Source organism: Trichosurus vulpecula, chromosome 1, assembly GCF_011100635.1.
Source record: "Trichosurus vulpecula isolate mTriVul1 chromosome 1, mTriVul1.pri, whole genome shotgun sequence".
NCBI lineage: Eukaryota > Metazoa > Chordata > Mammalia > Diprotodontia > Phalangeridae > Trichosurus > Trichosurus vulpecula.
Window position 1 is genome coordinate 21163677 of NC_050573.1, and position 70928 is coordinate 21234604.

A 70928-nucleotide genomic window follows, 5' to 3' on the forward strand; every position below is an offset into this window, starting at 1 on the left:
CCTACCCCCTCATTTTGTTGTTCAGTCATTTTCAGTCGTGTCCGACTCTTGGTGACCCTGTTTGGGGATTTCTAGGCAAAGATGCTGGAGCGGTTTGCCGTTTCCTTCTCCAGCTCATCTGACAGATAAAGAAACTGAGGCAAACAAGGTAAAATGACTTGCCCAGGGTCACCCAGCTAGTAAGTGTCTGAGGCCAGAATTGAATTCAGGAAGATGAATCTTCCTGATTCCAAGCCCAGGAAACAGAGGCTTAGGGCAGCTAGGTGGGGCAGAGGATAGAGGGCTAGACCTGGAGTTAGGAAGACCCATCTTCCTGAGTTCAAATCTGGCCTCAGACACTTACTAGCTGGGTGACCCTGGGCAAGTTACTTTACCCTGTTTGCCCCAGTTTCTTTATCCGTCAGATGAGCTGGAGAAGGAAATGGCAAACTGCTCCAGTATCTTTGCTAAGAAAACCCCAAATGGGGTCACCAAGGGTCAGACAGTACTGAAATGACCCAACAACAACAAGATGAGGGACAGAGAGATCGAGTTTTGGTAAATGCTGTCATTTGACCTTCATGACGACCTTGGGAGATAGGTATTATTATCCCTGTTTCATAGATGAGGGTATTGAAGCTCAGAAACTTACTTGGTCACGATCATGGGATCAGATTTATTATTGAGGTATCTCAGAGGCCATCAGGCCAACCCCTTCATTCTATGGCTTGTATTCCTATATATTTGGCTCAGTTCCCTGTACATTTTAGAAATGAGGCCTTTATCAGAGATACTAGTTGTAAAGATTTTCTCCCAATTTTCTGCTTCCCTCCTAATTTTTGTTGCATTGGCTTTTTTTTGTACAAAAACATTTCAATTTAACATAATCGAAATTATCCATTTTGCATTTTGTAATGCTCTCTATTTCTTGTTGGGTCATGAATTCTTTTCCATAAATCTGATAAGTAAACTATTCCTTGCTCTCCCAAATTACTTATAGTATCAGCTTTTACTCCTAAATCATGAACCCATTTTGACTTTATTTTGGTATATGGTGTAGGATATTGGTCTATGCCCAGTTTCTGCCCTACCATTTTCCAGTTTTCCCAACAGTTTTTGTGAAATAGTGAATTATTAGCCCAGAAACTGGCCTCTTTGGGTTTATCAAAGAGTAGATTGCTATAGTTGTTGACTTCTCCATCTTGTATTCCTATCCTATTCCACTGATCCACACCTCTGTTTCTTAGCCAGTACCGGGTAGTTTTGATGACTGCTGCTCTGTAGTACAGTTCAATATCTGGTATGGCTAGGCCACCTTCTCTAGCATTTCTTTCCATTAATACCCTAGATATTCTAGACCTCTTGTTTTTCCAGATGAGTTTTGTTATAATTTTGTCCAGCTCAGTAAAATAATTTTTTTGGTAGTTCGATTGGTATGGCACTGAATAGATAGATTAATTTAGGTAAAATTATCATTTTTATTATATTAGCTCAGCCTAACCATGAGCAACTGATATTTTTCTATTTATTTAGATCTGACTTTAATCGTGTGAAAAGTGTTTCATAATTATGTTCATATAGGCCCTGGGTTTGTCTTGGCAAATAGACTCCCAAATATTTTATAGTGTCTACAGTAACTTTGAATGGAATTTCTCTTTCTATGTCTTGCTGTTGGGCTTTGTTAGTAATGTATAGGAATGCTGAGGATTTATGTGGGTTTATTTTATATCCTGCAACTTTGCTAAAGTTCTTTATTATTTCAAGTAGTTTTTTACTTGATTCTCTAGGATTCTCTAAATAAATCATCATATCATCTGCAAAAAGTGATAATTTAGTTTCTTCTTTTCCTATTCTAATTCCTTCAATTTCTTTTTCTTCTCTTATTGCTACAACTAACGTTTCTAGTACCAAATTGAATAGTAGGGGTGATAATAGACATCCTTGTTTCACCCCTGATCTTGTTGGGAATGCATCTAGCTTATCCCCATTACAAATAATGCTTGTTGATGGTTTTAGGTAGATGCTATTTATAATTTTAAGGAAGGTTCCATTTATTCCTATGCTTTCTAGTGTTTTTAATAGGAATGGATGTTGTATTTTGTCAAAGGCTTTTTCTGCGTCTATTGAGATGATCATACGGTTTCTGCTAGTTTTGTTGTTGATATGGTCAATTATGCTAATAGTTTTCCTAATATTGAACCAGCCTTGCATTCCTGGAATAAATTCTACCTGGTCATAGTGTATTATTCTCGTGATGAGTTGCTGCAATCTTTTTGCTAATATTTTATTTAAAATTTTTGCATCAATATTCATTAGAGAAATTGGTCTATAATTTTCTTTCTCTGTTTTGACTCTACCTGGTTTGGGTATTAGTACCATATTTGTGTCATAAAAAGAATTTGGTAGGACTCCTTCTTCACCTATTTTCCCAAATAGTCTACAAAGTATTGGAATTAGTTGTTCTTTAAATGTTTGATAGAATTCACATGTAAAACCATCTGGCCCTGGAGATTTTTTCCTAGGGAGTTCATTGATGGCCTGCTCAATTTCTTTTTCTGAGATGGGGTTATTTAGAAATTTTACTTCCTTTTCTGTTAACCTGGGCAGTTTATGTTTTTGTAGATATTCATCCATATCTCTAAGGTTGTCAAATTTATGGGCATACAATTGGACAAAATAATTCCTAATTATTGTTTTGATTTCCCTTCATTAGAGGTGAACTCACCCTTTTCATTTTTGATACTGGTAATTTGATTTTCTTCTTTTTTTTTAATCAAATTGACCAAAGGTTTATCAATTTTATTGGTTTTTTCATTGAACCAGCTCTTTGTTTTATTTATTAATTCAATAGTTTTCTTGGTTTCAATTTTATTAATCTCTCCTTTGATTTTCAGTACTTCTAATTTGGTATTTAATTGGGGGTTTTCAATTTGCTCTTTTTCTAGCTTTTTCAGCTGTATGCCCAGATCATTGATCTCCTTTTCCCCTATTTTATTCATGTAAGCATTTAGGGATATAAAACTTCCCCTAAGAACTGCTTTTGCTGCATCCCATAAGTTTTGGTATGTTGTTTCATTACTGTCATTCTCTTGAATGAAGTTATTAATTGTTTCTCTGATTTGTTCTTTGGCCCACTCATTCTTTAGAATTAGATTATTTAGTTTCCAATTAATTTTTAGCTTAGTTTTCCATGGTTCTTTGTTACAAATAATTCTTATTGCATCATGATCTGAAAAGTGTGCTTTGACTACTTCTGCCTTTCTGCACTGGATTGTGAGGTTTTTATGCCCTAGTACATGGTCAATTTTTGAGTATGTGCCATGTACTGCTGAGAAGAATGTATATTCCTTTTTACCCCCATTCAGTTTTCTCCAGAGGTCTATCATACCTGCCTTTTCTAAAATTCTGTTTACCTCCTTAACTTCTTTCTTATTTATTTTGAGGTTCAGAAAGGGGAAGGTTGAGGTCTCCCAGTATTATAGTTTTGCTGTCTATTTCTTCCTGTAACTCCCTTAACCTCTCCTCTAAGAATTTGTATGCCTTACCACTTGGTGCATGTATGTTAAACAATGATATTGCTTCATTGTTTATGGTGCCTTTTAGCAGGATATAATGTCCTTCCTTATCTCTTTTAATTAAATCTATCTTTACTTTTGCTTTGTCTGAGATTAGGATTGCTACACCTGCTTTTTTTACTTTAGCTGAGGCACAATATATTTTACTCCAGCCTTTTACCTTTACCCTGTGTGTATCCCCCTGTTTCAAATGTGTTTCTTGTAAACAGCATGTTGTAGGATTATGGTTTTTAATCCATTCTGCTATCCGCTTCTGTTTTATGAGAGTGTTCATCCCATTCACGTTCAGAGTTATGATTTCTATCTGTGTCTTTTTCTCCATTCTGTTTCCCCTTGTTTATGCTTTTATTTCTCCCTTTCCCCTTCTCCTCCTCAACAAAGTTTTGCTTTGACTGCCGCCTTCCTCAGTTTACCCTCCCTCTTTATTCCCCTCCCTTATCTTACCATTTCCCACTTGCTACTTCTCCCCTCCCTTCTGACCACCCCCTCCCTTTTTTTTTCCCCCTTCCTCTCCTACTTCCCGTAGGACAAGTTAGTTTTCTAAACTTATCAGGGTATGTTATTCCCTTCTTGAACCAGATCAGATGACAGTAAAGCTCAAATACTGCTCTTCTCCCTCCCTTCTTTCCCTCTACTATAATATGTTTTTGTGCCACTTCATTTGGTGTAATTTACCCTTTTCTACTACCTCCTTACCTCTTCTCTCATAGCCCTCTCTTTACATCTCTTACTTATGTTTTTTATCTTTACATCAGTTAATTTATACAGGCATTCACAATCTACGTGTATCCCTTTCAATTGTCATAATAGCTGTACCATTCTCAAGACTGACATATATATGTATATATATAAAACATACATAAGATGATATAATCCCACATAAAGATGCAAACAACCTGCCCTTATTGGTTAATAAGGTTTGTGGGGTTTTTCTCCCTGGTTACCTTTTTATGTGTCTCTTGAGTTTTGTATTTGGAGATCAGATTTTCCATTGAGTTCTGGCCTTTTCATCAGGAAGGTCTGGAATTCCCTTATTTCATTGAATGTCCATCTCCTTGCCTGAAAAATTATGCTTAGTTTTGCTGGGTAGTTGATCCATGTCCCAGCTCCTTTGCCCTTCGGAATATCATATTCCAATTTCTCCTGTCTTTTAATGTGTCCCAGCTCCTTTGCCCTTTGGAATATCATATTCCAATTTCTCCTGTCTTTTAATGTGGAAGCTGAGAGATCCTGCGTGATCCTGACTGTAGTTCCACGATATGTGAATTTCTTCTTTTTGGCTGCTTGCAGTATTTTCTCCTTGAGTTTATAGTTCTGAAATTTGGCTATAATATTTCTTGGTGTTTCCAGTTTGGGATCTCTTTCAGGGGGTGATTGATGAATTCTTTCAATGACTATTTTGCCCTCTGGTCCTAGGACCTCTGGGTAGTTGTCTTTGATAATTTCTTCGCAGATCCTGTCAAGGCTCCTTTTTTCATTGTGGATTTCCGGTAGACTAATAACTCTTAAATTGTCTCTCCTGGATCTATTTTCCAGGTCAGTTGTTTTCCCAATCAGATATTTCACATTTTTTTTCTATTTTTTCATTCTTAACATTTTGCTTTACTACTTCTTGGTGCCTCATAGATTCATTAGCTTCCACTTGCTCAACTCTAATTTTTAATGAGTTAGTGTTTTCATTTTGCTTTTGAGTCTCCTTTTCCAATTGGTTGATTTTACCTCTCAGAGTGTCATTTTCTCTATTTAGATTCTGAATCTCCGTGGCCATTTAGCCAATCTTATTCTTTAGGGACTTTTCCATTTTTTCCATGTTTTCTTTTACCTCCGTAATTTGGTTTTTAAAATCCTCCTTTAGCTTTTCCAGCAATGCTTTTTGGGCTGGAGACCAGTTCACATTATCTTTTGAGGTATCAGATGGATCTATAGTGTCACTGCTGTCCTCTTCCAAATTGGTATTTTGATCATTCCTGTCTCCACAAAAAGAATCTATTGTCCTCGGTTTTTTTGTGTTCTTCTTCATGTTGGTTTGCCTTTTCTTGGCTTTACAACAAATTTCTGCCTTTAGGGCTCAGGGCTCTCTGTCCCAGCTTTCTTATTCTGGGGATTGTGAGTCTAGAATTATAGCCTTCAGTTTCCTGAGGTGTGGGGGAGGGATCTGGCTCCCTGACTTCTCACTCCCTATGGGTGCTCTCCAGCACTGTTGCTTTTAAGCAATGGTCTCAGCTGTTTATTGTTTGAGCTGATCTCTGGCACTTCCCCTGGGGGAGCAAGATTATGTCGGGGCTCCTGGTGTTGACCCCTGCCGACTCTGCCCCTCTGGGACTAATGAACTTCTACTATTTGACCACTGAAGCCCCACTTCTTTCTCCTCTGTTTCTGCTTTTTTGTTTTTTTTTTCCTGAGGAATTCTCTGGGTGAGGGGGGGAGGGATTAGAGCCGTTTACCTGGCCATTGTGTCTCCCGGAAGTTCAAGACGCCGTGTTTCATTCCTTCAGGCTGCAAGCCTCAGGAGTCGGCTGGTGGCATTGTGCTGCCTCTCCTCGTTTCCACAGACTGCCATCCTGTGTTGGGAGGCCTGGGGATCTCCGCTGGTTTCCGGCGCCCAGCTTTCTCCCAGCCTGTCTCCCACGTGGATTTCCTGGCCGGCCCCCCTTCGTTCTATGGATGAGGAAATCGAGGCCCAAGAAAGCCAAGTCACTTCCTCAAGGCTGTTCATTGGATCATGCTGTCTCTCACATTGCTCTTCTCCAGAACAAAATCATTGTGGGAGACATCTTTTGGTGGTCAGTGGGAGGAGGGGATGGTCTTCCTTGACTTCATCTAGGAGATGGCCCAAGAAAATGAGTGATAATGGATTGGGCTGGGAAAGGAAATTTTCAGAAGTGACCTAGAAAGATCCCCTCCTAAAAACCTGGATTGAGAAAATTCATTTGGAGGGAGGTTCTCAGCTCCCCACTTTCTGCTGCACCAGACTAGGAACCCAGATTCTAGTATGAAAAAAATACTGTCCTTGACCCAACTACCATTCTAGATTGAGAACCCATCATTCTAGATGTAGACAAACATTGGTCTAGGAAGAGAACCATTTTTCTAGGTTCTAGGTTCACCTGAACATGGTGAAAAATCATGTAAGGTAGTCGTAGGTACATTCCTTAGCAGAACAAGGGTGGAAGATGATGGAGTTGTCCAGAAGCTGTGTTATATCCCTAGCTCCATCACCAAGAGGCTGTGCGAGCTTAGATAAGTCAATTCCTCTCCTTGTGTTTGATTTCCACCTCTGTAAGAAGAAGCTGAACTAGATGCTCTTTATATAAAGCACCCCCCCCCAGCCCTGATATCCCCTGTTCTAAGACCCCTCCCAGCTCTGACCTTCCCTGTTCTAAGACCTCTCCCAGCCCTGACATACATCACCTGTTCTAAGGCCCCTCCCAGCTTTGACATCCCTTGTTCTGAGGCCCCTCCCAGCCCTGACATTCCCTGCTCTATGTTCTAAGGTCTGTACTATATTCTTTGCACATATGGTCATTAGCAGGACATCTCTTAGATCCTAAGTTCCTAGAGGGCAGGGACAGAGGGCTTTATATGCAGTAACTAGCCCTGCACTGTATTCAGTTAAGGCACTTAAACGTTTTTTTGCTGAGAATGAGGAAGTAACTTGTATAAGCTCCCATGGCAAACGACAGAATTCGAACCCAGGTCCTCATTCTGCAGAGTCTATGTTCTTTCCCTTCTAGCTCTGAGGTTCTGCAATTCTGTTCCTTCTCATTGTTAATTGCATGATTCTATGCCCACATATGTGGTTGTACCCATGTAAACACAAACATCCATTCACGAGTGCACACACACACACACACACACACTGCTAAGCTGTCATTTGGCTCCAGTGTGGAATGCAAAATTACATGGTTGGAAGACTGATCTGAACAAGAAATAAACTGGTACCCGCCCACAGCTGCCACGCCTCCCTTTGGAAGGAAAGATTGCTTTAATGTACTGAGAATTCCCTTCATTTACCTTCTTCAGCATCAGTCAATCAATCCACAAACACTTATTAAGCTCCTACTTAAGCGCTGTCCTGAGCTCTGACGAGTCTTCTCCAGGGCCAGGTCAGTGCCAACAGCCCCCTGGCTCTCTTGGTGAAGAGGGCAGATGTCACTGATGGGCGCTCTGGATGCCAGCCACCACAAGGAGGGGCAGCAGCTTCTCCTCCTGGTGTCATTGTTACTCCCTGACTTGGACTAGTTGGGTTCTTCTGGAATGAGCTCGATTTCTCCAGTCAGTCCCTGAGAGATAACAGGGAAAAGTGGGCAGAGTGATAGACTTGGAGACAGGAGAGAGCTTGGTTCAAACCTTACCTCAAATACTCACCAGCTGTATGGCACCCTAAGCGATAGTAATAATACCTAGCATTTATATAGCACCTACTATGTGTTGGACACTGTGCTTTACAAATATCATCTCATTTGATCCTCACATCGACCCTGTGAGGTAGGTGCTGTCAGTATTCCCATTTTATAGTTGGGGAAACTGAGGCAGATAGAGGTTAAATGACTTGCTCAAGGTCACACATCTAGTCAGTATCTGAGTAAGATTTGAACTCCAGGCCCAATGTTCTATCCACTGTCCCAACTGACAGCCCCATAGGAAAGCCATTTATTCTCTGAGCCTCAGTTTCCCCATCTGTAAGACTGTGGCATGGTGGCTGACCTCATAGCCAGGAAGGTCTGGGTGCAGTTCTTGCTTGTGAGACGTTTGGGCCATGTGACCCTGGGAAAGGCAACTCTACCCAGGATCTTTACCTTTGGGTGCAGTCAGATGGCACCTATGCGCCCCTTCTCAGAATAATGCTCTTAGGTGCCTCAAAGAAAATACACAGGATTGCAAAGGACACCAATTACATTGAAATGCATTTATCAAACTGTTAAAAAGCTGACCCCAGGTTAGGAATCCCTGCTCTCAGACTCTAATTGCAGAGAGAGTGCTGACTTGCACTGGTGAACGGAGTTCCTCATTGGGGAGTTCTCCATAGCAATGAAATGGCAGGTCCAAGTCCTGTCTCCCATCCCATAACATTTGCAGCATTTGTCTTATGGGGTAGCTCTGAGGATCAAATAAGAAAATCAACCAGACATTCTATTTTTGCAAACCTGAAAGCACCATATACATTTTTGTTATTCAGTCATGTGCGACTTTTTGTAATTCCACTTGGAGTTTTCTTGGCAAAGATGCCAGAGTGGTTTGCCATGTCCGTCTCCAGCTCATTTTACACATGAGGAAACTGAAGCAAACAAGGTTAAGTGACTTGCCCAGGGTCATACAGCTAGTATGTACCTGAGGTCAGAATTGAACTCAGGTGTTCCTGACTCCAGGCACTCTATGCACTGTGCCACCTAGCTGCCCACCTTACACATGGTAGCTTTTAAAGATTAATGCTCCCACCCAATCTCAGTGACACTTCTGAGGTCACATTGGCTTTCAGACCATTGAATTGCCAGCTTGTCTTGCTGGCTATCTGTACTTTATACATTTACATACAGACAGCTGAAGGTCAGGATTTTATTTATTTTAAAATACATTTTCATTGCTGTCTTTTGTTTTTATATCCTGTACAGTACATAGAGAGCCATTCCTTATAATAAAGAAGAAAAAAAAGTTCATGAAAACTAGCCAACATACTTTAAAAGTCTGACATTGTGTATGATATTCCAGACCCATATTCCCCCGCTTCTGCAAAGAAGCCAGAGTGGTGTAGAGGTTCCTTTTTCCATCTCTTCTTTGGTACCAAGCTTGGTCAGGACAATTTCACAATATTCTGTTTCAGTTATTGGGTTGTTGTAGGCACTGGGTGTGTTGTTTTTCTCCTAGGTTTTCTCACTTTACTTTACACTGGTTCTTAGTAGTCTTCCTGTATTCCTTTTTCTTCACTATATTAATTTCTTAAAGCACAATTAAATTCCATCTATTCATGGACCACAGCTTGTTTAGCCATTCCCCAATCAAAAAGCATCTATTTGATTTCCAGTTGCCACCAAAAAATCCTTCCCTAAATACTTTGGTGTAGATGTGCCCCTTCTTATCATTGATCAAATTTATCATTGACCTCCTTGGAGTGCATATCTAGCAGTTCCTTCTCTGGATCTGAGGTTATGCACATTTTAGTCACTCTCTTTGCATAATTCAAATTTGTTTTGCAGAGTGGTTGGATGAGTCCGCAGCTTCACCAACCATGCATTAGTGTGCGATGGATTTTGATTATTATTGGTTCTTTTCTCGATTTTTATTTCCTGTGAATTTCTGGATGTCTGCTATTTTCCCTTCATTTTGGGGGGCACTTACCTTCCTTGGAAGTTATGTCAACAATTTTCTTTACTTCTTTTTCAGTTTCAACTTTGTTCGATTAGGTTGGCAGATTCTAGGATGATACATTCATGCAAGCTCTTTTTAGGTATAATTGAGTCCTAGCCAGGAGCTGATCATTCCTATACTTTTAATCTGTGGTCCAGAGATCCAAATCTTTTTCTCAAACAGCAGTTCTTTTTTTAAAAACTACTATCCCTTCCCCCAATTATATGTAAAAACAATTTTTAACATTTGTCTTTTAAAAATTTGAGTTCCAAATTCTTTCCCTCTGTCCTTCCCTGAGATGGTAAGCAATTCAGTATAGGTTATATATATGTGCAATCACGTAAAAGGTATTTCCATATTGGTCATTTTGTGGAATAAAGCTCAAACCAAAAAATAAAATAAAATGAAGAATGTGAAAAATAGTTTGCTTCCGTCTGTGTTCAGATTCCATCCGTTCTCTCCCTGGAGGCAGATAGCCTTTTTCATCATGAGTCTTTTGGGATTATCTTGGATCTTTGTATTGCTGAGAATCCAGCAAAGTCATTCACAGTGCAACATTGTTATAATATTATGGATACTGTGTAACCTGTTCTCCTGGTTCTGCTTACTTCACTCCACATCAGTTCATATAAGTCTTACCAGGTCAAGCACCAGTTCTGAACAAAACTAATTGCCATTTACACAGCGCTTTAAGATTTGCAGAGAGTTTTACAGCTCTTATTTCATTTGATCCTCATAACAACCAGGGGAGATTGGTGCTATCATCCCATTTTATAGGTGAGGGATTAGAGGCAGAGGCAAAGTGATCACATATCCAGTAAGTGTTTGAGGCAGGATTTGAACTCAGGTCTTACTGATTCTGATGCTCTTTATTCATAGGATCTTAGATTTGGAGGGAAGCTATTGAATTCGACCCCCTCATTTTACAGACAAAGAAACCAAGACACAGAGAGACTTGCCTGTATTGCTTGTAAATGTCAGTAGCATGATTCGAAGCCAGTTCTCTGGACTCCAATTCTAAACTTATTTCAAATATTCCACTGGATGCCAGTCTGAGCATTGAGTTTAATGTATGATACAGACAGTAAGGCCTGGAAGAGTGGGAGCCCTGGGGTGGAGCAATCCGGGTAGGCTCCCTGGAGGATATAGGCTTTGTTTTGGGCTAGGAAGGACGGGGACGATTTGGAGAAGCAGAGAGGAGGGCTGGCAATAGCATGAAGTGTCAGTCATATCAGCTTTGGAGCCAAAGGCCCTGCGTTCAAATCCTCACTGTACCACTTGCTGTCAGCATCACCTTGGGAAAGTTTCTTTTGAAAATAATAATATCAATAGTAGTATTTCTTGGTGTGCAAAGTATTTTATGTACATATCTCATACCCTATGTGGTAGGGGCTATTATTATCTCTGTTGTACAGATGAGGAAACTGAGGCACAGAGAAATTCAGTAATTTGTCCAGGGTCAAACAGCTAGTAAATGTTTGAGTTAGGCCAGCTAGGAAGTGCCCAAGCCCAGGTCTTCTTGATTTGAAGTCTAGCACAGTACACACTAAACCTGTTATTTTATTTTGGAGGCAATCGGGGTTAAGTGACTTGCATAGAGTCATGCAGATAGTACATGTGTGAGGCTGAATTTGAACTCAGGTCCTCCTGACTCCAGGGCTGGTGCTCTACTCACTGTGCCACCTTGCTGCTCCTCCCAGTTATCTCTTGACCTCAGAATCCTCCCTGAAAATGAGGAGATTGGGGTAGATAGCCATAAGGGCCCTTCCTGCTCCATATTTAGGATCCTGTGAGCCTAAAGGGCAGAGATTGTAGTTGACGGGATAAGCAATGGTTTTGGGTTCAAATCCCATGTCTGCCCCTTCCTGCCTGTGTAACCTGAGCAAGCCAATTCTTCCTTGTGGCTCACTTTCCCCGTCTGTGCAATGAGGTAGTTGGACTGGACGCCCTTTTCTAAAACCAGATCTAGGATCTGTGAGTGGAGATTTATAGGATAGGGGCAGCTAGGTGGCGCAGTGAGTAGAGCACCAGCCCTGGAGTCAGGAGGACCTGAGTTCAAATCCGCTCTCAGACACTTGACACAGCTGTGTGACCTTGGGCAAGTCACTTAACCCCAATTGCCCTGCCTTCCCCCCTCCAAAAAAAAAAGATTTACAGGATGGGGATGAAGCTAGTAAGTGAGCAGAACAGTGAAGATGCCATTTTGTTTGAAATTCCCAGTGGGCATTTCACACCCTGGTGAGGAGATAGAGGCTGACTGTGGCCATCATAGGGAGGGCCTTAGGGACTAGCGTTTAAAGGACCTTAGAAGGACACATGACAAAAGGGGAGAACTAGGCTTAACAGGTAGAAGTTGTAAGAAGGCCAATTTTGGCTTGATGCTGAGGAAAACTTCCTAATCCTGAGAGCTGTCCCATGGCAGAATGGGCTGCCCCAGGAGGTAGTGGGATAGTGCCCTCACTGGGATGCTGGACTTCCTACTCACACCAGATGGCTTCTGAGGTCCGTTTCACCTCGGACATTCTGTGACTCCAGCCTGGCCAAGTAAGTTCCTGAGCCAATTTCCCAAGTTTTCTGATGTCAAGTCTGGTGGGCTTTGTGTTCTGGCTGAGGACTTGGGTTGTTACTCTTGGGTGGGAGTCATTGTGGCCTTGGAGTTGCGGCAGGACAGACAGGGATTTTGGTCCCTGGACTGGAAGAAGTCAAAGTGACCAACAGCTGACTCTTGATTCTTGAGAACCAAATCAATCCACATGTCTCTATTAAGTGCCTACTGTGTGCTAGCCACTGGAAATACCAAGACAAAAATTAAATAGGCCTTGCCCACAAGGATCTGAGCAAGCAATCCATCAATCGATAAGCATTAATTAATGGCCACCTATGTACCAGACGCTGTGCTGAGAACTGGGACACAAAATAAAAGCAAAAGCAGTCCCCGCCTCAAGGAGCTTACTTTGTATCAAGCATCAAACAATCCTTTAGTCAATAAGCATTTATGAATTAGCCGCTGTGTACGAGGCACTGTGCTAAGCACTGGGGCTACAGAGAGAAAGCAGAATCAGCTCCTGCCCTCAAGGACCTTACCTTCTAACGATATATACATAACAAGGTTTACACAGTAGACACAAAGTATCATCGATACGGAAGGCTCTTGTGGATTGGAATATCAATACTATTATTATAAAAAAGATCCATGTTGAATTCTTTCCTGGTGAATGAGGGGCTCCTGAGGGGCTGGGCATATATCTAGGGGGAAGGGTTCCACCTAGGAGTTGAACCTTGCCTGACTCAGACCTTCAGTGTCTAAATTATACCATTATGGTGGTCCCTGCACTATATTAAACATCTCAGTGTCCCCTCTGGGCTCTCCTTGGCTGCCCAGGAAATGAAAAGACGTAATTAACAGGCTATTCCTGTTAATGACATGACTGACGTCCCCATCTGCTTTTCTTGAAGGAGGATGATTGAATGTCCGAGATGAACTGGTCAGCCCATTCCCAAAATGGCTGGTCCATTCCCAGAATGACTGGCCACTAAGCCAGCTAGTGGTTCCAGGCCTGCTATCCTGGTAGGTAGGTGGCCCAGTGACCAGAGGCCAAGATTCAAGAAGAACTGAGTTCAAATCCAGATACTTATTAGCCATGTGACCTTAGCAAGTCACTTAACTCCTACCTACCTTAGTTTCCTCATCTATAAAAGGGGGATAATAATGGCAGGGTTGGTGTGAGGACCAAATGAGAATATTAGTAAAGCATTTAGGATAGTGCCTGGCACATAGTAGGTGTTTAATAAATGCTTGTGCTTTCCCCCCCTTCCCTTCCTCCTGCTGTGGGAAAGTGCTCCCAGTTTCAGGGCCATATGCTGGTTTCCCCTCTCAAGCACTCCCACCTGGACTAGGTCCTTCATGATCTTCTTTCTCTCCTTCCTCCCCCTCAGGGGGAGTCTTAACTCTTCCATTGACCTAAGGGCTCTTAGCAGTTTTTGTCCTTGGCTCACCATGGGGCAAATGAAAGCCAAATTATTGATTTATGACTGTGTATATGTGCGTGTATTTTTTTGTGGGGAAGAGTGTGACATGGGGAATGTGTTTGTGCTGATTAAGAAAAACAAGCAAAAAATTTCCAGACACAACTCCAAGAGTGGGATGGTTAGAAGTTCCAGGAAATTTGCACCCAGCGCCAAGCTTCCTGACCAAGAGGATGCATTCTTTCCAGGCTGCTGTCCACAGAGGGCTGCCTGCCCCTGACCTTGGCTTGGGATCCCTCCCCACAGGTGGGCCACGAGGGTGGCACTAATGGTCAAGGGAAGATGTGGACAGGCCCATAGGATCTAGGGCTGGCCAGGTCCTTTGAAATAACCCAAACTCTTCATTTCACAGATGAGGAAACTGAGGCCCACCGAAGTCAAGTGACTTGCCCGAGATTTTGTGGTTGGTTTTTTGGGGTCTGGACCTGTGAATTTATGGGGAGGGGGAGGGGAAAGGATGGACTCCCAGTATGGAATTTTCCTTCCTCAGTGCAGATCAGTCACTGAGTTGTAACTTGTATTCTTAGAGACTTGTGCGAGCATTGAGGGGGTTGAATGACATCTGTCAGAGGAAGGACTTGAAGCTAGGTCTTTCTGACCCAGAAGCTGGTCCTCTAACCGTGCTTCCTTTATACCTGAAATGAAAATAGCCAAAATGTCAATAGCACTTTAAGGTTTGCAAAACACTTTACAAACAATGTCTCATTTGATCCTTGTGAGAACCCTTTGACATAGATTCAGCTGGTATTATTGGCCCCGTTTTTCAGATGTGGAAACTGAGGCTGAGGTGAAATGACTTGGATCATAGATTGAGAGCTAGAAGAGACCTCAGAAGCCATCTATTTTCATGTTCTCATTTTTTAAAAATTTTGAGTTCTAAATTCTCTCCCCTCCTCCTTCCCGTCCTCTCTCCTTGAAAAGGCAACAATTTGATATAGATTATGTGTGCAAAATGTATTTCCATATTAGTCATGTTGTGAAAGAAGACACAGACCAAAAGAAAAAGAACACACACACACACACACACACACACACACACACACACAAAAGTGGAAAAGAGTCTGCTTTGATCTTCATTCTGACTCCATATTTCTTTCTCTGGATATGGATAGAATTTTTCATCATGAGTTCTTTGGATCATTGTATTGCAGACAATAGCTAAGTAATTCACAGTTGATGACTGTTACAATGTTGCCGTTACTGTGTACAGTGTTCTCCTCACTTCACTTTGCATCAGTTCATGTAGGTCTTTCTAGGTTTTTCTGAAACCGTTCTGCTCATCATTTCTTACAGCCATGTTCTCATTTTTTAAAAAAATAATTTTTTCAGCCCTCTCATTTTTACTGAGGAATAAACAGATGCTCAAGAAGATTTGTTCAAAGTCTCCCAGGTTGTAGGCAGCAGAGTCAGGATTTGAATCCAGGTCTTCTGACCCCAAATTAAGCTCTCATTCCAAATACTATACAACTCCCAGTTCCCATCGTGCTTATCCTATAGGGAGGGAACTCCTTACCCTTCTGTCCCCACCACCACTCACCCACTGCATTGTCTCCCCCATTCCCATTCTCTCAGCACTCTGACTCAGCTTCTCAGCTTCTGAGGGCTCAGTTCAAGGACATGTCAGGAGACATGAGCATCATAGATTCATTGATCTATTGATCATAGTCCAGCCCCTTCCTTTTTTACAAAAGGGGACACTGAGGACCAGAGAGGCAAACCTCTCTGGTTACCCAGGAAGTAATTTCATAATTTCATAGATTTAGAGCTGGAAGGGTCTCAGAGGTCACCTAGTCCAACCCCCCTCCCCCAACCACCATCTTACAGATAGTGAAACTGTCCCAAAGCTAAGTGACTGAGATAGGATTTGAATTCAGATCTTCCTGTGTCCAAGTTCAGCCCTCTATACTTTATGCCAATGTACCTCTCATTTAGTCCATCTCCCTCATTTTACAGCTAGGGAAACTGAGGCCCAGAGAAGTTATAATTCACCTAGGGTTGCTTAGTTAATAAGTGTCAGAATCAGTATTTGAACCTGGGACAGCATGGCATGTTCTAGGGGCCTACCCAGGCTCCTTGGCTCCAAAACCAATGGTCTTCTGCTTTTTGCCCACTGCCTGCACATGTCCTGGCTCCCAGCCTTATCCCCTTTCCCTTAGGGGAGCTCCACCCTCTTCTTGTCAAGGGTCCAAGTCTGGGGGCTTTCAGTGTGGGTCCTGGGTGGGGGTGGGAGGCAGCTAAGCTTTCCTTCTCTAAATGCTGGCAATCCCTTGGTGTATCCTGGCTCCTGGGCTGGGCTCCTATGGTCACTCATTATTTATAGGTTCTATGAAAGAAGGGCCTGTTCTGTGCCCCACTCCCAGGGCTGGCCAAGCACAACCACATCTAGGAGAGGCCGCCTGTCCCATGGTTGAAGTCCCCTCTAATTACAACGGCTTCTTTGAGACAACATCCAGCCCTAGTCCCAGTGTCTGCAGACATGGGCTGCCTGGGCAGGGGACCTTTAGCTCAGTCCCATGTCTCCCTCTTAGGGGGGCCTGGGTGGTCCCAGGCACTGGCCTCTCCCATGGCAGAAGGGCAGGGTTTCTCCAAAGACCTGGGTGGCCCTGGGTCTGGGCCCTCCCTAATTAGGGAAGTCATGTCCCCACCCCTCTGAGATGCTGTTCAACCCTACTTTGGCTCACCTTTCTATCTTCTTTCTTGTAGAATAGCGATCAGTGGGAGGAAACCAGGGGCCAGGCATGATGGATCCTGAAGACCCTCCCAGAGCCAGCCCTGGGGAAGCGGGCGAGCCCCCTGGGGATGAGAGCAGCCCTCCAGGAGAGACATTTCCCCTGTCCTCCTTGGCCAATCTGTTTGAAGGGGAGGATGGCTCACCCTCGGTAGGAGGGGAGCCGAGCCGCAGTCCACCTGCCCAGGGGGATGCCCGGCAGAACCTGCGCATGAAATTCCACGGGGCATTCCGCAAGGGCATGCCCAACCCCATGGACCTGCTGGAGTCCACCATTTACGAGTCCTCCGTCGTTCCTGGCCCCAAGAAGGCCCCCATGGACTCTCTCTTTGACTATGGGACCTATCGGCACCACCCCAGCGACAACAACAAACGGCGCAGAAAGAAGATTATAGAGTGAGTATTTGCTGCCCTCTGACTCGGGGGCCCCTTCCTGGGGTCTCTAACTGCCACCTGTGTTACCTTGGGCAATTCACTTCATTCCCATGGTCTTAGTTCCTCCCCTTGTGAAGTGAGGGAGTTTAGCTGCATGGCCTCTGATTTTCTCTCTAGCTGTAAATCTGGCAACTCCCTATGTACCCTGGGGCAAGAGACAACCTCAGTTTCCCCTTCTGTCAAAGGAAGGGCCTGGACTCGATGGCCTCTGAGGTCCCTTCCGGAGCTAGATTTCTCAGCCTGGTACTTGGGGAGAGGGGGCAGTGTTTTCCTTTGCCACTTTGAAAGTAAGTCAGAGGAGCCAGAATCCTGGGTGGGTTGGGAGGCTCTTTGCTGCTGGTCCAAATCCTTTCCTCTGGAGACCCCCAGATGGAGGTCTACTTGGAGGGCTACGTTGTATACAGTGGGTGGTGCAATGGGGAGAGCCTGGGACTTCCCTGATTCAGAGCTGGAAGTGATCTTAGAGCTCACTGAAGCCAACCACCTTCCCTTGACAGAGAGGGAAACTGAGGCCCAGAGAGATGCAAGGACTTGTGTAGGATCACATAGCTAGTGAATATCTGAGGTGGGATTTGAACTCAGGTCTTCCTGTCTCCAAGTCCAGAGGATGAGGTTTCAATGCCCAGGTCTGCCACATTCTACCCATGTGACCCTGGGCAAGTCTCTTCCCATTGTTCAGTCTTTTCTCAGTCATGTCTGACTCTCTGTGACTCCATCTGGGGTTTTCTTGGCAGAGACATGGGAGTGGTTTTGCCATTTCCTTCTCCAGCTCGTTTTACAGATTAAGAAACAGGCAGACAGGCTGAAGTGACTTGCCCAGGGTCACGCAGCTACTAAGTGTCTAAGGCTGGATTTGAACTTAGGTCCTCTTGACTCTGAGCCGAACACTCTTTTCACTGGACTTTAGTTTCTCCATCTGTCAAATGTGGAGGTGGGACTACACACCTCTAAGGCCATATAAAGCTTTAAATCTTGTGATCCTGTGGGTGGGGGCTCCCAGGAAGGAGGAAGGAGAGCTTGGTTCAAGTCCTAATTCTCTTTGTCTTTACTTCTCAATTTTCTCATCTCTAAAATGGGAGTACAGAGCCTCCCGCCCTCCCTCCCCACAGGACTGTTTTGAAGAAAGCTCATGGTAAACATTGTAAAGGGCCATGGGACTTGGCCAAAGGTCACACTGTGCAAATTAGGGATAAGCCAGGCTTAGAACCCAGGCCTCCTGACTTCCCAGTCCTGGCTTCTCTCTACTCCATCAGGCTATGGAGCAAAAGCGTGTGAGGCATTGATGCTGCGATCATGGGAATGAGGAAAGCCTGAGGAGACAGCAGAGTGGAGGGGATTTGGAGAGTTCCTGAAAGGCCTCTTCATTCAAGATTACACTTTACTCCCCATTACACTACCTGAACTTTTAGCCATTTGATATTCATTTCTTTGGATGAAGCATTGTTCTCTTTCTGTGATCAGAGCATCCTGAAAGGGCTAGTAATACATTCTGTCCTTTACACCATAGTTTAAATACATTTTCAGATATTTCATGGGGATTGAGGTTTCAGAATTGGGGTTTGGGAAATGGTTTAGAAGGACCTGGGTCCTTAGAGGCAGAGAGATATTGGAAGTGTAGCAAGATCATAGGATCAGAGATTTAAAACTGGAGAGTACCCTGTGGGTGAGGTCTTCCTCCCTTCCTTCCTTCTTTCCCTCCCCCATCCTTCCCTCCCTCTTTCTTTCCTCCCTCCCTCCCTTCCTTCCCTCCTTCCCTCTCTCTCTTCTTTCCTTCCTTCCTCCCTTCCTTCTTCCCTCCTTCCTTCTCTCCCTTCCTTCCTTCCTTCTTTCCTTCCTTCCTCCCTTTCTTCTTCCCTCCTTCCTTCTTTCCCTTCCTTCCTTCCTCCCTCCCTCCCCTCCTTCCCTCCTTCCCTCTCTTCTTTCCTTCCTTCCTCCCTTCCTTCTTCCCTCCCTCCTTCCGTCTTTCCCTTCCTTCCTTCCTTCCTTCCTTCCTTCCTTCCTTCCTTCCTTCCTTCCTTCTTCTTTCCTTAATCTACTGTTTGGTCTGCCTGCCTTAAGTCTCTCTCTGCTGTCCCTCCTCCCATCTTCCACTCAGCTATGAAGTGATTTTCCCTAAAGTTCAAGTCTGACCATGTCATTCCCTCCCACCCCACTATTAAATATACTCAAGTAGTTCCCTATCACCTTTAGAATCAAATAGAAAATCTCTGTTTTGGAGCTCCAAGACCTCCCTAAGCTCTCCCTCCCACCCCCAGCCTTTCTGGTCCTCCTCCATCTCCCACTCCCCAGGCTTTGGGATCTAGTGACCCCACCTTCCTGGGGCATCTCCCCAAGCCCCTCCCCACTCTGGGATCCAGTGACCCCGCCTTCCCGGGGCTCTTCCTCCAAGCCCCACTCCCTCCCTCCCCTGGCAACAAGCACTTATTAAGGACTTGCTGTATACCAGGCCCTGTGCTAAATCTTAGGTATACAAAGAAAATCAAAACCAGGCCCTGCCCTCAAGCAGCTTATGTTCTAATGGGGAGACAACATGTAAATAATAGAAAAGCTATAGAGCATAGGTGGAAGGTGGTCTGAGATGGGGGAGGCCTGAGCATCTGGAGAGATTGGGAAAAGGCAAGGAAGTGTTTTGACATCTTCCCAAATATCCCTTGGCTGGAGGAGTCCCTGAGCATTGGAAAGCCCAGCTGGGGACCTGAGGCAGGAACATCACTCTCCTGGCTCAGTGAGGCCACCGCTCTCTGAGAGGCTGAACTTGGGAAGAAGCTGGCACCTAGAGCCTGGCTGGCTGACGGGAAGCTGGCAGGTTAGCGCTGAGAGACTCCTGGAGCCCCCTTCTTCATGTCCAGAGGACAGCGCTGAGGGAACTTGTTCTTTTGCCTGTCCCTGGACCCCACCCACCCCTAACAAGTGTGGCTTTCGAGGGACGGCTCTCCCAACACCAAAAACAGGCTTGGCTTTGTGAGCTCCCCCTGGCACCTCCGGCTGCCTGCTGCCCACCCTGTCCAGGTCTGCCTCCAACCTGAATGAGACCTGTGTGCTCCTGGGCCTGGGAGAGGCCCAAGGGGGCCCAGCCCTCAGCTCGCCTCTGTGGCTGGCAGCTTCACAAAGGCTTGCAGACATTCAGAGCCAGAAGAGCCTTTAGTACATGGAAGATAGACTGTCAGGGCTGGGAGGGGCCTCAGGGGCCTTGGAACAGGGGATGTCAGGGCTGGGAGGTCTCAGAACAAGTGACTTTTAGCAGAGGGAATGTTGCTGTTATAGTCAGTGGAGAGCCTCTCTTAGTCCAGTCCTTTTATTTTAGAAATTTTAAAGAACAACAAAAAACCACAACTAAAAAACTTAGGCTTAGAGAGGATTTGGCCAAGGTCACACAGTCAGGTAGTCACAAAGCTGGGCCTGGAACCCTCTCCTGACTCCCTTCAGGTCCCCCCTGGCTCACTCATGGAAGCAGTTGACACAGAAATGTTTTGGAGGCACAACATTCCTTGTTTGATTTACATATAATTTGCATATCATTTACATAGATGCTTGCCTGGTGCTATGCATATGAGATGATGCCTGACCCTGTAGACAGTGCTTGTGATTGGCATCCTTGGACTCTTCCCTCCCTGAGGATCCCAGCTCTTCCTCCTTGGTGGGCTGAGGGCTGGCCCAGTGTAGGAAAAACACACACACACACACACACACACACACGTGTGCTTCACTGCTCTCCAGGAATGCCCCTGGGGTAGGGGCCATTTGGTTCAGGCCAGGAGAACCCCTGGGGAGGGGAAAAGTAGGGACAGAGCTGAGTCTTTTGGTCTTACTAACCTACTTTCCACTTTTCGTGGTGGGGAAGAGGGGGACCAAGAGCCCTGGTTGCTGAAGATGCCTCTTAGAATGAGCTTAGGACCCTGAGTCTGGGATTTGGGGACTGACAGCAGGCCTGGCACTGGGTGCCACCACCTTTCTCAGAATTGTTAGGATTCAGAGCTGGGAGAGACCTGTGAGATCCTCTAGTTTCTCATTTAACAGATTTGGAAACTGAGGTCCAGAGAGGGCAGGCGGCTTGCCCAAGGTCATGCAAGAGAGAAGCTGGAGCATGAACCCTCGTCTCCTGGCTCCTTGCTCCAAGGCCTGGCGCAGAGCCAGCTTTGTGCCCGTCTGGCCAGGGCTGGTTCTGCCTCGCTGGCTTCTGGGAACTAGCACACAGGTGGCTTGGGGCTGTTCTTGCTGTTTCCTTCTTAACCAGGTCAGTGGAGACCAGGCTGGGGAGCAGGCCCAGGACTTGTGGGCAGGCTGGGAGGTGTGGGGCTAGTTTTGGAAAGTGAGGCCTGGGTCATGCTTGGAGAAACACACCTGGGCCACCTAGCTTTCCCACTCGTCCAGCAGCTGTTCCTCATTTTGGGCGTGTCTGTGTATGTGTGTATTTGTGTGTCTTATGTGTGTAGGTGTGTATGTGTATGTGTTTATATGTATGTATAGGTGTGTGTTTGTATGCATATATAGATCTTTATGTGTATATTTATGTGTGTATGTGTGTTTGCATATATTTGTATATTTATATGTGTTTATATATGTATGTGTGTATATATATGTCTGTTTATGTGTGTATATGTGTTTATATGCATATTTATCTATGTATATGTGTTTACATGTATTTATGTGTATATTATGTATTTGTGTGTATATACTTATGTTTATATGTATTGTGTATATGCGTGTATTTATGTGTGTTTGTGTGGATTTTTTTGTTTATATGTGTGTAGGTATTTATTGTGTATTTACATATGTGTGTAGGTAGATATTTATGTGTGTATATTTGTGTTTATGTGTGGACCTGTGTTTATTTGTGTATATATAGGTAAGCATGCATTTATGTGTGTTTGTACAGGTATGTATATTTGTATGTGTTTGCATGTATATTTATTTCTCTGTGTGTGTTTGTGTGTAGGGAATAATGTCAGGACCCCCCAACCAGCCCACTCTACCCACTCTGCTTTGTCCCTGAGGGGGCTGGGTAGTCATGGATGGCATCACCCAGCCTTGGATCTCTATTCTCCCACTGACTAACAAACGCCTCCCTTCTTGGGCTATTTCCTCACCTTGAAACACCTGACTTATGAGATCAAGCCAAACAGCAAGTATTTATTAAGCACCTACTACATACTAGCACAGTGAGATGCAAAGACAAAAAGGAGGCGGTCCCTGCCTTTAAGGAGCTTACATTCTACCAGATGAAAAAATGGGGATTATTTTTGCCACTGTCTCTATAATGCTCAATCCATGTCTGTGACTGTGATGATTATCTCTCGCCTTATCTCTCCTCCTCATCTTCTGTTCTTTCTGCATTTCTGGTCCCTTTTCTGTCACTCTGTCTTAGATCCTCACCTACCTCCTCTTTGGTTTTAGTCTTTACCTTTTATCTACGTTGCAGGAGCACCTTTGGACCTGTTGTCTCCCTTATTAGATGTAAACTCTCTGAGGGCAGGGACTTTTCCTTGTTTTCCGAGAGCTTAGCATGGTGCCTGGCATATAGCAAGCAGGAATCAAGCTTCTTCCCTCCCTCCCTCCTTTCCTCTCTTCCTTCCTCCCTTCCTTCCTTCTTCCTTCCTTCCTTCTCTCCCTCTCTTCTTTCCTTCCATCATTCCTTCCTTCCTTCCTTCCTTCCTTCCTTCCTTCCTTCCTTCCTTCCTTCCTTCCTTCCTCCCTTCCTTCCTCCCTCTCTCCCTCCTTTTTCCCTCCCCCTCCCTTCCTTCTTCCCTCCCTCCCTCTGTACCTCCCTTGCTTCCTTCTTCCCTCCATCCATCTCTACCTCCCTCTCTCCCTCCCTTCCTTCCTTTCCTTCTTTTCTTCCTTCTTCTTCTCTTCCCACCTCTTAGTCTGGCTCTTCTTGTCTGATTCTCTCTTCTTCTTCACTACTTTCTATCTTGTGCTTTCTATAAGGTCATCATAATCTTACAGTCACAGAATTACAGTGGAAAGAGACTCCAGGAGACATCTAGTCTAACTCCCACTTTTTATAGAGAAGCACACTGAGGCCCAAAGTGGGGGAGTGACTTGTCTAAGGTCACATAAGCCTGGGATTCTTGAACCCAAATCTTGTGCTTTTACCAATGCACCGTAGTACTCCTCCCCCCCACCTCCATTTCAGTGGTATGTATCCTGGGTCGTGGAGTGGATTTATTTCCGTTTTACAGGTAAAGAAACTGAGACTTAGAGATGTGAACTTAGTTGTCCATGGTGACACAGTCAGTAAATAGTAGAACTGGGTTTAGGATCTGGATCTCCTGACTCCGGATGGTGATTGTTCTGACTGACTTAGGTCTGTCTCTCTAGCTTTCTGTCTCTCCTTCTATCTTTCTGTGCTGTTTCCTCCATCTCTGTCTTTCCCTTCCTCCTTCTCTCCCTCCTTGTCTCTCTCTGTTTCTCTCCCTCTGTCTATCTCCCTCTGTCTGTCTCTTTGTCTCTCTCCCTTTCTGTCTCTCTGTCTCTGTCTCTCCCTCTCTACTTTTCTCTCTCCTTGTCTCTCCCTGCTTCCCTCCTTCCTTCTCTCTCTCTTTCTCCCTCCTCCCTCTCCCATTCTCTCTCTCCCCTTCCCGTGGCTGCCGTATCTCTTTATCAGTATTTCTCTATCTGTCTCTCCGTCTTTGTCTCAGTCTCTCTGTCCGCTCTACCCCACCCCACCTTTCTCTCCATTTAGATCTCCTCTTTTTCTCTCCTTCCCCTCTGGCTGTTTACTCAGACTACCCTGATGTGGAGGCCAAAGTTGGTAGAGTCTTTATGTGTGGGAGCAGTGAGATGCCCTGACATCCTCTGCAGGGGCTCAGAAAACCCTCTGTTTTCCCTTTCTAGGAAGGAGCCCCAGAGTGCCAAAGCCCCGGCTCCTGATCCACCCCCCATCCTCAAAGTCTTCAACCGACCCATTCTTTTTGACATTGTGTCCCGGGGATCCACCGCTGACTTGGATGGGCTACTCTCCTTCCTGCTTACCCAGAAGAAGCGCCTGACAGACGAGGAGTTCCGGGGTGAGCTGTGGGAAGGGGCTACGTGATAAGAGGAGGGGTGATGGACCTAAGCTCGAGGCTGCTGACTCCGTCCCTTCTGTGGCACTGGCTGGGCTCTTTCTGCTTTCCTAGGCTGGACCTTCCCTTCTCTCTTCCCTTCCCTGACTTTCTCTCTGCCTTTGCCCCCACCCCATCTCCTCGTATGCCTAGTCCAGTAATCCTTGGGCAGTGCCCACAGTCCTTAGAAACTGAGGTTCAGCTTGGCCCCCAGAGGACAGAGCCAGGAGCAACTAGTGGCAGTTGTTGTGAAAAGGCAGATTTAGGTTTGATGTCAGGACACACACACACACACACACACACACACACACACACACCTGCTCATCTGCCTGACCTCGGTCCCCTCTACCTTTCCAGAACCTTCCACAGGGAAGACGTGTCTGCCTAAGGCCCTGTTGAACCTGAGTGGTGGACGCAATGACACCATCCCAATCCTCCTGGACATCGCTGAGCGCACTGGCAACATGCGGGAGTTCATTAACTCGCCCTTTCGAGACGTCTACTACCGAGGTAGGGACCCTTGAGCCGCATAGGGAGGGTTGGGCTGGGGGCAACGTACCAATTCTTTTGACCATTTATCTCCCTGAACTTTCTGGCCTACCCTGAAACTAAGCTCTCCTCCCTTCCTGAATCTCAAAGGAGGGAGAAGGAATAAATTGAAAGAGCAGAGAAAGTGATTCCATCCAATTCAAAGAGGCAGCAAGAATTTGAATGAATGAAGGAATGAATTAATGAATGAATTCATAAATGAATGAGTGCATGAATAAATGAGTGGATGAATGAATTAATGAAAAAACATTGGTTTTAATTGAGAAATTAAAAACTCCACACCAAGTGTGATGCAAAGTGATGAGGGCACAGATAGAAAAGCAAAGATAGGTCTTCTCTTGGAGAATGGTATATTCCATTAGAGGGAGACCACATAGATAAGGGAATGGTGGCCAGGGACCAGGTGAGTCCCAGGGTACTCTGGTCTGGAAAGTTACGGGTGTGATTTGTGATCCAAAGGCCTATGTTTTAATCCTGGCCCAGCTGCTTACTTGCTGTATTACGTCAGGCAAATCACTTAACCTCTTTGGGACTCAGTTTCCACATCTGTTGAATGAGGGGCACAGACTAGCTGATCTCTAAGGCCCCTTGTAGACCCAAATTTATGATCCTACAATGCGGGTGAATGGAACTTGTCCAGTACTGTGGCTGCTGGGCTGTCTCTGGGGCTTGCCACCTTGAGAGCTCTGTGCCAAAGAGGGGCAGGCTTCATCCTGACATCATGCACTAGGAACATGTAGGGGCCTGGAAGAGAATAGGGAATATAAACCCCCAGTACCCAGGACAGCGCGTGATGTGTATTAAATAATTAATGCTTGGTGAGTGCATGAATGAATAGGTCGATAAATAGTATAGAGAGGTGGGTTTCAGTCCGATATTAGGTAGCACTTATTAAAATTGCTATTTTCTATCTATTATGTTCACATCTTTTATTTCTGAATATATTCCCCATCATTTGCCCAATGAACCATCCACTGTAACAAAGATTAAAAAATGAAGGGGAAAAAAAAAACAAAACAGCTCAGCAAAATTAACCAAAACGCTTACTGAATCTGACGGTATATATACAATGTGAGGGGATTGCTCTCTAAAACATTAGAACTGCCCAAGGGTTCAATTGGAGGGTGTCAGAATGGTGAGCTTCCCATCAGTGGAGGGATTCAGGCAAAGTCTGGGTGGCCATGTGCCACAGGTTCACCATACAGTAGATTCCGGCATTGGGTGGGAGGTTGGACCTACTTCCTCTGGACTCTTAGGGTCTATAGTTCCCTATGGAAGGGGGGTGGGAAAGATGGGCAGATGAGGGGATGAAGTCCTAGGGTTCTTGGTGACATCCCCATTGGTCCTAGGTCAGACTGCCCTGCACATCGCCATTGAACGCCGCTGCAAACACTACGTGGAGCTCCTGGTGGCCCAAGGTGCTGATGTCCATGCGCAGGCTCGAGGGCGCTTTTTCCAGCCCAAAGATGAGGGGGGCTACTTCTACTTTGGTAAAGGAGGGGCCAGTGGAGGAAGAGGCGGGAGAGGGGCCGGATTGGAGGGCGCTCAGCCAGACTGACTCACGTCCCACCCTGGTCATATCCCTCATCACAAACCCAAATCATGGTTCTTCCCTCCCCCATCAGGTGAGCTGCCCTTGTCCCTGGCCGCCTGCACCAACCAGCCCCACATTGTGAACTACCTGACCGAGAACCCTCACAAAAAGGCAGACATGCGGCGCCAGGACTCTCGGGGTAACACGGTGCTGCACGCTCTGGTTGCGATTGCTGACAACACGCGGGAGAACACCAAGTTCGTCACTAAGATGTACGATCTCTTGCTCATCAAGTGTGCCAAACTCTTCTCCGAGAGCAACCTGGAGACTGTGATCAATAACGATGGCCTTTCACCTCTGATGATGGCTGCCAAGACGGGCAAGATTGGGGTGAGTGGGCATAACATGGACGTTTAGCAAATGCTTTAAAGTTGGCAGAATCATTTATGTACATAGCCCCGGGGTCCCGCCTAACGCAAAGCTACCCCAGAAATGTTCAGGGCATTCTTTGGGTCGGCAGCCACTCAAAACCCTGGTGCAGAAGCCCCCACCAGTGTGTCGGCCTTCATCTGCCAATCATAGAACACAGGCGCTCAAAACAAAGTCATTTAACCAAACAGTATAGCGAATTAAGTGACAATAAAAGATTTTCCTTCATCGTGTACTCATGGGATATACTTCGCCTACAGGTATAGGGATATACACATATACATACATACATACACATATGTGTGTGTGTATGTGTGTCTTTTTAGTCTTCGTTACAGCAGATGGTTCATTGGGTAAGGGAGTGGAGAATATATATTCAGAAATAAAAGAGATGTGTATGTAATATATGGATAAGTCACAGGTAGAGAACCCATATGACTGTATCACACAGCTACCAGATGGTGCAGTGGACAGAAGACTGGATCTGAAGTCAGGAATCTAGCCTTAGATATTTACTAGTTTTATGATTATAAAGTCCATTTCAGCTTTAACATTGTCCCAGCCCTGACATCCCCTGTTCTGAGGCCCCTCCCAGCCCTGACATCCCCTGTTCTAAGCCCCCTCCTAGCTCTGACATCCCCTGTTCTGAGGCCCCTCCCAGCCCTGACATCCCCTGTTCTGAGGCCCCTCCCAGCCCTGACATCTCCTGTTCTGAGGCCCCTCCCAGCCCTGACATCCCCTGTTCTAAGCCCCCTCCTAGCTCTGACATCCCCTGTTCTAAGCCCCCTCCTAGCTCTGACATCCCCTGATCTAAGGCTTCTTCCAGCTCTAATGTTCTATGTGCCACCCCCCATCATTGTCTGAGTCTTACCCCAACTCTTCAGACACCTAGTATACAACAATATATTTATATCTTTATATCTATGTATATGTTCAATGCTGCCACCTGCTGGCTCTTCTTAGTATTCTGAGCTGTCTTATTTCAACAGGGCTATTCCCAAAAGTCACCCAATGAACCTTGATAAAATGATGTATACCCTTTCTCCTAAACTTCCAGGGTTGGATGAATGAATGAATGAATGAACGAATAAGCATTTATTAAACCCTACATGTCGAGCACTGTCATAAGTATTGGAGACACAACACAAAAATGAGATAAGCCCCTCCCCCCAAGTAACTTACCTTCTCCTAGTGGTAGACAGCACAGATTGGGGTGTGATGGCTGGGGAAGGGAATTTTAGTTTGGGAATCACATAGGATCGTAGATTTAGAGCCAGAAGAGAACTTAGAGGTCATTGAGTCCAACCGTTCCCTTGTCCAGATGAGGAAACTGAGACACAGAAAGATGTTTTTTTACAGGACCTGTCCAGGGTCACAAAAGTAATAAGTGTTTGAGGTGAGATTTGGATCAAGGTCTTCCTGACTCCAGGTCCAGTACGCTACCCACTAGGCAAAACTGTCCTTCATCAGTGAGTGGAATCATAGGGCATTCCATTGACATGAGTTTTTCAGAGGCAATGGTGGTGTTGACCTGATGACTATTCTGAGAGAAAGAAGAAGAAAGAGAGGGTGAAGTGGGGTGGAATCATGGTCTCCTGGATCCTTCATCAGCATCACAGATTTATAGCTGGAAGGAACCTTTGAGAAAATCAGCCTTGGGGATTCTTAACCTTTTTGAGGGGATCCTTTTGGCAGTCTGATAAAGCCTATGGTTTCCTCAGAATGTTTTAAATGTATAAAATAAACACATAATATTGCAAACTAATTATATGGAGATACATTTGTCAAAACATTAAACAAACAAGTTCACAGATCTGGTCCAACACTCTCATTTGCCATAGTGTGAAACTGACACTTGGAAGGGGCCAATGACTGGTCCAAGGTCATATGGCCAGTGAGTGGCAGAGCCAAGACCAGACCCTAGGCCTTTTGACTCCCAGCGCAGGGCTCTCACTGCTCAGCCATGACGTCTCTGGGTCCATCAGTCGCTAACTTAGCAAGGAGCAGGAATGGGGCGCTTTGTAGCACCAAGATCTCCCCACTTGTCACCAAAAGGCTTTGATCCATAGGGTTGCAGGCCCCTTTGGGTTTCAGGATTGTGGTAGGATCATAGATTTAGAGCTAGAAGGTCTTGAAGGCCATTTTTAAAGATTAGGAAACTGAGGCTCATAGTAGCAAAATTCCTCAGCTAGTAAACATCTGAGGTTGGATTTGAACCCAGGTATTCCTTGGTATTCTATCAAACTCCATGACCCTTACAAGGGGCCATCCCAAACCCTGTACTTCCAGCATTCCCAAACAGGCTTCCCTTTCTCCCTTGCCTCTCCATTCTCAACAAGCCAGGAGCTATTTTCCTCTCTGACAGAACCATTCACTTCTCTTACTTCCCTTAATACCTTCTCTTTCCTCACCTGCTCACCTCTACCTCTGGTCCTTTCTATTTATCAGATGCCAGGAGTGGCTCAGTGGAAATGGTCCTCAGCAGACCTGAGGAAGCAGCAGCAGCCACTGGGAAAATTTAGATTATAGAATCAAAGGGCCTGGCTGAGAAGGCAGCTCATTTACTGCAACCTTGGGCAAGTCACTTGGCCCTTGGCTTTCTTATCTGTAAAATGAAACATCATTCAGATGGTCTCTAGAAGCCCTTCTTCTAGATGGTTAATCCAGGATCCTGGTCCTTCCTTTGCCACTTTCCAGAACTTTGGGTCATTTAGCCTTTCTGGGCTTCAGATTCCTTCTCTGGAAAGGAGGACTAATGGTTCCTACCCCCAGCAACCTCAGAGTTAGATTGTAGGATAGAAGAAATCTCAGGGAGAAGGTATACATGTGGTAAGGGCTTTTCTGGATCTGACGTTGTATGTATGTCTGGGTTCTGAGGACCCGCCTACCTATGACATTCCCTGTTGTCAGGCCCCTCCCAGCCCTAACATCTTCTGTTTTGAGGCCCCTCCCAGCCCTGTCATCCCCTGTTCTCAGGCCCCTCCCAGCCCTGACATCTTCTGTTTTGAGGCCCCTCCCAGCCCTGTCATCCCCTGTTCTCAGGCCCCTCCCAGCCCTGACATCTTCTGTTTTGAGGCCCCTCCCAGCCCTGTCATCCCCCGTTCTCAGGCCCCTCCCAGCCCTGACATCCCCAGTTCTAGGTTCCCTCCCAGCCTTGATATTCCGGGCTCTAAGTTCCCTCCCAGCTCTGACATTCCCTGTTCTGAGGCCCCTCCCAGCCCTGACATTCCCTGCTCTAAGTTCCCTCCCAGCTCTGACATTCCCTGTTCTCAGGCCCCTCCCAGCCCTGACATCTTCTGTTCTCAGGCCCCTCCCAGCCCTGACATCCCCTGTTCTAGGTTCCCTCCCAGCCCTGACATCCCCTGTTCTAGGTTCCCTCCCAGCCCTGACATCCCCAGTTCTAGGTTCCCTCCCAGCCCTGACACCCCCTGTTCTAGGTTCCCTCCCAGTTCTGACATCCCCTGTTCTCAAGCACCTCCCAGTTCTGACATCCCCAGTTCTAGGTTCCCTCCCAGCTCTGACATTCTGTGGTGGTATTGGTATTATTTGAAGTATTTAAATGCTCTACCACTTTAAGCTAATATTAACAATAACATTATGAGGCTCCAATAGCCATGTACTATTAAGATAATCTTGTCATAATTAAGTAACTGAAGTGATGCCTGTGACCGCTGCTCTCATGGGAGAACACAGTGTCCTTTAAGGCCCCCACAAACCACACAAGCTCCCCTGGACATTTATAGATTGGTTTGGCAGGGATGGCAAGGGGAAGATGAGCAGGAGGTTCCAGCCACTGAATCCTCAGGGGTCCCCAGGTGACATTTCTGCCCCCTTCCCCTGCCTTCTCCTTTCAGATTTTCCAGCACATTATCCGCCGGGAGGTGACGGATGAGGATGCGAGACATCTGTCCCGCAAGTTTAAGGACTGGGCATATGGGCCTGTGTACTCGTCTCTCTATGACTTGTCCTCACTAGACACCTGTGGGGAGGAGTCCTCAGTTCTGGAGATCCTTGTATATAACAGCAAGATTGAGGTGAGGCCCTGCTGGTACAATGGGGCTACCTTGGAGTGGGGCTGGGGCCTGAGAGCAGGGAGCAGGGCCTCTTCGGTATTGGAATCCTGGCCCAGCCACACATCAGCTGTGTGACCTTGGGTAAGTGCCCTCCCTCTCCGGTCCTCAGGCTTCTTAGCATCAACATGAGGGGTTAGAGAGTGTCCAAAGTCCTTCCTTGTTCTACAGTCTCTGAACCTACTCTGTCTAAGAATCCAGAAGGGCCTCTCTGGGCTTCAGCTCTCATATTTTCTGTGGTAGCTCCCTGAAGCAAAGACTAGAAGATGTCCTAGGCAGTACTTGGCTCATTAGAATGTGATCCCTTTGAGGGCAGGGGTTGTTTTGCTTCTCTTAGTATCCCCAGTGCTTAGAACAATATCTGGTATACAGGGGGAGCTTAATAGATGCTTGTTGATTAATCCGTGGAGGAGCTATTCCTGACTCATGGAACACTCATGGAGACTTCAGCTTGGTCTTGAAGGGTGGCCAGCATCTGGAGAAAGAGAAAAGAGAAGGAAAGGAAAGGACATTCCAGGAGCCAGGGGTTAGAATAGCAAAGGAATGGAAGTAGGAGGGTCTGAAGATAGTAATGTGCCATTGAGAATTCCAGTTTGGCTGGAATGTCTGGCACATGCGGGACAGGACTGGAAGACACATGAAGTTGGGCCTTGAAGGCCAGGCAAGGGAGTGTCCCTTTCTCCTTGTCCCAACCTAAATCTCTGGAGAGCTTTAGGGAAGGGCCTGCCAGGTGGGGAAGGCCCCTGGTCTGAATGAGCCCAAGAATGGGCCTGGCTCAGGGTCCAAGCCTTTCCCTGATTCTTCTCCCATCCTACCCTCCCCAGAACCGCCATGAGATGCTGGCCGTGGAGCCAATCAATGAGCTGCTCCGGGATAAGTGGCGAAAGTTTGGTGCTGTCTCCTTCTACATCAGCGTAGTCTCTTATCTGTGTGCCATGATCATCTTTACCCTCACTGCCTACCACCAGCCCCTGGAGGGCACGGTGAGTTCAGGGGCTGCCCCAGGCTCAGGATGGGAACTGGCTCCCAAGCCTGTTGGCCAACCAAGCTTGTGGAGTTTTTCAGAGACTCACGAAAGCTGGAATGGATGCCATTGGTGTTGGAAGAGGTCACTCTCATGTGGATAAAACCTCTGGTCTTTTGAAACTAGCCTTGGCTGTGCCCAAGAAGCCAGCCTGGGACAGCCCAAGCTGCTAGAGACCCCAAGGTAGTGAGGGAACAAGCAAAGGTGGCTTGGGATGATGGAAGGGAAACATTGGAGGCGGTGGGAGCATCTGCCAGGGCAGGCTGGAGCTGCTGTCTGACGATAGGTCTGCCTTTCTCCTGCCCTCCCCAGCCCCCGTATCCATACCGCACAACCGTGGATTACTTGCGGCTTGCCGGAGAGATCATCACCCTTTCCACTGGAGTCATATTCTTTCTTTCTAGTGTGAGTGCAAAGTTCTCCCCCCTTAGTCTTCTCTCCCCAACTCCTTCCCTTTTCTCCATATTTCTTCTCTTCATTTTGTCTCCTACTTCCTTCTCCCCATCTGTCCTTGTCCTCCTTACTTTCCTCCCTTTTTATTTTCTTTCTCATCTCCCACACTCCTTTATTTCTTCTCCTTCCCTATTCTTTCTCCTCCTCCCCTTCCTTTCCTCTCTTCTTCCTCTCCATTTCATCCACTTCTACTCTTTCCTTCTTTTTCTCCTACTCTTTTCCCTCTTCCCTTCCTCATTCATTTTTTTCTAAAGGGGTAATCTAATATCTCTCTTGACACATTTGAAGGACTCTCACATTAAAGAAGGGCCAGCTTTGTTCTGTTTGGCCCAGGAGGAAAGAGCTAGGAACAGTGGAAGCTGCCCAAAGGCACATCTAGGCTGGATATAGGGAAAGTTGTCTACCAACAGAAGCTGTATGAAAGAATTGGCTGCCCTCAGAAATAAGAGACCCCATTAGAGGTCTTCTGACGAAAGCTAGATGACCATTTGTTGGGAATACTTGAGGGAGGAGGGACTCTTTCAAGTATGGTTTGAATTGGATGAACCATGAGGTTCTCTCTGTTAAGAAATTTTGGAAAGCATAATGGGTTTCCCATCAGTGGAGACCTTCAACTGCAGGGGGTCGACCAGTTGTCCAGGATGTTGCAGAGAAAATATTCAGGTTTTGCTTGGATTAGATGGTCTCTGAGGTCCCTTCCAGTTCTGAAATTCTGCATTTTTCCTCTTTTCTAGCTCTCTCTTAGTTTTTCTTCTACCCCTTCCCCCATCTATATTTGAAATGGCATAATGGATGGAACACTGGACTTAGAGCTGGGTTCTAGTCCCGCTTTAAATACCAGCTATGTGACCCTGGGAAACTTAACTTCTCTTAACCTCTGTGGGCTTAGCTTAGCTCATCTATAAAATGAAGAGGTTGGACTTGATTGGCCTCTGAAGTCCCTTCTTTGACCCCAGCACTTAGCACGGTGCCTGGCACATTTGTTGTTGTCGTTCAATCATGTCCGACTCTTCGTGATCCCATTTGGGGTTTTCTTGGCAAAGACCCTGGAGTTGTTTGCCATTTCCTTCTCCAGCTCATTTTACAGATGAGAAAACTGAGGCAAACAGAGTTAAGTGACTTGCCTAGGGTCACATGGCTAATAAGTGCTTGACGCATAGTAGGCTCTTAATAAATCCTTGCTGACTGTCTGACTTCATCTCCCCTCCACAGATTAAAGATCTTTTCATGAAGAAGTGTCCAGGGGTGAATTCTTTATTCGTTGATGGCTCTTTCCAGCTGCTCTAGTAAGTTCCAGGATGGACATCCTTGGGAGTACAATGATCTCTGTTTTCCAGCATAGATAGGGAATACTGGTTAATCCAATGTTCTGGTTGACACAGAGTCACCATGTTCACTATTGTATATGGTTTTCTAATTTTCAGAGAATTAGGATGAAATACAATTCACTGCACCAGACAAAATACATTGCCCTTTGATCCAGTTCAAACCAGCTAACCCTACTATGTGCAGGGCATTGGGGATGCCAAGGCAAAAAGAAACAGAAGAACCAGAGAATGCTTTGTGTTAGGATCCTGCAGGGTCCTGAGACCCCTTTTCTGACCATCTGGACAGTAGTTGTGCACCTCCACCAATAGAATGTAGGCCTTTTGAGGGCAGGAAGTACTTTTTATTTGTCATTGTATTTATATTATAGGTGCTTAATGAGTCAATCAATTATCAAGAACTTAACATGTGCCAAGACTGGTGGATATAAAGAAAAATGCTTGTTTGATTCCTTGTTTGGATTAATTATGGTCAGATAGCTGAGAAAGATCACTGGATGATGGTGATGGTGGTGATGTTGATGATGATGATGGTGATGGTGATGGTGGTGATGGTGATGGTGATGGTGGTGATGATGATGATGCAGGTGATGATGGTGGTGATGATGATGGTGGTGGTGATGATGATGATGAAGGTGATGATGGTGGTGATATGATGGTGATGGTGGTGATGATGATGGTGATGATGAAGGTGATATGATGGTGATGATGGTGGTGGTGATGATGATGGTGATATGGTGATGATGATGATGAAGGTGATGATGGTGATGATATGATGATGATGGTGATGATGATGGTGGTGGTGATGAAGGTGATGATGGTGGTGGTGATGATGGTGATATGGTGATGATGATGGTGATATGGTGATGATGATGGTGGTGATGATGATGATGATGGTGGTGATGATGGTGATGATGGTGGTGGTGGTGATGGTGATGATGGTGATGATGAGGGTGATGATAGTGACATGATGATGATGATGGTGGTGATGATGGTGATGATGGTGGTGGTGGTGATGGTGATGATGGTGATGATGAGGGTGATGATAGTGATATGATGGTGATGATGATGATGGTGATGGTGATGATGATGAAGGTGATGATGGTGGTGGTGATGATGATGGTGATGATGAAGGTGATGATGGTGATGATGGTGATGATGATGATGGTGATGATGATGGTGGTGATGATAATTTATATTTATATACCCGTTTAAGGTTTTCCTAAGCATTTTATGGATGTGACCTCATTTGATCCTCACAACAACCCTGGTAGATAGGAGCTTTTATTTTCCCCACTTTACAGATAAGGAAACTTGAGGCACTGAGGGGTTAGATGACTTGCGCACACAGCCAATAAGTATGTTAGGCAAGATTTGAACTTAGGTCTTCCTGACTTCCAAGTCCAGCACTCCGTGCGTCGTGTGACCTGAATGCCTTAGCAGCTCTGGATTTTAAGTGCCTTCTTTCGAGTCATCATGGGGTGGTGACTTGAGTTCTGGATGTGGGGCTGTCCCACTTCTGGCCTTTGCTGATTCTGCAGTGCTAAAATGGAGGATAGTAATATTTCTGGGACCTGCCTCAGAGGTTGTGGTGAAGCCCAGATCTAAGGGCTTTGGCAAGTCTGCGAGGTCTATAGAAGTTGTTGTCTTGTCATTTTGCAGTCGTGTCTGACTCTTCACGACCCCATTTCAGGTTTTCTTGACAGAGATACTGCAGTGGTTTTGCCATTTCCTTCTCCAGCTCATTTTACAGATGAGGAAACTGAGGCAAACAGGGTGAAGTGACTTGCCCAGGGTCACACAGCTAGTAAGTGTCTGAGGATGGAAACTCAGGTCTTCTTGTCTCCAGGCCCAGCACTTTTTATACTATGGCGCCACCTCGTGGTCACTATAGGAATAGCAGCTCTCATTATGATTTCTGTAAGGTCATGCATGCTTTCTCTTTATTGTCCCTCACTGCATTCCATTGCATTCTGGCGACATTTGGGAGTATGAATAGTCCTCTAAGAGGAGGATGGGGCAATCAATGCCTAGATACCACAGAACTATGGTAGAGACACAACTTACTCTTTGAAGATATATAGGTTGGCACCCTAGCCTTGGGCAGAGGACCTGGATTCTAATCCCAGCTTTACTATTGGCTAGCTGTGTGACCTTAGGCAAGTAAATCCCCTCCCCCCCCAGCCTCAGTTTCCCCCCCAAGACAGGGAGCTGGATTAGGGCATCTCCAAGTCCTCCCAGGCTCTTAATTCTATGAGTGGTCCCTTTCCTGGGCTCAGGAGAGTTCCCCAGGCTCCCCCTGTAACCCCCTTCCTTGCAATTTCCCCCAGCTTTATTTACTCGGTGCTGGTGATTGTCTCTGCCGGACTGTACCTGGCAGGGATTGAAGCCTACCTGGCGGTCATGGTCTTTGCCCTGGTCCTGGGTTGGATGAACGCCCTCTACTTCACTCGGGGGCTGAAGCTGACGGGGACCTACAGCATCATGATCCAGAAGGTGGGCTGGGGCCCAGGTTTGCATGCCCATGGAGCAGCTAGTGGTGGAGTGGTTAGACCATTCGATGGGGAGCCAGGAAAGCCTGGGTTTGAATCCCTCCTCAGACATTCCCTAGCTATGTGGCCCTGAACCAGTCAATTCCCTTGTGTGAGCCTCAGTTTCCCCAAACCCCAATAATAACTGTAGCTCTTTTTATCTGTCAATGAGTAACTCATTGAATGGGACAATGTGGGAGAAGCACACAACTGGGGAAAAGGGAGGCAAATTTTAAGTCTTCTTTCTTTCCCTTTGCATCCTGGCTGGGCATCTCAGATCCTGTTCAAAGACCTTTTCCGTTTCCTGTTGGTCTATCTCCTCTTCATGATTGGCTATGCTTCAGGTAAGCTCTGGGCTGCCACATGTGATCTGGAGGATGGGGACATGGAGCCAGAGGGGAGTTTTTGGGGGACTGACTCACCATCCAATTGGCATGGTGTAATGGAACAGGTCAGAGGAGCTATTTTCAAATCCTACCTCTGCCCATTTACTGTCTGTGTGACCCTGGGTAAGTCATTTAACTTCTCTGTGCCTCAGTTTCCCCATCTGTAAAATAATTTATAATCTGTAACCTGGATGTCATAGGATCATAGATTCAGAGAAAAGGGACCTCAAGAGTCACTGAGCCTTAATTCTCTCATTTTACTGATGGGACTTTCTAAGGTTACACAATAAATGTCTCAGTCTTCTGGAATGTTGGGACTGAATTGAATGACCTCTTAGGTCTGTTCCACGTCTAAATCTGTAACCTTTAGGTCAGTGGCATCCAAGTATATGTGCTACTCAGTTATATTGTCCTTCTCAGCTGGCTAGAGAATTTTAGTTAGAAGCCAAGAGCTTGGGGCTATTCTGGTCTCTCCCCACCCCCGGGAATTCTGGGCATTTGGGAGCTCCAGGGACCCCCAGGAATGACCTGGAGGGTCACCTGGAGCCTTGGTCACTTGCTTATTGCTTGGTTCTTGCTTATTGTTCCCCCAGCCCTGGTCTCACTGCTGAACCCATGCAGCAACATCTGCAATGAGGACCACTCCAACTGCACGGTCCCCAGCTACCCATCCTGCCGGGACAGCCAGACCTTCAGCACCTTCCTCCTGGACCTCTTCAAGCTGACCATTGGCATGGGCGATCTGGAGATGCTGAGCAGCGCCAAGTACCCTGTGGTCTTCATCATCCTGCTGGTCACTTACATTATCCTCACCTTCGTGTTGCTGCTGAACATGTTGATTGCCCTCATGGGGGAGACGGTGGGCCAGGTGTCCAAGGAAAGCAAGCACATCTGGAAGCTACAGGTAGGGAGAGCTACTGGAACCTGAGCCTCGGGCCTTGGGAATCAGGAGATCCAGGCCTGCGAGTCTGGAGACCTGGTCTTGGAGGTCTGGAACCTAGGCATCAGGAGCGATGGGTCTTGAGAGTCTAAAGATCTGGGTCTGGGGAGTCAGGAGATCTGGGCCTGAGAATCTGGAGACCTGTGCTTGGTGGGGTTGGAGGTCTGGAACCTGGGCATCAGGAGCGATGGGTCTTGAGAGTCTGAAGGTCTGGGTCTGGGGAGTCAGGAGATCTGGGCCTGAGAATCTGGAGACCTGTGCTTGGTGGGGTTGGAGGTCTGGAACCTGGGCATCAGGAGCGATGGGTCTTGAGAGTCTGAAGGTCTGGGTCTGGGGAGTCAGGAGATCGAGGCCTAAGAATCTGGAGACCTGGGCTTGGGAATCATGAGACAGAGCCTGGGACACTGCCCTGAGCCCAGGAAAGGAAAGAGGAATATGATTTAGTTGGAGAGGGTTTTAGAGATACCTTCTCTAAGGGGACATTCCTGGGGTCTTGGACATCAAGAGAACCTAGGATTCTGGAGACCTGGGCTCTAGAACTACCTCAACCACTAACTTGCTGCGTTCCTTTGGATAAGTCTTTTTTTTTTTTCTCCTGAAGCCTCATTTTTCTCATCTATCAAATGGGGGATGTTTCCCCTAACCATTTGCCTCCCAGGGTTGCTGCAAAGGATCGCATGAGACAGAGGGTATGAAAGGACTTTAAAAAGTTAAAAGCTAATGTGACTTATAAGAAATCAGAGGCCCAGAATAACATAGGCTCCTGGCTATTGGCCCTAGATTCAAATCCAGCTCTGCCATTTGCTGTGTGATGTTGAACAAGGTACTTTCTCTCTCTGGGCCTGAATTTCCTCATGTGTGAAATGAAGGAGTTGAGCTGGATGGCCTCTGAGGGCCTTTAAGGTCCAGACCTGGGAGTCTGTGGCCTCTCTGTGCTTCAGTTTGCCCAGCTGTATAATGAAGGAGTGGGACTAGGTGCACCTGAAGTCCTTTTCAGGTCTAGTCTGTGGTTCTGTGATCCATCCCTGGAAGAGGGCAACATCCATCACCAGAGCTCAGGTTTGCCCTGGGAGAGCACTAATGCTCCCCACACTGGGCTGCCCCCAACCCTTAATGTTCAGTGGCTTCTCAATGGATGGTGATGGGAGTGGGGTCAATAGACCCCGGGAGATCAAAGGACAGAGAGTTCAGGCTGTCTCCCCAAAGCCTAGCCCAGGGGCTGCAGGGGACCCTCCTGAGCTCCTTGTCACCAGAAACCCTTCAATTACTGAATTAGCCACTTCTCAGCCTGTGAGTGGATCATTCATCTCTCTAAGTCTCAGTTTTCTTATCTGTCAGATGGGGAGAGCATTCCTTACTCTGCCCACTTTGTATATTCTTTATTGTGAGGCCCCTTCCAACTCTGCCATTTTAGAGTCCAAAAGTTCTCACATCTTATAGTCTACATTTTTAGGCCTCTTCCAATTCTCCCATTCCATGGTCTCTGTTCTGAGGAGTCTTCAGCTCTCCCATTCTATGGTCTGTGTTCTTTTATTTTCTTTTGAATTTATTTATTTTTAATTAACAACATTCAGTTCCACAAGTTTTTGAGTTCTAAATTTTCTCCGCCTCCTTCTCCTCCCTCCTCCCCACCCAAGACAGCATGTAATCTGATGTAGGTTCTACATATACCTTCACATTAAACATATTTTCACAAAAGTCAAGTTGTAGAGAAGAATTATAACCAATGGAATGAATCATGAGAAAGAAGAAACAAACAATGAATGAATGAATGAATGAATGAATGAATGAATAATGAGAGAGAGAGAGGGAGAGAGAGAGAGAGAGAGAGAGAGAGAGAGAGAGAGAGAGCACAAATAGTTTGCTTCAATCTGCATTCAGACTCTGTAATTCTTTTTCTGGATGTGAATTGCTTTTTCCATCATGAGTCTTTTGGAGCTGTCTTTGAACCTTGCATTGCTGAGAAAAGCCAAGTCTATCAAAGTTAGTTATTACAGATACAATGTATCTGTAATTGTGTACAATGTTCTCCTGGTTCTGCTGCCCTCACTCAGCATCAATTCATTTAAGTCTTTCCAGGTTATTATGAAGTCTGTCTGCTCATCATTTCTTATAGCACAATAGCATTCCATTACATTCATATACCACAATCTGTGTAGCCATTCCCCAATTGATGGGCATCCCCTTGATTTCCAATTCTTTGCCACCACAAAAAGAGCTACTATAAATATTTTTGTACATATGGGTCCTTTTCCCATTTGTATGATCTCTTTGGGATACAGCCCTAGAAGTGGTATTGCTGGGTCAAAGGGTATGCACATTTTTATAGCCCTCTGGGCATAGTTCCAAATTGCTCTCTAGAATGGTTGGATCAGTTTACAACTCCACCAACAACGCAATTCCAATTTTCCTACATCTTCAGCATTTATAATTTTCCTGTTTTGTCATGTTAGCCAATCAGATGGATGAGATGTGGTACCTAAGAGTTGTTTTGATTTTCATTTCTCTAATCAATAGTGATTTAGAGCATTTTTTCCATATGACTATAGATATCTTTAATTTCTTCCTCTGAAAACTGCCTGGTCATATCCTTTGACCACTTATCAATTGGGGAATGACTTCTATTCTTATAAATTTGATTCAGTTCCCTGTATATTTTAGAAATGACGCCTCCATCAGAGATACTGATTGTAAAAATTCTTTCTAGATTTTCTGCTTCCCTCTTAATTTTGATTGCATTGGCTTTCTTTGTACAAAATTTTTCAATTTAATGTAATCAAAATTATCCATCTTGCATTTTGTAATGCTCTCTATCTCTTGTTTGGTCATAAATTCTTCCCTTTTCCATAAATCTGACAAGTAAACTATTCCTTGCTCTCCCAATAGTATCAGCCTTTATATCTAAATTGTGAACCCATTTTGACTTTATTTTGGTATATAGTGTAAGATATTGGTCTATGCCCAGTTTCTGCCATACTATTTTCCAGTTTTCCCAGCAGGTTTTGTGAAATAGTGAGTTCTTATCCCAGAAGCTGGATTCTTTGGGTTTATCAAACAGTAGGTTACTATAGTCATTGACTACTGTGTCTTATGTACCTAACCTATTCCACTGTTCCACCACTCTTTCTTAGCCAGTACCAAGTAGTTTTGATGATTGCTGTGTTATAATATAGTTTAAGATCTGGTATGTCTAGGTATGTTCTGTGTTCTAAGGAGCTTCCCAGCTCTCCCATTCTATGGTCTGTGTTCTAAGGAGCTTCCCAGCTCTCCCATTCTATGGTCTATGTTCTAAGGAGCCTTCCAGCTCTCCCATTGTATGGTCTGTGTTCTAAGGAGTCTTCAACTCTTCAGTTCTGTGGTCTGAATTATATGGAAAGATCTTTTTCAGCTAGAAAGCACTATGTAAGTGTGAACTATGATAGCTGTCATATCTTCTGGTCCCAGTCAACCATTCTCCCCACAATACTCTCTGAAAGTGTCTTCTGAAATTATCAACCAGCCCAGTGTCTTTAGGTTTTTTCCTGTTAGGTTAGGAACCCCAACCCTAGAACCCAACACCGCCCTGCAGTGAGTTTGAATGACTTCCATCCTAATGCAGTGAAAAGAGCTCTCTAATGAAGGCAGAGGACCTCACTGGGGGGGGGGGGTCACTTTTCTCTGGGACTCAGTTTCCTAGTTTGTAAAATAAGAGGTTTGAACCAGGTTGTCTCTTTCACTTCTGATATTCTGTGCTATGTTCTAAAGGCTTTTCTAGACCTAACAATCTGTTCTATGCTCTAAGATACCTTTAAGTTCTAAGATTCAGTACCTGTACTCTTGGCCCCATTGATCTCTGCTATTCTGTATTCAGAGGTCCTTTCTGGTTCTAACATGTGCTGTGTTCTAAGGTCCCTTTAAGCTCTAACATTCTAGGCTGTTTATGCTAAGGCCCCTTCCAGTCCTGACATTCAATGTTCTAAGGTCTCCTCTAGCACTAAGAATCTGTGTTCTGAAGCTCCTCCCAGTTTTGTCAATCTACCTTCTAAAGTGACTTCCAGTTCTGACGTCTTTTGTTTAAGCCCCTTCCAATTCTTGTATTCTACATTCTATTTCTTAAAGTCCCTTCCAGAACTATAGTTCTAGGTTCTAAGGGCTCCACTAGTATTCTCTGTTCTATGTTCTGAGGCTCCTTCTAGCTCTGACATTCTGGTTCTATGTTCTAAAGGCCTTCTAATGCCAACATTCTCTTGATTAAAGGCTCTTACAGCTACATGTCCTATGATCTTTGCTCATTGGGACCAACCAAGAGGTGCAGATGTCTTATGGGACCTCACTTTCATTTCTTTCTGGCCTTGATTTGTTTCTTCCAAGTGCTGGCAGTACCCAGGTGGAGGGTTGCTTTAATTAAGCATACTGAAGCCAGGGGCAACAAGGGTGGAGGAAGCAATGGCCTGATGGTTCCTTTTGTCTCTCCTTCCTCTCCACTCCAAAGTGGGCCACCACCATCTTGGACATTGAGCGTTCTTTCCCAGTGTTTGTGAGGAAGGCGTTCCGCTCTGGAGAGATGGTCACGGTGGGCAAGAGCTCGGATGGCACACCAGACCGGAGATGGTGTTTCAGGTAACTGTTCTTCCTTACTGCTGCCAGGGCCGCCTATGGGGGACCTGGCTGGGAAAATCTGCATTGCACATGCCTGGGTTGTGTCACCATGATGCCCTACCATGATGCTTCCTACCCGTTTCTACTTTCTACTGGGGAAAAGAGTGAGCTTGCTCTCTTCCCTGCCCCACAGCCCTCAGGCCAAGCTCCAAGGTACTGGTCTCACCACCTTGTAAGAGATATCTCCCCTCCCCACCCCCCCATCCCCATTCCTTACAGCATAAAAAGTTTTGAAGTCTCCAGGGTTGATGTAGTCCTTTCTCTTCAACCAGCTAGGTTCCAAAAAAGGCCTGAAGCTTCATAAATTGGTCCCTTCTAACTCTCAGAACTGATCCCGTGATAGACTGTGAAGCTCAAATGACTTTCTCTGTGAATCAGTCAGTCAACATTTATTAAGTGCCTACTATGTGCCAGGCACTGAGTTAAGCACCGGAGATACAGATAGGGGCCAAAAAACATACAAACCAGTTCCTGCCCTCAAGGAGCTTACACTCTAATGGTGAAGACCATGTGCTAACAACTATGGACAAACAGAAAAAAATAGGAGACAGTTAACAGAGGTGGGGCATTAGAATTAAGAGGGGGGTAGGGAAGGCTTCCTCTAAAAAATGGGATTTGGGCTGGGATTTAATAGGAGCTGGGGAAGCCAGGTGGTAGAGATGGGGGGAGAGCATTCCAGGCATGGGGACAGCCGGAGAGACCACCCAGGGCCGAGAGATGGCGTGTCTTGGTTGTGCACTGGCCAGGAGGCCTGTGTCACTGGATTGAAGAGTATATGGTGGGGAGTAGGGTGTAAGAAGACTGGGAATGGAGAAGGGGTATAGGTTATGAAGGGCTTTGAATGCCAGAACTTTTTATATTTGATCCTGCAGGCTATAGGGAGCCATTGCAGTTTATTGAGTGAGGGAATAACCTGGTCAGACATATGGGTTAAAAGAATCACTTTCGTGGCTGAATAGAGGATAGACTGGCATGGGGAGAGACTTGAGGCAGGCAGACCCACCTGACTGCTTTTGTTGTTATTTTGTTCAGTCATTTCAGTAATATCTGTCTCTTCATGAACCCATTTGGGGTTTTCTTGGGAAACATACTGAAGCGGTTTGCCGTTTCCTTCTCCGGCTCATTTTAGAGATGAGGAAACTGAGGCACACAGGGTGAGGTGACTTGCCCAAGGTCACACAGTCAGTAAACATCTGAGGCTGGATTTGAACTCTGGTCTTCCTGACTCCAGGTCTGGTGTTCTCTCTATTGCACCTTCCAGCTCTCCACACCTGATCACTAATATCATATATTACAAATTACACCTTTATTTTCACTGACATTTGTTTTCCTTTGTAATTCTATACATTTTATTTTACGCATTTAAAAAACATGAGAAGGGGGCATAGGCTTCAACAGACTTTTCCAGGTGGATCTTGAAAAACATGCTTTAAAAAATCTCCCTTAGTAATTTGGCCATGTTTGTTTTCTTTTTCTTTTTCAATGTATTGGTGTTCTTTCCTTTTTTAGTTCTATCAAAATGTAGTGCATGTATTAAGCTCCTCTGTGTACAAGGCCCTAGGTGCTGAGGGAGACCGCATGCACGTGGATCAATATATCTACAAGACACATACCAGAGGGATACTGGGTCATTTAGGGCATTAGAGCGGTTGGCTCAGGAAAGGCCTTCGTGTCAGTGACTCCCTCCCCCCAGCAGAACCCTCCCTTGTGACAGAGAAACGAGCAAAAGAAATCAATACATTGGTTATGTCTGACAACATATGCCCCACGTTGTCCTGTAGTCCACCACCTCTCGGTTGGGAGTAGGGAGCCTAGAAGAGCCATTATGCTTAGGGGAAGGCAGAGTGGAAGTATGGCCTAGTGGAAAGACTGGAGTCAGAGGCTCGGGCTTCACATCATCTCATTTGCTTACTCCCTGTGTGGGCAAATCACCACCTCACTGGGCTTTGGCAATCAATCAATAAACATTTATTGCAGGCAGCGAGGTGGTGCAGTGGGTAGCGCGTCAGACCTGGAGTCAGGAAGACCTGAGTTCAAATCCAGCCTCAGACCCTTATCAGCTGAGTAACCCCCAGCTAGTCATTCTACCGGTCTCCCTTATCTGTAAAACAAAGCTAACAATAGCCCCAACCTCCCAAAGCTGTTGCCAGGATCAAATGAGACACTATTTGTAAAGTGCCTTGCAAGCCTTAACGTGGTATTTTAATAGGATCTTGGGAAGAATTGTCTGAGCTGGGCTTTGGCCCTAGGGAAGGAGGAAGTTGCTTTTGGGTGGGACGCGGAGGGAGGAGAGACAAGCGGATCTCCACTTTTTGTTCTATTCTGCCCTCCTAGGGTTGATGAAGTGAATTGGTCTCACTGGAACCAAAATCTGGGCATCATTAATGAGGATCCAGGCAAGAATGAGACTTACCAGTACTACGGCTTCTCTCACACAGTGGGCCGCCTCCGCCGGGGTGAGTAGAACAGGGATCTCTCAGCCCTGACACCCCCTGTTCTACGGCCCTTCCAAGCCCTGACATCCCCTGTTCTAAGGCCCCTCCCAGCTCTGACATCCTCTGTTCTAAGGCCTCTCCCAGCCCTGACACCCCCTGTTCTAAGACCCTTCCAAGCCCTGACACCCCTGTTCTAAGGCCCCTCCCAGCCCTGACATCCCCTGTTCTAAGGCCCCTCCCAGCCCTGACACCCCCTGTTCTAAGGCCCCTCCCAGCCCTGACATCCCCTGTTCTAAGGCCCCTCCCAGCTCTGACATCCTCTGTTCTAAGGCCCCTCCCAGACCTGACATTCTCTGTTCTATAGTAAGTACCTCCCCATCCTGACATCCCCTGTTCTTTTTTAATTAATTAATTAATTTAATATTTTTAGTTTTCAGCATTGATTTTCACAAGAGTTTGAATTACAAATTTTCTCTCCATTTCTACCCTCCCCCCAACTCCAAGATGGCACATATTTTGATTGCCCCATTCCCCAGTCAACCCTCCCTTCTGTCACCCTGCTTCCCCTCATCCCCTTTTCCCTTACTTTCTTGTAGGGCAAGATAGATTTCTATGCCCCATTGCCTGTATATCTTATTTCCTACTTGCATGCAAAAACTTTATTTTTTGAACATCTGCTTTTAAAACTTTGAGTTCCAAATTCTCTCCCCTCTTCCCTCCCCACCCATCCTGCCTAAGGAGGCAAGCAATTCAACATAGGCCACATGTGTATCATTATGCAAAAGCCTTCCACAATACTCATGTTGTGAAAGACTAACTATATTTTGTTCTTTCCCATCCTATCCCCCTTTATTCAATTTTCTCCCTTGACCCTGTCCCTTTTCGAAAGTGTTTGCTTTTGATTACCTCCTCCCCCTATCTGCCCTCCCTTCTATTGTCCCCCCTTTTTCATCTCCTTCCTCCTTCTTTCCTGTGGGGTAAGATACCCAATTGAGTGTGTATGTTATTCCCTCCTCAGGTCAAATCCGATGAGAGGCAAGATTCACTCATTCCCTCTCACTTGCCCCCTCTTCCCTTCCTAAAGAATTGCTTTTTCTTGCCACTTTTTTGCAAGATAGTTTAGCCCATTCTTTCTCTCCCTTTCTCCCTCTCTCAATATATTTCCTCTCTCATCCCTTAATTTGTTTTTTTTTAGATATCATCCCTTCATAGTCAACTCACCCTGTGCCCTTTGTCTATATGTATATATATATTCCCTTCAGCTACCCTAATACTGAGATTTCATGAATTATACATATCATCTTTACATGTAGGAATGTAAACAAAACAGTTCAACTTTAGTAAATCCCTTATGATTTCTCTTTCTTGTTTACCTCTTCTTGCTTCTCTTGATTCTTGTGTTTGAAAGTCAAATTTTCTATTCAGCTCTGGTCTTTTTCACTGAGAAAGGTTGAAAGTCCTCTATTTTGTTGAAAATCCATATTTTGCCTTGGAGCATGATGCTCAGTTTTGCTGGGTAGATGATTCTTGGTTTTAATCCTAGCTCCATTGACCTTCGGAATATCATATTCCAAGCCCTTCGATCCCTTAATGTAGAAGCTGCTAGATCTTGTATTATCCTGATTGTGTTTCCACAATACTCAAATTGTTTGTTTCTGGCTGCTTGCAGTATTTTCTCCTTGATCTGGGAGCTCTGGAATTTGGCAACAATATTCCTAGGAGTTTTCTTTTTGGGATCTTTTTGAGGAGGCGATCTGTGGATTCTTCCAATTTCTATTTTACCCTCTGGCTCTATTTTCCAGGTCAGTGGTTTTTCCAATGAGATATTTCACATTGTCTTCTAATTTTTCATTCCTTTGGTTCTGTTTTCTAGTATCTTGATTTCTCATAAAGTAACTAGCTTCCACTTGCTCCAATCTAATTTCTAAGGTAGTATTTTCTTCAGTGGTCTTTTGGACCTCCTTTTCCATTTGGCTAATTCTGCCTTTGAAGGCATTCTTCTCCTCATTGGCTTTTTGGAGCTCTTTTGCCATTTGAGTTAGTCTATTTTTTAAGGTGTTATTTTCTCCAGTATTTTTTTGGGTCTCCTTCAGCAAGTCATTGACTTGTTTTTCATGGTTTTCTCACATCACTCTCATTTCTCTTCCCAATTTTTCCTCTACTTCTCTAACTTGCTTTTCCAAATCCTTTTTGAGCTCTTCCATGACCTGAGACCAGTTCATGTTTTTCTTGGAGGCTTTTGTTGTAGGCTCTTTGACTTTGTTGACTTCTTCTGGCTGTATATTTTGGTTTTCTTTGTCACCAAAGAAAGATTCCAAAGTCTGAGTCTGAATCTGAGACCATTTTCGCTGCCTGGCCGTGTTCCCAGCCAACTACTTGACCCTTGAGTTTTTCATCGGGATATGACTGCTTGTAGCGTATAGAGTACTTTGTCCCAAGCTTGAGGGGCTGTGCTGTTGTTTTCAGAGCTACACAGCAAGCTCTGCCACACCAGCACTACTCCTCCCCCAAGAACTGCCAACCCAGACTGGACTCAGATCTAAGCAGGCTCTGCAGTCCTGCTCTGATCTGCCACTTAATTCCTCCTACCAGGTGGGCCTGGGGCTGGAAGCAACTGCAGCTGTAGTTCTGTAGCTGCACTTCCTCTGGTGCCCCTGGGGTGGTGGCTGAACCGTGAACTCCTTTCACTCTGTCCCCTGCAGTTTTTCCCACTAACCTTCTCTGTTGTCTTTGGTGTTTATTGGTTGAGAAGTCTGGTAACTGCCACAGCTCACTGATTCAGGGCGCTATGGCCTGTTCTGCCTGGCTCCTGGTCTGGTTGGTCTGGGTGCAACCCACAATGGGCTCTGCTCCCCTCTGCTCCCAGCTCTGTGCAATACACCTTACCCAGTGACCATCCAGGCTCTCCTGGGCTGGAGCCCTGCTTCCCTCCAGTATTCTGTGGCTTCTGCAGTTCTAGAAATTGTTCAGAGCCATTTTTTATCGGTATTTGGAGGGTCCTGGGGGAGAGCCCTAGGCAAGTCCCTGCTTTCCAGCCACCATCTTGGCTCTGCCCTGACACCCCCTGTTCTAAGGCCCCCTCCCAGCTCTGAAATTCTATGTCCTGAGGTCCATTCCATTTCTATCTTTCTACATTTTATCTGCTAGCAGCTTCTGTGGGGGTGTAAGATCCACCAACAACCAGCACCCAGAAAGCTGCCAACACAGGTTCTTTGATCTGCTTTACCAAGGAAAGTAACTTTAAGGGGTTAACAGTCTTGGTTTAATCAAACATACAAATATCATTCACAGTTCAGGGGGAAAAGATTAGCCCCCTAAACTTCAAGGCAAATACAAACAGAAATTACAAACATCAACAGACAGACCTTGTCTGATTCAAATCACAATACATAGTTACCAGTACCAACATCTGGGCTGCAAAGCTGGGGGGCAGTTTGCAGCTTGCCCAGAGTCTCAACACTCCTTCCATGAGTGTGCCCCAAAAATCAAATGCCAGCTCTCCTCAATTATATCCAGTTTGGAGCCCTGAGGGCTCTGACCTCACCCAGGCTGGGTCTGGGAAAGTTCTCCATCCCCAGGATCACATCATATACAAATCAATGACTCCCAGTTGTCTCAGTGCTGAGAAATACTCCAAGACAAAAAGATTCCACTTTATCTGCCCCATTCAAACAAAGGCAAGAATCATTAAAGGCACTTAAGAGAAGAAAAGCAAAAAGTCCCACCTTAATTACTATTACACCTTCTAAGTCTTGACATTTTGTATTCTAAGGTATCATCCAGCTTTATTATTCTGTATCCGTAGGTTCTAACATTTCATTAGCTCTAATATTCTATGTTCTAACATTCTAAGTTCTAAGGTCCCTTCCTACTCTGATATTCCAAGCTCAGGGTTCTCACAATCTGTGCTCTTAAATTTACGTTCTATGTTCTTCCAATTCTAACATTCTGGGGGTCTATGAACAAACAGCTTTGCCGACCTCTGGCATCTAGCCTAGCCTTTCTCCACTCTTCTTCCCTGGGTCCCTATGTTTCTGAAGATCCCTGCATTTTCCTTTTTGGAGAGATCTAGTTTTTCTTTCCATTCCAGCGAAACCTCCGTGTATGTTTGTTCCTCCCACAGATCGCTGGTCCACAGTGGTGCCCCGGGTTGTTGAGCTGAACAAGAATGCCCACTCAGAGGATGTGGTTGTGCCACTGGATCATGTGAGCCCTTCTACTGCCCCTGCTCAAAGACAGAGCTACCCCCATCACTGGAGGACAGAAGATGCCTCGCTTTAGTGGGGCCCTGGGAACCTTGCGGAGGGGCCCAGCCAGGAACTCAAGCATCTGCCATGACTGATTGGCATGGAGAGGCCACAAGCCTAACCTGTTGGGTCCTGCTAGCCCTAGCTTTTCCCCTGTGTAGTCTGCCTCTTGGAACCCTCTTGGTGCCAGCCGAAGGTTCACCAGCATTTCCAAGAGGAATTCCCACTGATGGCTTACTGAGTTTCCTGGCCCCAAATAAGCCTTTTGTTGACTCCAAAGATGCCCAGATGGAGAGGTGCAGCCATGCCCTGCACTGGAGGAAGGGGATGTCTCAGAGTGTTGAGTGGTGTCATCTCTGACAGAGTCAGCAAGGTCAGACCATGGTACAGTGGAAAGAAACCTGGACTTGGGGAATCTGTGCTTGCTCCCTGGCTCTGTGTGACCTTGGGCACGTCAGTTCCCATGCTCAGATTCTTCTTCTGTAAAATAAGGGGGTTGGGCTATATGACCTCTGAGGTCCCTTCCAGCTGTAAACTCTATGAGCCTATGACCCTCTCTATGAACCCTGACCCATGTTTACACTCCCACTAGACCCTGGGCACAGCAGGTAAGGTCAGGCAAAGAAAAGAAGGTGAATGGTTTTAAGTAGAGGTCAGAGATGAAAGGCTTCCAGCCCCATTGGCCCTGGAAGAGACCACCCTCAGCCTCCTCTCACTCCCATGGAGTTATTCAGGTCAGTGTGGTGTGGCCAGTAGAGAAGGGGCACCTTGTCCCCCAGTCAGCTACAGGGAGGTACTTCCCACCTCTGCCCTGGCTCTGGTCAGACTCTCATTCCATTATTTATTTGTTCTTCTCTAGCTCAGGAAGGATGTTCATGGCTAGAGGGCAGGGTAGCTGTACCCTCCATGGAGGTCTCAGAAAATCTTCCTAGCCCCAGGGCCCAGCCTGGCCCTGTTGGCACCAATTCCACATCCCAGTGTCCACCTGCCAACATGGTACAAGCGCAGCTGATGGCTTTGCTTAAGAACCAGGGAACTTCAGAGGTCAAGAACTGTGTCCTCTGTATGTTTGGCATGATGCCTGGGACAATGTGGGGGGAGGTTCTCAATAAATATTAGTTTATGATGTTGGTAATGGTGGTGATGATGGTGGTGTGATAGAGATAGGGATGATTGTTAAGAGGTATGATATGGGTAGGATGGCGATGGGGAAGTGGCATGAAGGAAATGGAAGTTAGAGGTGATGGAATGAGGATGGGAACTGAGATGATAGGCGTAGGAATGGGGATGGGGACTGAGGTGACAATGATGGTGGTGGGGATGAGGATGATAACTGGGATAATGAGATGGAGGTAGAAACCGATAGCATGGGAGTGGGCATTTGGGGTGAGAACTGGGACAGTGGGGATAGGATGTGGAATGATGGGCGGTAGAAATGGGGAAAGCAACTGGAATGATCATAATGGTGGTGATAGGGATGAGAATGCTAATGGAGTGGGAATGGGGGCTGGGAATATGATGTCAGAGATGGAAATAGGAAATGGGATGGTGGAGGTGAAGGCAGATAAACTGGGATAACAGTGATAGTGGTGATGTGTATGAGAATGGTAAGTGTGACAGTGGAAGGGGTAGATGGGAACTTGGGTGCTGGTGGTCTCTTAAATCCTTAGGGTTCCAGGCAATTAACATTCTAAGCTGAAGATCTGCATTGGGAGAGGATATTTCCTCACTGGGAGTTCTCTTTACTGATAAAACCGCAAGTCTGAAACCTTAGATCCATGAGGAACTTAGACTAGACTTTCTAATGCTCTTCATTTTACAATGAGGAAACTGAGACCACAGGACAGGAAATGGAAGAGTTAGGATTCGAGCCCAGAGCCTCAATTCTTAATTAAATCTTAATTCTTTCTACTGTACCAGGCTGACTTTCCATGCTTTCTGTATCGTGTGTCTGTATGACATAGAATGATACACAAATATGCGGTTTTATATCTGTGTATGTGGGTATATGCATGTACATATGTGCCTGTCTTTTTGTGGTTGTTGTTCTGTCATTTCAGTCACATCTGACTCTTCATGACCCCATTTGGGGTTTTCTTGGCAAAGATACCAGAGTGGTTTATCTTTTCCTTCTCCAGCTCATTTTACAGATGGGGAAACTGAGGCCAGCAGGATTAAGTGGCTTGCCTAGAGCCATACAGCTAGCAAGTGTCTGAGACCATATTTGAACTCATGAAGATGTCTTCCTGTTCTAAGCCTAGTGCTCTATTCACGGCACCACATAGCTGCGCATGCCTGTCTTTATGTGTCTCTAAGTTTATTTATGTTTATATATGACTGTGTGTATAACATATGTGTATCTGTCTCTCCCCTCTCCTCTCCTCTTCCCCCCCAACCCTCATCTGTCTCTCTCTGTCTCTCTTTCTCTGTCTCTCCTATACGTATGGTGAGGGAGCAGGTAAGTAAAGGTGAGTAATATCCATCCCGAGGCTTTGCCTGGGATTGCCAGGAGTCTGATTCCCTACTTTCTCACATGTGGGTGATTCCATCAACCCCCGCCCCGCCCAGATCCCACCTCCTGGGGCTCTCCAAGACTGTTTCTGAATATTAGGGTTACCCAAGTGGCTGACCCTCCCAGATGCTCTTGGGGTCTGCTCTTGGGGCATGATTTTCTAATCTAACTCCCAAGGAAATGACTTTGGCTGGACCTATGTCTGAAATCTTCCCCCCAAAGCATAGGTTAGGGGCTAGGTAGAGACTGTAAATGGTCATATTTTCCTAATGGAATATAAAAGAGTAAGCATCAGGCATTTCCCCGATGAGAACCTCATCATCCACATGGGAAAAACTAAGCAGATGAAGGATGCCCAGTGTTAATGGTGTACATTTGGAAGGACAAACCATGGAGCTTGTCCATCAGTTTATGTATTGTAGACCAACGATGGTGCCGATGGAGAATGAGCCAGGCTCAGAGTGAAGAGAAAGAGGAAGCTGAGCTGGATTGCTTTAGGGAAACTGCAGTTGTTCTAATGACTCTTAGCTCCCTAAGGCCAAATCCTATCTTTTTTTAAAAATTGAGTTTTTACTGCTATCCTGTTTTTACATAACCTTCATTTCCAAACATATCTTGCTTCACTCCTGCCTCTGTCCCTGGTAACAAAGAAAAACAGGAAAAAGAAAAGTGGCTCAGTGAAACCCATCAACCAACCAAGAAGCATTTATTAAGCACATACTGTATACCAGACACTAGGCTAATCGCTGGGAATGCAAAGAAAGACAAACCCAGACCACACCCTCAAGGGGCTTACAGTCTAATGAGAAAGACAACGTGTAAACAATTAGTTATAAACAACACATAGGAGAAATCGGGGGTAGTCAACAGAAAGAAGGCACTACATTAAGGGGGACCAGGAAAGACTGCACTGAGTCTTGAAGGAAGTCAGGAAGAAGAGTAGTCCTGGCATGAGAGACAGCCAGTGGAAATGTCTAGACTTGGGAGCTGAGTGTATTGTGCCAGGAACAACAAGGAGGTGTCCTGGATCACAGATGATGCGGAAGGGGAGTAAGGTGTGAGAAGACAGGAAAGGTAGGAAGGGGCTAGATTATGAGCGACTTTGAGAGGCTTTTGAAAGAAGATTTCATATTTGAACCTGGAGGTAATGCAGAGCCAATGTGGTTTTTTGAATAGGGAAGTCACATGTCAGACCTGAGCTTTAGAAAGACCCCTTTGGCAGCTAAAGGGAAGTGATGGACTGAAGTGGGGAGAAGCATGAGGCAGACAGACTAACTAAATAGGGATTATTTAGTCCAAAGAGATTCTTTTGCAAAAGACCTGCCTCAGAGTGGAGAGAAGGAGCCATCCATGAGAGGTGTCATGGTATCAGGAACAAGACTTGCCAACAGATTGGATGGGGAGTGGGAGGGGAGAGAGGAGTTGAGGAAGATACTGAGTTTTCAAGCCTGGGTCACTAGTAGGTGACAGAGATGGGGAATTATAATGAGTTCAGCTTTGGGCATGTTGAAATTGAAATACCCATGGGACATCCATTTGGAGATGTCCAAGAGGCAGTTGGTGATGCAAGACTGATGCTCAGGAGAGAGGTTAGGGCTTAATATACAGATTTTTAAGAGAGGGAGAAAAGAAGAGGGCAGATGCATTGTGTCACAAGTCCCCCACCTCCACAAGGAAGAGAGGGAAGTAAGACCCAGCTTTTAATGCCAACATTCTGGTGATGGCAAATGGCTTCAAGTCTTGGAATGCCAGAGTAGCTGAAGGATTCAAGTCGAAGGTCATTCCAAGGACAAAGTAGAATCACATGATAGGTAAGAGAAGGCTGGAACATCCTCAGTCGATAATGGAGGAGCTCAGTGAAGGATGCCATCTGACACAATCGCTACAGCCATCCTTTCAAGGAAGATCATAGAGGGACTTAGAGGGAAACATTCACATCACTCCTCATTCAACTCATTTTACAGAAGAAGAAACTGAAGCTCAGAGAAATTTACTTACCCAAGGTCAAGTAGCAGAGCTAGGATGTGGGTTCAGGTTCACTCTCTGCCCTTCACACTGACTGTCACACTGGCCAAAAACCCAAACCTCTCAGTGCCCCAACTCTCCAAGACTCAGAGAAGGTGTTGACCTGCATTGGTAGAGGGACTTCCCTTACCTGGAATTCTCTAAATGGGTGAAACCACAAATCTTATAACAAAAAAAAGTTAAAACCTAATGGGGAGTGTGATCCAATAGACAGAGATGCAGCCACAAAATCAGGAAAACCTGGGTTCAAGGACTGTTTTTGATGGGTCCTGGGTTCGACCTCAGGCAAGTCACCTCTCATGGTCTCTCTTGTCCCAGGCAGTTCTCCAAGGCTTGAAGTAGCAGAACCCTCACCATTCTGTATTGATAAAGGGAGTCCTCTCCCACCAATGAAATCACAAATCTGCAGTACCGCCTGCCCCAACCTTGCTATCTTGGAGCTAAGCTTTATTATTTCTTTACTGATAAAGGATGAACAGCTTCATACAATGGTAAGAGCATTGGGTTAGAGGTCTTGCTTCTAACACTTACTGCTATGACTTTTGACAAGTTACAACATCCCTGGGTTTCATTTGTAAAATAACTGTATGGGGGCGGGGTAGGTGGAGGCTGGACCATATGTCTCTGAAGTTCCTTTCAGCTCTGGATGGATCCCCTATCCTAGGAAGGTGTCCTTGGTGCCTCCTTTAAATTATAGTGCCCTTAGGGCAAAGCCCCATTCACCTAACCTTAGTTCCAGCTCTGTCAATTGGTCTGAGCTGGCATCTAGCCACCAAGTGCTTTGAGAAGTAGTTGCTCAGGGTCTTTGGAGGGGACCTGAGCCTGCCCTTTTGGTGGTAGTGGGGGGGGGGAGCATGCAGGTGGGGAGGAAAAGAGTTTCTTTAGAAGGAGGCTGACTACCTCCCCTGACACTTTTCCAGTTGAAGGGGACAAACAGAGACTGGCAGCTTCCATTCACAGCCTTCCTGCTTACCTTTATTTAAGCAGATTGTGTGTGTGTGCGTGTGTGTGTGTGTGTGTGTGTGTGTGTGTGTGTGTGTGTATTTAATAATGATAAAGCCGTCGTATGTCATATCTGACAGGAGGGCTTTTTCTTCCCCTCTACTCCAACTTTAAAGCACCAGAGGGGAGTAATTAGTGTTACCCAAGTCAAAAAACAAAAGGAGTGCATCAGAAGAGACAGCCTTAAGAAACTCTCAGCTTCTAATTGAACAATTGCCTCTTCTGGCCGTGAATAACTCATTATTAGCACTCCTGTTTTTATTGTTTTAGGTGAATGCCTGGGATTTTTTTTTAATCAAAAGCAATTTTAAAGCAGGCTGCTAATCTCCCCCAAATGCTTTCCCCCACATTCAGAGAGCCATAATGTCTGCTCTCCTCTCAAAACCATTCTGTGCCTGTTGCCGGGATAATAAGTGGGATTCTAATCATTTCTGTTGTTCTCTTCCTCGGGTTAAATGCCTGAGGTCTTCTCTCCCCCTTTCATTGGATTCTTCTTCCTTGGATTATTATTATGATTATTTCTGACTTCCCCATGTCACAAATTGCACCAAATAGACAAAATCTGGCTTTTTTCCTCTCCCTTCTCCCCGCCTCCTTAAAAAAATATATAGCTGAGTCTTTGGGGCAAACAGGAAGAAACTCCTTTGTTCAACTGAGCTCTAAATTGGGGAAGACAAAGGAGGAACATCGGAGCTGGAGGAGGAGAGGTGGGGTCTTGGGGTAGATGGAGGTCGAGGCAGCTCAGTGGGAAGGCAGGCTAGGGATCAGAAACAGTGAGGGGGTAGGGCTGAGAGGGGGCTGAGAACAGGGAATGTCAGGGCTGGGAGGGCCCTTAGAACAGGGGATGTCAGGGCTGGGAGGGGCCTTAGAACAGGGGATATCAGGGCTGGGAGGGGGCTAAGAACAGGGGATGTCAGGGCTGGGAGGGGGCTGAGAACAGGGGATGTCAGGGCTGGGACGGGGCTAAGAACAGGGGATGTCAGGGCTGGGACGGGGCTAAGAACAGGGGATGTCAGGGCTGGGAGGGGCCTTAGAACAGGGGATGTCAGAGCTGGGAGGAGGCTGAGAACAGGGGATGTTAGGGCTGGGACGGGCTAAGAACAGGGGATGTCAGGGCTGGGAGGGGCCTTAGAACAGGGGATATCAGGGCTGGGAGGGGGCTGAGAACAGGGGATGTCAGGGCTGGGACGGGGCTAAGAACAGGGGATGTCAGGGCTGGGAGGGGCCTTAGAACAGGGGATGTCAGAGCTGGGAGGGGCCTTAGAATATAAAATGCCAAGGACCGAGTCAACCTTAGAGTGGAGGATGTTCGCACTGGATAAAACCTTCCAGATTCTCTAGTCCGGGGTTCTCCACCTTGTCTTGTATTATGGATCTCTTTGGTAGAGGCTGGTGAAGCCTATGACCCCTTTCTCAACATAATGGTTGCTTTCTTACGTTCACGATAGAAGAAAATGCCAACTTTCAATGAGAGATGAGTACAAATAAAGACGTAAAGTTTTTTTTTCTCATGGACCCCTTGAAATCCATCCACGGCTTAGACACTTACTATTTGTATCCCTCTTGGCTAGTTACTTAACCTTTCACAGACTCAGTTTCCTCATCTGTAAGATGGGGATAATCCTAGTACCTCCTTTCTAGGGCTGTTGTGAGGATCAATTGAGATAATATTTATACTTTGCAAACCTTAAGGCACTTTATATATATATATATATATATATATATATATATGTATATACATATATGACTGGTGCTATCAATATTATCATTAATTAGTCATATAACTAATATTATTATTATCATTGCTTGATGTCACACAGGTAGTTTGGGGATTTGAACCCGGGTCCCTTGACTTCAGGGCTAGTGCTCATTTCACTGCAATCTCTCACACTGAACACTTTCGAGACTTACTTGCCTTGTGCAGTACTGTGGATAAGTGGGTTACATCCATTTTCCAGGTGAAAAAATGGAGTCGCAGAGAGGGTAGAGCTTCTTTATGGATTCCCTCAGAGCCATGTGGCTTGGCATAAAGAGCCTGGGATCAGGACTTGGGACCTGAGTACCAGCCCAACCATTATACTCTAAACCAGGAGTGGGGAACCTGTGGCCTCCAGGCCACATGGGGCCCTCTAGGCCCTTTGACCGAATCCAGACTTCACAGAACAAATCTACTTAATAAAAGATTTGTTCTGTAAAACTTGGACTCAGTCAAAAGGCCACACCCGAGGACCTAGAAGGCCACATGTGGCCTCGAGGCCGCAGGTTCCCCACTCCTGGCCTAGAGTGTAGTGGTTGGGCAGGAACTCAAGTCCTGATCCCAGACTCTTTATGCCAAACCACGTGACTCTGTGGGAACGCATAAAGAAACCTTTGGTTGCTACTTTTGCTGTCTTAGACACCCTCAGTCCAGAGGCCCCTTAGCCTCACCCGAAGCTCTGGCCATAGGCAGGGGCAAAGGGCAGGATTCTAGACTGAGGCCCGGGAACGCTCCCAAATTGGCCACCAGGTGTCGCTGTGGCTACACAGCTATTGTCCTAGGAATTTAGAAATGATCATTTTCTCTGACTCCTTCACTTTACGGACAGGGAAACCAAGTCTCACAGAGGGGAAATGATTTGCCCTCAGTCACTCAAGTATTAATGGGGCTTGATCCCAGCGCCTCTTACTCCATGTCCGGTGAAGGCCCTTCATACACATAAGGGGAACCCAGGGAAAGGGAAGGTAAAAGGATGGGGGGGAGGTCTCAGTTTCCTCATGTGCTAAATGAGGTGAGTGGACTTGCTGGTCTCTGAGGTCCCTTCCAGCTTTCAATCTGTGGTCCAAGTGACCTCTCTCAGCCTCAGTTTCCTCGTCTGTAAAATGGGGTGATTGGACTTGGCAGCCTCTAAATCTATGATCCTCTGACATTTAAGGTCCCTCCGCATCCCTGACGCATTATCCTCCCCTTATTGATTGTGAATTTCTTGAGGGCAGGGGGCTGTCTTGCTCCAGCCCACCCAGCCTCCCACTCCTAATCCTGTCCCTGTCCATGCACAGTGGATGGATGATGACCTAGCAGGCTGTGTGTGATCTCATCTCCCTGGAGAGTGTCACAGGAGCAGGAGGCATGGGAGGAGGTCAAAGATGGCCAGCATGTCCTTTATCCATGGGAGCTCTGGCCTGGGAGTCAGGGGATCCTGGTTTGAGTTGAGCAGTCTTTGGAGGGTCTGTGCTTTAACCTTCTGTTTGTCATAGATTGTGAGCTAGAAGGGGCCCACCTACACCCAGCCCTTATTTTGCCCAAGAGAAGTGGAGGTTTAAAAGCTTTCCCAACTTTCCCAAGGTCATATAGGTTGTTAGTGTCAGAGCTGGAGATAAGCTCATAGCTCTCTAATGGTAGAGCATTTGTCACTTCATCCATAAAATGAGAGTATCCCAGGGTCATGGATTTAAGGCTGGAGGTGTCTCAGAGATCATCTAGACTGGAAGGGTTCTTAAGCTGCTGCTTACAGACCCCCAAGAGGTCCACAGATAGATTTCAGGACTTAGGAAAAAAACCCCAACATAGTAATAACTATAGCTAGCATTTTATATTACACCTTAAGGTTTGTACATCTCATTTGACCCTAACAAGAACTCTGGGAGGTAGGTGTTATCATTATCCTCATTTTTACATATGGGGAAACTGAGGCAGGTGAGGTGTGTACTGCTTTGGGGGTTGGAAGACCTGGGTTCCAATCCTCACTAGGCCCCTTACTACCTGGGTGACTTTGGGTAAGTTGCCTCCTCTCTGGGCCACAGTAGGCTGGACCAAGATCTCTGGATCTCTGGAGAAGATGCTCAGCCTGGCAGGCCCCTTGGCAAGGCCAGCCTGTGGACCTGGGTCGAAAGGCAACCTCCTCCTACCCCTAACCTTGACTCCCGCTCCCGAAGTCCTGTGTCCATCTATAATTACATGTCTACCTGTTGTTCCCCTGCTCTCCTCCATCAGTCATAAGCTGCCTGAGGGCAGGGATTCGAGCCTTTTTCTCTTTGTCTTCCTGGGGCTTGCCACGGCAGAATCACAGCATCAGATTTCGAGCAGGAAAGGACCTCAGAGGCCCTCATGTTACAGAGGAAACACGTCCAGGAAGGGGAATGGGCAACTAAAATCACACTAGTGGTCAATAGTAGGAGAGCTGGCATTTGAACCCAGGTTCTCTGGACTCCACATCCAACATTCTTTTCACCACCCCATGATGTATAAGGTTTCTTTCTCTCATTCTCCCTCCAATCACACCTGGCACCCCAGAACTCATTTTAAATGCTTGTCAACTGACTGATGGATCGATTTGGAGCTAGATGAGACCTTGGAGGAGAACTCTTCTGGCTCTGCATTTTACAATGATAATAGCTTGCATTTACATCCTGCTTTACAAGAATCTCATCTGATTCTCACAAGAGAGAGGTAGAATTATTAACCCCATTTGACAGGTGAGGAAACTGAGGCAGACAGATCAAGAAGTGACTTGCCCAGGGTCACACAGCTAGGAAGCTCTGACGCTAAATTTGAACTCGGGTCAGCCTGACTCCAGGTCCAGCGCTCTATCCACTTCGTTACTTAGCTGCCAGTTTACAGATGGGGAAACCGAGGTCCAGAGTGGGAAAGAGAGAGGTCTTGTCCAATGTCCCTAAGCTAGTAAGCAGCCGAGCTGGTATTTTGAGTCCAGGTGCTCCAGCTGTTGCCACTACCTGGAGCAGCGCCCCTGAAGCGAAGGGGGAGGGCGTCTCTCTTCTCTCAGCCCTCTCTCTAACCTCCCCGACAGACGCTGCGATCTGGTAGAGGGAGGAGAAGGGAGGGGGCGCCTGTCACGGGAGGGAGCGTCGGGAGAGGAGTAGCATTTATTTTTAGATAAATTTAAAGCCTAATTTGTGAGGCTAATATCAATCAAACTGAGCGATGGCGCGGCCTCCCAACCCCCTCCCCTGCCGGGTCTGCCTCTCTCGCTCAAGCTCCTTTCTCCTAAGTCACTTCTCCCTACGCAATTCCTTCCTCCGTGCTGGGCGCTTCGCGGTGCCTACCCCCAACTCCCACAGCCCCGCGCCTCCAGGCAGAGGGCGCCCGGCTCTCTCGACTCCTCCTCGCGGCCTGGCTGGACTTCGGAAAACTTCTGCATCACTATTCTAACGCCAAAGTACATTTGCTGGGCGTTCGGGACCGTTCCATTGAAGGGCACGCCCGTTCGACCCCAAGGCAGCTTGCGCCCATGTCCCCGGCCGTCTGGACCGCAGTCCGTTTGGAATCAGGGCTGCCCCGGAATTTGCGAACGGAAGGAGGAAGGGGGCAGAGGGACCGGGGGATGCTCGAGAGCGCAGAGGGCTGAGTCAGAGGGATCTTCCTTCCCCAATCCGGCTGCGGCCAGGCCTACGCGACCCTCATCTGCCCCGGTTCCACCTTCCCCACCTCGCGCCCCGATTCCGCCCGCTGGAGAGAAAGGCAGAAGCAGCACCCCTCTCCCATCTTCGCGTCCCTTAGTCTGGGTCGCGGTCCACTGAGAATCTCGGGCGCTCCCTTAACACCCGTGCCAACAATCTGCAGAGCAGAGATATTCAAGCACGCGTGGCAAAAAGGGCACCGCTCCTCTTCCTCCTCACAGCCTCTCCGAGAGCATCCCTGCATTGCACCCTCCGCCCCCTCCCCACGGGTTAAAAAGGCAGGAAGGGAAGAAGCACACAACCCTGCCCCATCTCCCTCCCTGCTCTGGGGGCGCAGGGCGAGCCGTGCTCCATCTGGAATCTCGGGGACCCGCAGTGGGGGCGGGTACTCACTCCAGTCTCTGAATCTGGCTGTGGGGATGCCCGAGGGCAGAGGACGGAGTACCTCAACTGAGATGGCCCCAGAGGGGGTTACATCCCCCTCTCTTCCCACCACAGTCCCTCTCTCCCTCTGGAGTCTCAATTAAGCCAAGGTCCAGATTTCCCCACTTAAAGACCGCTGGGAGTCTCTATAAACCACATCACCCACCGGCTAAAAGGCTTTTGGAACACACACTGGGACCATTATCCCACGGAATGGGAATCTAGCTGAGGCAGGGGCTGGGCTGGGGGCCTGAGATAGAGAAAGAAGCCATTAGCACCGCTCCCCACTTCGCTGCCGCCACCCCCCTCCTCCAGCTGCAAAGGCTTCGGGCCAGATTCAGTCTTGCCCTCTTTCCTTAAAAAGCAAAAAACCAAAACCCAACCAAACAGAAAAGTCCAAATAGGGTTCCGGCACCCTCAGTCACTACCCTTCTGCTATGTAATATCTGTCAGTTGGGGGGTAGATATTTTTCTTCCAGATGTTCCATTCAACATCTGGGCAGGCTGAATACTGATTTTGGGGACAGCCCTGGAGGGCTGCGGGAGAACAAAAAGACTCCATGAAGGCAATATGACAATTCTTCAGTGACCCCTTTTTGTAACAAAGAGGTGCCTTCACTCCCCAGTGAACACATGCACACAAATACATGCAGGTATGCATGTAGGTACACATACTATAGGACTGTCTGGAGAAAAAGGTGACAAGTCATCACTGGTCTTGGAGCTCTAAGGGATTGTAGTGATAATCTAGTCTTAACCTCATTTTTACAGAACAAAAAACTGAGGCTTGAAGGCCTTAAGTTACACATGAAAGCAGGAATTTGGGGTCCAAGCCCAGATCTGCAGACTGCAAACCCCAGGGCTCTGTCAATTACATTACTTAAGAAGTGATTCTAGGGTTCTCATCTGTCCCAGTCACTGGGCTGTATCTCAGGGCTTCTGGGGCCTCAGTCTGCTTATCCATCAGATGGGACCAAAAGGATTCCCAGAAGTCCTTAGTTAACTAGGGTCAAAGGGACTGCCCTCTCTTCTTCCCCAAACCCCCAGGGCTCCTAGCCCATCCTGTCAGTCCATCAGAGAACCAGCTCTTGAGGACATGTGGAGGCCTTCGGCTCATAAGCCAGGTCTTCTTTGTTTGCTTCTTCCCTTCATAAATCAGATACTGAGTATCTGTGTGAAGGATTATGGTACCTAGGAATGGGGAGGAGCCAGTGGTTACCTGGCCCTACTGAGGCAGCTGGGGCTTCAAGGGGCAAAGGTGACCGAGATAGCGCATGAGGTAAAGGCAGAGAAGGGCAGTAACCATAGATTTAGATCTGGAAGGGATCTTAGAGGTTATGATCCAACCTCATCTTATGGAGGAAAGAACTGAGTTGAAAAGATGTTAAATGGCTTGGCCAGGGTCACACGAGGAGTAAATGTCGGTGGTTAAAACCCAGGTCAGTCAGTCAATAAACATTTATTAAGTGCCCACTATGTGCCCACATGGGGATATAAAAAGAGGTAAAAGACAGCCCCTTCCCCCAGGGAGCTTACAGTCTAATGGGGGAGAAAACAAAGGACAAACAAGCCTTATACTAGAGAAATAGGAAGCAATTAACAGGGGGAAGGCACTGGAATTAAGAGAGGGTGGGGAAGACTTCCTGAGGAAGGTTGGATTTTAGGTGGGATTTAGAGGAAGCCAGGGAGGTCAGTGGTTAGAGTAGAGGAGGGAGAGTGTTCCAGGCATGGGGCAGCCAAAAAACGCCCAGAGCCAAGTGATGGGCATTTGTGGAACAGCCAGGAGGCTGGTGTGACTGGATCAAAGAATACCTGGTGGGGAGGAAAGCATAAGAAGACTGGAAAGGTGGGAGGGTTCTGAGTTTTGAAGGGCTTTGAATGCTTAACAGAGCGTTTTGCATTGGATCCCTGGAAGCCATAAGGAGCCACTGGAGTTTATTGAGTAGGGGAGTGCCATACTCAGACCTGAGCTTTAGGAAAATCACTCTGGTTGCTGAATGGAGAATGGAGAGAGCTGAGACAGGCAGACCCACCAGCAGCTACTGTGATAGTTCAGGCATGAGGTGAGGAGAGCCTGAACTGGGGGATGGTGGGGAGGGGTGGTTTCAGAGGAGAGGAGGAGCCTATGTGAGAGATGTTAGAAAGAAAAAATTGATAGACCTTAGCCATGGGTTGGATATGAGGGGTGAGAGAAAGTGAGCAATCTAGGGTGACTCCTAGGTTGGCAGCCTGGGGGACTGGGAGCATAGTGATGCCCTTGACAGTGAGAGGGAAGGCGGTGTGGAAATGAAGAGTTTAGGGGGAGATAGTGAGTTCCATTTTGGACATAATGAATTTAAGATGTCTACCAGTTTGAGATGTTTGAAAGGCAGTTGGAGGTTCGAGACTGAAGGTCAGCAGAGAGCTAGGGGCAGGATGGGTGGATTTGAGAATCATCGACATAGAGATTGTCATTAAATACCTGGGAGTTGATGAGATTGCCAAGTTAATTCATATAAAGGGAGAAGAGAAGAGGACCCAAGTCAAAACCCTGAGGCACACCTATGAGTAGAAGGCATGATTTGGAAGAGGATCCAGCAAAAGGAGACCGAGGAGCTGTCAGAGAGGTAGGAGGAGAAGCAGGAGAGAGGGTGTCCCGAAAACCTCGAGAGAAGAAAGTATCCACGAGGAGACGGTGACGAGTGTGCAAAGCTACAGAGAGCTCAAGGAGAATGAGATAGTCCTCACTCCACATCCAGCTCCCTGACCACTGCCCCTCCGCTCATGTCCAATCCTTCAGAAGGAACGCTGGGTCCCATGGCTGGGACCACGTATCATCATGGGATGTTAGATTGAGAACTGGAAGAGACCTCATTAAGAAGCGTTTATTAATTGCTTACTATGTGTCAGGCAACCACAGGTCCAGATGGGCTAAGCAATCTGCCCAAGGACACACAGGTAGTGAAGTGTCAGACGTGGGACTTGAACCAACTTGTAGCTCAATGTCAGCCTGACTCCTTCCATTCACTCACATCTGCTAAGGACTGACCTTCCCCCAAATAGTGAGATCCTCTTTCTCTAACCCAGCTCTCCTCCCCAGCTCTGACATTCACTAGCTGTCTGTTTCCCCATCTGTAAAATGGGGCTGATCCCTCCAGCTCGAGCCTCACAGGGTTATTGTGAGGCTCAGATGAAAGAGGGCGTTATGAGCATCAGCTGTTATTCTTGTGGCTGTGGCCCATCGGCTGTCTCCCCCACTCCGCATCTTCCCCACCCCCAGACTGTCTTGAATGTGAGCATTCCAGGCTCTTTCCCAGCCTCTCCCCTGCCCCACCTCCCCATTTCTCCCAAATGACATTAACCTCGGTGAAATTTTTCTTTTGTCCTAATTCCTCTTTGTTGGTTTGATTGTCTGTCAGGCAGTAACCCAGTACGTAGACAGAGTTATTCTCACGGCAAGCAATAAATATTCCCAGAAACAGACCGCCTGCAGGTTTTGTTGCTAAGGGTGGGGTGGCTAGGAAGGGGTAGGGGGTTGGGGAGAGAGGAAGACAAATGTGCCTGTTGAACTGTTTGAAGAGAGAACTCTCCTTCCTGGCCCTGCATTGATGACAAAGCTGGAACTAGCATGGGGCAATTAGGGCTTTGCCCCAGGGTGCCAGCGCCTTGGAGGGGTGCTTCCTCCTTATGGGTAATTACAATAAAGGGGCAAACAAATCGTGGGGATAGTGGTATAGGTGAGTGGAAGCCGATTTGGGAGCTGAATTGTCGTGTTATTACACAATGATAGTGGCTAACCCTGCCACAATACATGGTCCTACCAAGGCCTCTTCCAGGTTTCCATCTATGATTCTTTGATCTCACTTGAACCTTTTGACAAGTTCCAAGGGAGGGGCTCTATTATTCTCCCCATTTTACAGGAGTGGGGAATGAAGCCCAAAGAGGGGAGGTGTCTTTTCCAAGGTCACATGGTCTGTGGGTAAAATGTATCTGCCCCCGTGGAAGCCAAGAGCCCAGAGGGAGAATTCAAAGAGAATGAAATAAATTACACCCGACCAATCCATCAACCCCCATTTTCCAGACTGGCTTTGCTGGATCCTTCAAAGAATTCTGGCTGGAAGGGCCCTTTGAGATCATTGAGTCCAATTTCTTCATTTTATTTTTGAAAATATTTTATTGATGCCTTTTGTCTCTGCACCATGGTCATTTCAACACTGGCCACCTCCCTGATTCCATTTTAGAGAGGAGGAAAGGAAGGCTTGGAAAGGTGAGAGGGAGGCAACAGTCACGTTACTGGTTAATGACACGGCTAAGATTAGAACCCAGGACTCTCATCTCCCACTCTCCTGCCTTTTTTTTTTTAACCCTACCCCACAACTTTCTTCTAACCATAAATATCCATCTCATTTCAGGGAAGTCACGAGGACATGGCCCAGGGGGGAATGAGGGGGAGAATCAGTGACCTCATTTCAAAGCCAAATATCAATTATTTTTGGATCCTCTCTAGTCCTGTACTATTCTGTATTCTCTCCCTCCTTCCTTGTCCCCTTCAGGATCTTGGAGAAGATGAGAGTTCCCTGGGCAGGCAAAGAGAGAGCCAACCAGGTCAGCACCAAGGTTAGCTCTGAGCAACCTGGAAGGAGTGAGCCATTCGATTCCCTGAGGAGGCTTTCTTGGAATATGGGTTATCTTCCTATTACCCTATTGAAGTAGGCAGAGGAGGGATGGTTATCCTTGCCCTACACACAGGAAACCAGAAGGCATGGAGAATCTGAGTGACTTGCCCAAGGTCACTGAACAAAATGATAGGACCAGAGACAGAGAGGGGGAGCTCTGATGCCAACTAATCAAACCCCTGAGGAAAATGGAGGCCTGTGGAGGCAGAGATTTACCTAAAGTCACACAGATAGTAAGGGACAGAGGTCCTGTCTGACTTGATGTCCAGCAGTGTTCCACTGTGCCAAGCTGCCTGCCCCACACAGAGTTATTAAAAAGTTCTGTAGAAATGGGCATGGAGAGAGAAGGCCCCAGGTGACCTCTTACCAATAGTTGGTTGTGCCTTGATTCCATGCCCAATGCTAGCTCCCTGTAACCCTCTTCAGCTGTACTGAGGCCCTGAGCACCTGCTGGAAGGGGCGCTCATAGACAGGATCACAGATTTAGGGTCAGAAGGCAGCTGAGATGTCTGAGTTCAAATTTCTCATTTTCAGACAGGGAAATGGATCAGGGAGGTGAAAAGATGCCTCTAGGGAGGGGAAGGGGTTTGGATAATACTAACCCATATCCCCTCCCCACTTTTCTGCCTTCAAAGGGGGATTTGATGCTCGTTGGGGTCTACCAGCATTGAAGGAATCTTCAGTCCTAACATGAAGAAGGGGCGGGGGAGGGCACAGAACCTTTGCCCAAAGAAAGGGTCCTCTGACCTGCGAGAGCCCTCCTTGGCTGCCCCCATCACAACCAGACCTGTACTGAGAGGTCTTACCCCTGGCACTGGGCCCTTGCCCTGACCCAGAATGGGCTGTCTAGCTCAGAGGGTGATCTGTGGGGATCAGCTTGTATCCTCTGGAGGCTCCCCAGGTCCAGGCTGGCTGGTTACACGCAGAAGATGGTTTAGAAGGCAGGCTTCGGATGAGATGGTCCCTGAGGTCCCTTGCCCTTGTCCTGCATCCCCTTTCCCCCATATCCCCTCTCCCCGGGGCCACATTGGGAGGCGGAGGCCATCCATCCGTCACCTCTCCAAAAGCAGAGATAAGTAGCTGCTGCCACCACAGCCCTTCCTCTCCTCACCCTCCTCCAGACAACGTTTGGTTAAGCCCCCGGCCTCACAATAGTGCACCATATGGCCGTGGCCCTGGGGAGCAGGCCAGGGCCCCTGTGGAATGTGAGGCCATTATCTTCTGCTCCCTCCCGCTTGGCCTGGCGGCATTGTCAGGGCCCAGGGGGAGTGGGGGCAGCCTGGAATGGAGGGGAGGCTTATTTTGGATTAAGGGGATGGAGACCAAGTGGGGGCAGCCAAGCGAGAGAAAGACACAGAGACTGAGACAGGAAGGAGATGGAGAACAGAGACAGAGAGGAGAAAGGAGAGGAGGAGGAAAGGGGAGAGAAAGGGGGAGGAGAAAAGAGAAAGAGGAAAGAGAAGGAGACAGAAAGGGGGAGAGAGACAGGGAGAGAAAGAGGGGGAAAGAGAAAGAGAAGGGGGAGAATGAGAGATATAGAGAGAAAAGGGGAGAGAGAGGAGAGAAAATGAGAGAGAAAGGGGAGAGAGGGGGAGAGGGAAACAGGGAGAGGGAGGGAAAGAGAATAGGGGGAGAATGGGAGAGAGAGAGAAAGAGAGAGAGAGACAGAGAGAGACAGAGACAGAGACAGAGACAGAGAAACAGAGACAGATGGGATTGGAAGCTGGTAGGACTCTCCTCTTCTCCCCTTCCCTCAGACTCTAGGAGGAGAAAGCCTGGCAGGTGAAGCCTGGGGGCTCCCTGCTCCCCGGCCTTGTGGTCCAGGCCCACAAACCCCCATCTACCTTTCCTCAGTCAAGGGAGGCGGGGACATTAGGTGCTTCTGGTGTCTGTGGCAGGGGAGTTGGTTAGATTTCCTTGGCCCCTTGCACTCTGTCACACACCTCGGCATTTGAAGACAAACGCTAGGCTGAGAGCTGTCAGGTGCCTGGGCTCTGGGAGGGGGGTGGCTATGGTGCTTCTCTCCCAGTTTCATTTTGTTGGAAGTGTGTCCCTCAGAAGCAGCCTTGAAATTTTTCAAGGTCTTTGATTCCCCTGCTTTGGAGAAATGCCCCAGAGGTCTCTCCCCCAGCCCCCGCAACTAATTCTGCCAGAAGAGAAGCTGATTTCAAGTGGCCTTTCTCCCTGCCCACCCAAGCACCAGAATGGTTCCTTATGATTCAGGCCTCAGCCCTCCCTCTTTCCTCTAGACTCTTGTCTGGCCAGTTCACAGTCCCCAATCCCTTGCTTTGCTGGGTCCCAGAGGCCTGGCACTGGTTATGGTGCCATGCACCCTTGTGGGCACCCATTACTCAAAACCCTGTATCTGGCATACTGGGGGCACCTCCTGGTTTGCATTGTATAATGGGGAATCACATAGACCACCCCCCAGGAGCCAGAGATGGAAAGGGTAGCATTCTTATAAAGGACAACATGAGAGAAATCCGGTCAGGGGAAAGCAGGGTCCCGCCTCCTACAAACAGACCTCCTTGATCACACCTACACTACCCTCCCCACTGTTGTATATTCTAGTCAATTTTCCCTTCCCTGTTTTCCCAGCTAGAGCCATAACTAGGGCTGGGCAACTGGAGCATTGATGTAGGCTGTGAAAATTTAGAACTCCTTTAATGAGTAGAAACAACTGGGCTTAACCTTTAGTTTGCAATGATTGGGACAGGCACAGGACCTCTGATTTCATTTGTACAGGGAACTCTTGGGTCAGAAGATTGCCTTGAATGATGGTCAGCATAGTTTGTGAAGATAAGAATTAAAATAGGAAGCTGTCCCTCTGGGGGAGCATCTCCCTAGGCCAGTTCTAGTCAGCTTCCTGCATCAGCTTCACAAATGCCAAGGCTCTGTTTTCCCAGCCACCAGGAACTGTTCCAGAGGTTACTCCCCCAATACCCCGCTGCTGAACTGATGGGACTAAGCAGACCAGCCGCCTTTCTCAGTGCTCACCTAGTGCCAGACTTGCCATCTGCGACTCAGTTTCCAGCCCTCCGACCTTTCCTCACCTAGCTTCTTGTAAGAGGTGGGACTCATCTGGCCGGCTGGATCCTGGGTCCCCCCGGGTGAGGGTAGGACTGCGGTGGGCTCTGAGCAGAGCAGGGAACAAGTGAGGTTCAGGTGGTTCAACAGCCCTGATTGTACTTTTGGGGGAAACGGGAGAAGGAAAGAAAATCCGACATCAGAAATACATCCTCATTTTCTTTTTTTTTTTTCTCTTTTTAAAACAATATAGTGCAGACAGCACTTCTCACAGTAGAATATAATGGTCAATTTTAGTACAAAAAAACATTCTCAGAGATTTGTAAATGCACTTAGTGCTTGCACAGGCTTTGCAGAACGCTTTCTGTCTGAGCACGACCAGTGGGCAGGAGGGGAAGAAGAGCTTGGGGCTCCAGGTGAAGGGAGGCAAGGGAAGCAGAGGGGCTTTCTAGAATGCAGACCCTGGGGTTCTAGGCTCCTCACTCCACCAACAGACCTAGGAAATGGCTGGGGGCAGGGAAGGACTTAGGAGGGGTCCCAAGAAAATGTAAAATAAATACCCAAGGACCAGGAAATAAAGCCACTAACTTAGTTGGTGGCTATCCGTGGGGGAGGGGAGTGAGAATGACAGGCAGGGTGCTTTATATTTTTTTAAATTTCGGAAGAACAAAAATCTGAGGGTGAAAATAAAGGAAACAGTTGTGGTGAAGGTGGGGAGAATGAGTCCTGGGCTTTGAAAATCTAATGTTTCTCTAATTCCTACTAGGTTAGGGAAGGAGGAGGGAGGAGAGTGGCCAGTGGGCAGAAGAGTCTGGAGACCCACCGACCATGGGCTCCAGTGACCCCTGAAGACTGCCTGGATGGGGTGGGGGGGTTGTGTCTCCTTCGCCCTACCTGGGATGCCTCAGAAGGGAGGCAACTTGGGCTAGGGAGAAGAGTTGGGAACACTGCAGTACTGCAGCAGCGCTGGCTTGCCCAGGGGATGGGAGTCAGGATGAGGACAGGGACAGGACAGTCCTGGAGGCCTCCTCGGGTGGCCTTTACTTCTGGGCTCTTCTATTTCTGCCAAGAGGGTTGAGGGATTAGGGGACTGCATCCACAGTGGACCGCTGGGGGAGGACCAGGCATTAAGGTGGGAGGGAAATGAGATTCCACAGTCTGGCCCCTCCCCTACCCTTCCTCCCCTCCCCCTCCGTAGGAGCCCATGGGCCGTCCCCACCCCCCATTTTCCACTGATCCAGCCTAGGATTTGATGAAGCTCAATCCTCAGCCTAAGTGGGAAGGGCTGGAGGAGACCGGGCTCGGTCTTTGTAGCAGCCAATACAGAAGTGGGCGGGAGGGGTAACTAAACCGTGTTTTCATCCGTGTTTTCCAAGTGGTTTCTTTTGCTTTCTCTAGACTGTCCCCAGTTATTTAATTTAATTTATTATTATTATTATTTTGCAAAGCAGTGCAAGGACAGGGGTTTCCCTGGACAGCGGCGGCGGCAGAGGCTGGGTGGGCGTGGACTCCCCCTGCCTCGTCTTCTGGGGCTCTGGCCAGCCCTCCCGCTGCCCCCTCTCCTCCAAACAGCATCCCACCCCCTACCATCTGCCAGAAAGCAGCAGTGCCCGATGCCTGTGCTCCCCACTTCCGAATGCCCAGGACCCCGCCCAGGAGCGTCTGTCCAAAGCCTCGCAGGGTCTCCCAGCTGCCCTGGCCTGGGCCCCTCCCCCCTTGGGGGCTGAGGGGCACGGCAGGGCCCGAGGAGGCGTGAGGAGGGCCACACGGCGGGAGTGCTGCCCCTCTCCCCTGGCTCCTGGCCATCTCCGGCCGGTTCCCTGCCCTCCTCCTCTGTCCGTCCGGACCAGAGCCCCCGGGCCTTATCTGTAGACTGGCAGGCGAATGTGGGCGTGCTGGTGGTCCAAAAGCCGGGGGACGGACACAGTCTCGTAGCCTTTGCCCAGCATCTGCTCCTTGATGCAGGGCGGGTGGATGTCGTTGATGAGGTACTCCAAGGATTGGAGGCTGCTGCTCAGGATGGATGTGTTGCACACCGTCTTGCTGGGGAGGCCCGACAGCCCATCCGCCGGGTGCACAGCCAGCTCCCGAGCTCCCGGGCCCAGCTCCGGCCCGGGGTTGTAACAGTCACTGTTGGGGGTGACCAGGATGCTGTTCCAAGGGGGAGCAAAGTAGGGGCCCACGGAGAAGTTACCGTGCATGCCCACGCAGTTCAATGGGGAGGAGCTCACTTTGTCCCCGGCTGCCCCGCTCAGGAGGTAGGGGCGCGAGGCGGCGGCGGCCACAGCCCCGGCCCCTGCCCCGGCCCCGCCCCCGCACACCTCGGGGGACTTGCTCACTGCCCCTCCCCCGCCGCTGCCCCCACTGTACAGCCGGAGTTGCTGCTGCGGCTTTTGCTGCCAGATTAAATAGTCCAGGCCCGCCCCGCTGCCATCTGGGTACCCGGCGGGCTTGAGGCCCCCCAGGGCCATGGCTGGCGTGGCCCCCACCACCAGCTCAGCCCCTTTGCGGCAGTCGGGCAGCATGGCGCTGGCGTAGGCCATGGTGGACCCAGCCATGCCCGAGAAGCCGGCGGGGGTGGCCGCTGCGGTGCGCTTGGCCGGGCTGGGGTGAGTGACCACCACCCCCTGGCAGGCCGGCTGGGAGCCCTGTGCCTGGCACTGCTGGTTGACCTGGTAGATGATACTCTGAATGGAGGGCAGGTTAGATGGTGGCAATGCCAGCCCACGCCCAGCCAGAGGGATGACCGAGGCGGCCACCGTGACGTTAGGGGGTGGGGCAGGCCCCTCCAGCGGCTTCTGCCCTCCGTGGTAGCCCAAGGGGACGGCGCCGGGCCCTAAAGTGCTCGACACGGGGTAGGGCGCGATGCCCACCTGCACGGCAGCAGGGGACAGCTTCGTCCGCTTGCCCTCCACGCTCTTGACCACACCTTTGCCTGAGGACGAGGAAGAGGAGGCGGCGGCAGCAGCGGGGGCCGAGACAGAGCTGGAGGAGGAGACCGCCGCTTTGACGATGGCCAGCAGGCCTTGGTAGCCACTGGCGTGCAGCGGGTACGGGCTATAGCGCTGGCCTGTCGTGTCGTACCCGTTCACGGTGCGGCTAAGGTGTTTGTGCTGCGGGACGCGAATGTTGGTGGGGAAGATCTTGATGCTGAGGGGGCTGTTGGCCACCTTCTGGGCATAGGCGTCCAACTCG

At 47.3% G+C, this 70928-nt stretch overlaps 2 protein-coding genes across 2 annotated transcripts in view; one reads left to right on the forward strand and one right to left on the reverse strand.

Moving 5' to 3' along the window:
* The first annotated feature begins 16663 nt into the window (after window positions 1–16663).
* Window positions 16664–48729, forward strand: TRPV4 (transient receptor potential cation channel subfamily V member 4). The gene is made up of 15 exons (XM_036740805.1): window positions 16664–17049; window positions 23926–24098; window positions 24492–24644; window positions 26033–26173; window positions 26309–26607; window positions 30501–30680; window positions 31541–31699; window positions 32053–32145; window positions 33406–33479; window positions 35849–36014; window positions 36327–36393; window positions 37029–37339; window positions 41847–41974; window positions 44348–44469; window positions 48572–48729. The coding sequence occupies exons 1-15, from the start codon at window positions 16664–16666 to the stop codon at window positions 48727–48729; spliced, it is 2610 nt and encodes an 869-aa protein (XP_036596700.1).
* A 20593-nt stretch (window positions 48730–69322) lies between these two features.
* FAM222A (family with sequence similarity 222 member A) overlaps window positions 69323–70928 on the reverse strand; it is an 84532-nt gene continuing 82926 nt past the window's right edge. The window contains exon 3 of the mRNA XM_036741518.1: window positions 69323–70928. This exon is cut by the window's right edge and continues 46 nt beyond it. Within this exon, the coding sequence (XP_036597413.1) occupies window positions 69596–70928 (1333 nt within the window). The 3' untranslated portion in view covers window positions 69323–69595.

What these genes read in the sequence shown, in the direction of transcription:
- TRPV4 (XM_036740805.1), top strand. Translation starts at nt 16,664, where the DNA reads ATGATGGATCCTGAAGACCCTCCCAGAGCCAGCCCTGGGGAAGCGGGC. An exon ending in GGCTCTTTCCAGCTGCTCTA is followed by an intron (nt 33,480 to 35,848) that starts GTAAGTTCCAGG and finishes AATTTCCCCCAG; the next exon opens with CTTTATTTACTCGGTGCTGG. An exon ending in GACCGGAGATGGTGTTTCAG is followed by an intron (nt 41,975 to 44,347) that starts GTAACTGTTCTT and finishes CTGCCCTCCTAG; the next exon opens with GGTTGATGAAGTGAATTGGT.